At 37.9% G+C, this 72089-nt stretch overlaps 2 protein-coding genes across 2 annotated transcripts; both read left to right on the top strand.

The window, feature by feature from the left end:
• Positions 1-13237: 13237 nt before the first annotated feature.
• On the top strand, positions 13238-34799 carry LOC124162282 (methyl farnesoate epoxidase-like). Its single transcript, XM_046538760.1, has 11 exons — positions 13238-13388; positions 16301-16435; positions 17952-18188; positions 18966-19141; positions 20494-20742; positions 25319-25433; positions 25829-26009; positions 26093-26225; positions 31848-31989; positions 32246-32428; positions 34622-34799. The coding sequence occupies exons 2-10, from the start codon at positions 16351-16353 to the stop codon at positions 32425-32427; spliced, it is 1500 nt and encodes a 499-aa protein (XP_046394716.1). The 5' UTR covers positions 13238-13388; positions 16301-16350; the 3' UTR covers position 32428; positions 34622-34799.
• A 6313-nt stretch (positions 34800-41112) lies between these two features.
• LOC124162633 (methyl farnesoate epoxidase-like) lies at positions 41113-63335 on the top strand. The gene is made up of 10 exons (XM_046539224.1): positions 41113-41226; positions 48458-48598; positions 49604-49840; positions 52191-52372; positions 53931-54179; positions 58214-58328; positions 58742-58922; positions 60863-60995; positions 62350-62491; positions 63001-63335. The coding sequence occupies exons 2-10, from the start codon at positions 48514-48516 to the stop codon at positions 63180-63182; spliced, it is 1506 nt and encodes a 501-aa protein (XP_046395180.1). The 5' UTR covers positions 41113-41226; positions 48458-48513; the 3' UTR covers positions 63183-63335.
• Positions 63336-72089: the final 8754 nt, after the last annotated feature.

Raw genomic sequence — 72089 nt, 5'->3', positions numbered from 1 at the left:
GATAAATCAAGAGTGGAAGCATTCGAAATGTAATGCTACCGAAGAATGATGAAGATAAAATGGATCGACCGTGTAAGTAACGAGGAAGTGCTAAGAAGGGTGGAAGAAAAGAGAAGTCTTCTAAAAATCTCAAGTAGAAGACGGGACAACGTAATCGGCCACATTATGAGACACGATGGCTGATGAAAGTAATCGTAGAGGGACACCTGGAAGTTAAGAATGGCAAGGGACGGCCCCGAATGAGTTACGTTGGACAGGTTATAAATGATGTAAAAGAGGAGAAATACATCGCTATGAAAAGACTAGCGGATACGAGAGAGGAATGGAGAGCTTCGTCAAACCAATCTTCGGACTGTTGACTAATTGTGATGATGGGTGGCAAGATCAATTTTAGGTTAGGTTAACTCATCTCAAATATGGACACATCATATTTAATATTGAAACGTATCATAATAATATACCGTTAAATACAATTGCCGGCTTCAGTGGCAGTGGGTTAAATATTTATCATATTCATATTTTCTGTGTAAGAAGTAGTTATATTTGATAATAGATATGTTTTTAAAAATTTCAATTAATCATATCCACGGGAAAAATGTTCATACCTGTAGCATCTACCTAGAATAGGTCAGAACTCCCTTAGCCAGCCATACCACAACCGGTCTGAGATTATGTGCCATTTTGCACAACAAATTCAACGTCTGTAGCGATTTTTTCAAAAACAATTTGCCTTATTCTATCTTGTGGAGATGTTATATAATCTTCATCGCTATAATTATATAGTAAGTCTTTATTTCCCCCATAATCGCAATCAATTACGCCAGTGCCCACCACATTGCACTTAACACTCAATCTAGATCGACCAGCAATTCTTTCGCAGTAACCCTTTGATATCTTGATAGAGAATTCAGTTTTTATCAAAGCTCTCCCTTGTTTAGGAATAATGTCTGAATTAATTTCGCTAACGGCATATGCCGCTGGACAGTCATAATTAGCTTTTGGAACTACTGTGAGCGGGTGCAATTTTTTTACACCGATTATCGATTAACATTCTTCAGAGAGAAGAAAGAATAATATATATTTATATTTTTTGTAGAGGGTTATATGATATGATCAAATTTTGACTTTTAATTTTAAAAATCTGAAAATTCTCTACTTGTCCATAATTATTGTGGTAGTTACATATTTCAACATTAAACTTTACAGCACAAAAGAACACGTAGTTTAAATCTTTCCTCAATAGAGCTGAAATAATATATTTTTGATGTTACTCAGAAGCAACATGGGGTTATAATGGGTAAGCAACATTTTTACTTAATTGGAGAAGAAGATTGATTCTGTCCAGTTACTTACCTCTTATTCTGTGTTTGTGAAGCAGACGGAAGCAGGCCCACCCAATGCGTCACACGTTCTTCATTGGCTGCAAATGATTACGTCATTGTTTCATTCGTCAGTTATTGCGTCTCTTCGAAAAGCTTTTCGAATTCGAAGCCGACGAGTCGAAGGTTGTTACGTGGTCGCGCCGAAGCACCTTCGGTTTCGTCTTCGGCAAGCCTTCGGAAGCGGACTCGAAGTCGAATTCCCTGCCGAAGGCGAATCCGAAGACGGTCTCGAATTTACATGGTAACCCCCCAGAGAGCATATTGCTGGAACTTTGACTATAATGGAGAAAAAGGATCCTTTTTCCTAGAATTAAACATATAACGATGTTAACCCCATGCATATAGCTGTGAGGATGAATTTTATCATATTAGAACTCTCTCTTTTCATTCCTCATGAGCCTGCGAGATATATTTCTATTTTAGCTATAAGAACTTAATTTTTCGGTTTAAAGCCATAAAAAATATCGAACACCGATTAGAGGAATACAGGTGCCTCAATATCAAAATAAATTAAGAAAAAGCTAAAATCTAAATGAGAAACGCATAAAACAAGCCACAACACACGAGCTCAAGAGAATTCTCACCTGTTGGCGATATATTTCCGAAGAAATAACGTCATTCACTTTGCTATTTACTCAATTAGTATTCTAAACACTTAATCAAATGACAAAAGTCTTCTCACTTAATTAATAACTAGAACGACCACTTGGTAAGACAGGCAAAGTTTCCATTAGCCCAGTCCCTTCTTTTTTTAATATAAATTATCTTGAAAGATGGATCTTCCCAATCCCCCCGGATATCAATGTTGCAAAGAGAACTCCTTTTCTCCAAAGTTTAAGCTCCTCCACAGGATATTTCACACCGTCTTCCAACATCCCTACCCTTAAAATCTTCTCCTGTATCTCCATCGCACACGAGAGGGAGTATCAATGTGTAACGCCGGTTCGCGGGAGAAGGATAGTAGAAATCACGTTCACTCACTTCGAGGTCTCAAACTCAACTCTTTATTCTTTTCCGTTTTACATGGGCCAAAGCCCTTCTCCCCATCCCCTTCGTTGAGGGCCTTCACGCCCCCACCTCCCGGGTTTTCCCTCAGGGGCTCCGTGTGCTGAGAGGCCGAACGCGGCCTGTTGCAATTGCATCGGCTGCTCGAATTGACTCCATTTCATGGCGTCCAATATATCGGAGGAGCTTTAACTATTGATAACATAGGGTAAACTACCCAGTTATTGGCACTTTAAGGACCTTGACGAAGAAAATTAACTCTTGTGACCGTTGTATCACAACTTCAGTTTATTTATAACTTGCCTTAGATCTGAGAGACATGTAGCTTTAGTTTTCCCATGTGAGCGATTTATATTATACATACAACTATTTACTAAAAATAATTTTTTTTAAAGTCCAATAATCCCAGTTATTGGCACACTTTATCTAGTTATTGGCACACTGTATTCCAGTTATTGGCACACCATATTTTCATGCACTGCTTAGCACATTTTCTTTTAAGTTATAATATATTAAATAAATATAGCCTTTTTCAGCTACTGAATCGTTCATTATCTTATCTGTAAGTATATTAAAACAGTGAGAGGTGGTAAAATATCTTTAAATGAAAATCCAATGATGTAACTTTAAAATTTTACGTTTAAATGATTTTACGCTCAAAACAAACTATTTTTGGGCCGAAAAAGTAATACTTTACATGTTTATTATGTATTTAGATTAATATTTGTTTTGTCTCTTCAAAATATCTATAGATCACTTTGGGAAGTACTGTCCTCTGGAAACTCATACCATTCATGACAAACAAATAGATTAACGACAGTATCATCTGGAAGATGCATTTGGTGTGTTTTTGGGACTCAATTTAGGTGATACAACTTCTTGCAACTGCTGCATTCAATTCCTACCTTCTTTTGCCCCACAGTGGAGTTACACATACCATTGGTAAATTCCTTCCACTGACAGGTGTGAGTACGACTTTTCTTCCAATGCCAGTGAACGATGAGATTCAACGGCGAAAGACTTTAGACATTGTTTTTGTGATAGATGATAGTTGGTGAACGGGGGAAATGAGTTCTACGGCCTCTATAATAGAGAATTCAAAAGGGGGTTCTCAAATGGCCGTAAAATTTGACACCACTCGTCAGAGAAATAAGCAAAAAACACTTCACCAGAATGCCCTCCTGTTGCAGTTTACGGGAATTACTTCCACGCGACTACCACAGGCACAAGTACACACCCCCGAATTGACACCTTCGCAAGGCTGTCGGACCTCGCTAAGGTAACCTGGGACCCTTCGCAGAGCTGGATGGACTCTTTTACTCCTTTTGAATCGCCTATTGTTTTTGTGGTAAAGCTGTACTAAAAATACTTTGGGATGGTAGCTATTCCTGCTCATTTCCTAATATCAATCTTTTAGCTGCCTTTAACATTCTCTTTGGCTCTCTTTTGAATGGTCATTTAATTGTCTTTTCTTTAAAAGTCTACTTTGTTGCTTGCTTCTGCAGTTTTTTATCCTCCCTTTCCTCCTTTTTTAGTTCCTTTTCTGTTTGAGTTTCTTTTTTTATTCTTTTTTTCTTGTCATGGCATTATTTCCATTTTTCTGGGGTCAATTTACGTTTTGTACAAATGGCACCCTTTTGGTACTTCTTTTTTCCTTTCTTTTTCGTGTTTCAGGCCAAAAAAGAATGATATTCATTGGCGTTACACTATATGGTCCTTCATCGTGGCATGGACCCTCTGTTAGGTCTGACCTGTGTATGTGTGGCGCAGCAGGAATTTCAGATAATGCTGCCTCAGTCTCTACAGAAATCTATCGGTAGTCGTATCTTCTGTGTTATGCTGGTTATGTACAAGTACAATTACTTTCTCACCCGTTCCTTCTTCCTCATTCTCCATCAATTTGCATTGTAATTTGATAGCGCTCCCACAATCTACATAGAACTCTGAGTTCCTCTCCTTTTCCCAAATTTTGTTGAATACTTTTAAAATTTTCACTTTGCTCTTCCCCAACCATCAAAGAAAAATCATCATATGGAAGTGGATTCATCTTACAAACTGAGATATTCACACTGAATTTGGATGAACGCTTTCCTAGGCACTTAGAATAATCTATTGCGTTGGCATTCCATGGATATAGACCTAATGCCCTGAAACCATTCTTAACTATTCTAGATAAGTCAATGTTGTTTAATATGGCTGAAAGAATGGGAACAAAATCCTCTTTTTTATCGGCGTTAGGGTTTTTGGTCTATTCGAGTACGGCCTCCTTCCCCTTAGTCTTTAATGGCCTAAAGGCAGCCACATCAGCGGGTTGCAATATTTTTGTGGAATTTTGGTACAGCGCCGTTGGAATAGTTTAAAATTATTTGCATAGCGAACTTCGGTGGCATAGCAGATGGGTTTTGTGGCCATCTACAAACAACACTACTGGTAATGGGATTTTATTTTCCAAAAGATAAAGATGAAAAACATTCCCAATATATTTAAAAAACACTTCTGACCTCATCCACCCATTGTCACTGCGCCCTATCCCCCATTTTTTAGGAACCTTTTGGACTATTTTATTAGGGATCCTCTGTAGAAGGTAGATGATCATCGGAGGAAACGTATTTCCTGAGGATGATAAGGTACTTATGACGGTCAGCGTTGCCTTCACGTGACGGTGGGGGTAACTTCATATAAATGTTTTGATCCAGAGGGGCAAGAACTAAGTTCTTTTCAGGGCATGCCATGAAATTAGTTTAGTCGCCAAGTAACACGTTATTCAGATCAGAGAGGATATCAAACTTGTTTTGTTCTTTAAGAATGTCCTCCACAGGTTTAAACCAGCCTCTGATATATAGAGGATATCGCTCACGCATGCACTTGCATCAGTTACTCCTTCAAATGAACGGTAAGAAATTTCAGGATATCTGCGTAAAAAGTCATGATACCACTTATTTTCGGGAGTATTGCCCTTAAAAGGATTTCCGCGATTATTTTGCTCGAATTTTTTGACTATCACTTATCAATTGTTTTGCTTGGAATTCTTTGATATTATTAATTTGACTATATCCAATTATTGGCACCCATTTTTCTAGTTATTGGCACCCATGCCAAGTACTGGTTGCACTCATTTCTATGAGCCAAAATATAAAATACGCATTTATACTAGCAGTACAATGCATTTGGTGTACAAAATAAATATATAACTGTAGTTGATGAAATTTCCAATACTTGGCACCCAGTGCCAATCACTGGAAATTAACAATATTTACATACCAGTGATTGGCACCCCATGAAAATCGATTTTAATTACGATAAAAGGCTCTAAGTAAAAAACAACCTCATTGAGGTATTACTAGCATGACAAATATCTAAGTTTCATACTATTTAATGGGTTGATATTGATAAAAAATGCATCCAAATGAAGTAACATTCTTAATTTTTCGCTAAGAAAACCTCCAAATTCTCCAAAGAAAATGCAGCACTTGGTTACATGGTCTGCAGTCACTTCTCAAATGATGTAAGGTGGACGGAACCGCTGACACATATTAATTAAACTTCTTTGCTTCTAAATAGTGAAGCATCAAAAATGCAATGCATCTCTGTCTCTTAATATCACACAGTTAATTACAGAGTGCCAACAACTGGGGGGGTGCCAACAATAGGGCATTCTACCCTACATAAAATGAACCAGAGAATTAGCGACACTGCCAAAGTAAATATTTACATTTCCAACAAAAACGCGATTGAAATTATCACCATATTTAGCGATACACAGCAAGTTTTTTTCCTTATCCAGTGTGGGACACTGAAAATTCCTTCAATCTTAATGCTTATGGGCACGATAAATTCATAAAGGCAATTAAAATCAACCCGCAATATATGCAAACATCCATTTGAGCGTAATATATTATCACAATGTATCGCATGTCAATGGGAACAGATACAGTCAGTAGCCCATGTTTAGGACAGATTTTGTTATAAAATTAATAAAAATACTGTAGGAAATAACTACAAACTTTAAATGTTATTCAAAACTCTGAAGAGCCCTTGCACTTTGAAAATAAGTAATTGTTAACCCACAATTTCCTTCAATTTTTCCATTATATTTTTTGTGTTGTCTCAAGTTAGGGATACTTTCCCCTTACTTGGAACACCTTTATTTTCTCCATGCCTGAACCATGTTAAAAATAAAATACTCGGACGTGGACACCGCGGTAGGTTTTTATTTATTTTTAACAGTAACAAATTTTCCTGCAAAAAAAACACATGAACCTAAGAAAAAAGTAATAAATCAACACTACTCTTTGAAGACATCATAATTATGCAGCAATAGCTACATTCTGAGCAGTCGTATTGTTTACGTCATGGTAGCCAAACACGAATAAGTAAAAAGGTTTCTATTTTCCCAAGTTAAATCCCTGTCCCTAGTATGGGCTACTGACCGTAAAAAAATAATGAATAATATGTGCGTCCGATATATCAGATGCTATGCACCAAAGTTGGGCTACACTATGCAGCGTGGAGTCATATGGGATAGAGCGCTGGAGAGTAGAGGAAGGAGCATGAGGCCTCCATTGCGTAACAATGACTAGGGCAATATTCATTCGCAACGCAAGCCGCAGTTGCCAACTCCTTGCGGCGAGCTGCTCCAAGTGAGCTCGCGTGCACTATCTGCATCATAACAGAGCGGAGTGTAAGAGACATCGGGGATGCAAATTATATTTAGATGATCCATAAAATGAAATGGAGTAAGACTAATGGCCATAATATTAATCCTGCCTTGTCGTTTCTGAGCCTCCTGGTAAAGGATAATTATCCTTCAGGTCCTGCTTAAAATCAATAAAATGGAGACTGGATCATATAGGACGTCTTCCTTTAGATAGCCGGATGGGGAATTTTTGTACGTCCTTTCGTGATAGTATATCGTTTTTCCACTGCATGCAGCTCATTCTGAGATATCCATATTTGATTTTCTATTGGTTAATATCGTCAAGTGTCTCGAATGTGATACTAAGAAAAGCGTATTTCATAACTTTTATTGCGCGTCCACGATATAAAACATATATTAATTCAACTTTGAATTACTAGATTTTGGATCCAAATATAGATATAGTATAAAATGGATAAATCAGAATGAAATTGGGATGAAAGAACTTGTACATGCGGCACAAAGGGACAATTTTTTTTGACACTAACTATTTGAATGAAGTAAAAATTAACCCTATCATTTCGGAGCATAAGACAGGCATTTCGGAACAGTAAAAATATCCCACAGCACAAATGCGCTAGCATGGAAAGCCAAAATTTCCTAACGGCTAGTAACTAATAGAAGCATTATTATATGAATTATTAAAAGTGACTGTGATTGGATGAATTGGATGAATTTGTCGGAGCGCTGTATCAAAAATACTTCCGCATGAATTTTTTCGTACTTTGTAATTTTGTTTGAGTATTTGCTTTTAATATGTAAACGGCTGGTGTCCTAATACCCCCTGCCACACGCCTTTTTAGGTAGCTTGCGGGCAGGGGCGCCGACTTACAAAAAATATTGGGGGGGCCCATATCGGGGGTCATACCCTGGGAAGAGGTTTAATTCAAAGTGTGTCTCAGCACCGTAACACTATCATAATTCACACCACTTGTTTTCAGTTAACCTGCTTAGTACCTTAAAATTATTTGTTTTAATACATTATTGAATGTATTTTTAAAGGTATCTATGGTCAAACATGGGAAAATACCAATATATTTTTTGTGATTTCCCAAAGCATAATATAAATTAATTATTTTCTTGAATTATTGAGGGGGCTCCGCCCCCCTTAACGAATCTTTAAGGGGGCTCGGGCCCCCTCAGGCCCCATGGAGTCGGCGCCACTGCTTGCGGGGTAGTATTTACATGAAGATAAATCAGAATTCGGCAACTGTCCAAGACCGTGCCCTCGTAAAAAAGTAAACGTACACAAGAGTGATTTTAGACTTCAGTGCATGTGAGCAAGACTGAATTTTTAAAATCTGAGGGCACGCGAATGGCCAACTTTTACGATATTGTAATAATTCATGCCGTTCTTATCCATTAGAAATTTTATTTCTCTTTGATTCCGTATCAAGGAAGAGATTCAAAGAAAATTCTTTTTCGTGAAAGTTGTCATGCAATTTTTTCCTCTCCCCACAATAAAGCTTAAGTAGGAGTTTCAAAGTTGCCCTCTACCATTGGTACTGCGCAGATACCTTGAGGTTTTTTTTTCATACATATATTCTGACGTTTTCAATTTCAAAAACACAGAAAGGGAAGATGCAAAAAGTTTTGAGGAAATATAATCAATAACTAACCAATACCTCCAGGCCATACCGAAAATATGCAAGAGCAATACAGAAAGAGAAATTTACGTCTACGAGGTACCGTGCAAGCCACTATCAGGGTATGAGGCACGGGCTGATTTGCACACAAGGCATGCAGCACTCCTCCTAGCCTTATCCGCTCGTTCTCCGTACACAGGCCAAGCACTCGAAATATCGTGGGTCGGGTGACACACGAGCCCAGGACAACGGAGAGACAATACTATGGCGCAAGGCGCGATAGTGAAGTCTACTAGAACATTTGAGTGACTTGGCAAATGGGGGTACAAGGACACAGTGGATGTGTCAGCGCGGTACCCTTTCCGCCCATCAGCAAAGGGCACACAGAGACAAAGCCGAGCTACCCGGCGCCGTAACTCTAGACCCAAGGCTATTCAATCATCCCGGCAACTAAGGAATAGCATAGGGGAAATGCATGAGGCACAGAGCTCAGGGAAACATTTCACTTAATAACCACCTACTAAAATTGTCCATGGTCGGAAAGTTTCCCTCGCGTTAGCCTTGATAGGATATTAATAATGCTCATTTAAGCCAGGCGCTACCTGCTAGTAGCCTGATCGTAGCGGCGCTCATAGCCTCGCACTAAGGTGGCCTAAGGTGGCGGCAGCTGGAACCAGAATGACGTCACACGGGCTTTTCCCAGCATTCATACTTAGCTGTCGCGTTTTCGCGCGCTTGAAAATTTTCAATTTTCATTTAATCGCGAAAAATAGATATCGTATTTTGAAAATCTAAAAGCGTGAAATATGTATTCCAGGAGTAATAATCTTTCAATTTAGGCAATTAAAAAAAAGGAACCATCCTATTCCAGATAGCTCTCTAAACAACTTCATCGCGTCCTGGGCGAACTGAGCCTCTTCCACGGTCGTGACCTACTTGGTAACTCACCGATAAGACAAGCATCAAAACCCCACTGACAAGTATATTGAAGGAATGGAGTAAACATTAAAAGAAAACCTATATTATTAAAAACAATCAGCACGTAAATCTAAATGGCTGATAGCAAAACAGTCGGGAAGCGTGACTATTACGACGAAGTAACGAAAATTTCGGTCTAAAGAAGAAAGCATGCTACAGACGTGACCGTTCGAGGTTAAAAGAAATTCTTCCCGAGAAAGATAAGATACGACAAAATAATTCACCGTGATATAAAAAATAGTCTCTAAGTATGCATTTAAATGACTAAGTTTTTTAAAGAGTCTTTCAGCATAAATAAACAATTTCTTCCTTAACCATTTCGCATATAGACATGTATTTTGGTAGTCACTTAGACTTAGCTTCATCTGTCTTTATTTCTTTTTAGTCGTTGTGTTTCCTTGTATCTTTCCGTGCCGTAACTATTTTTTCTATACTCTTCTTTTTTATAAGAACCTTAGTCAATGGAGTGTGCTGTATTTTTTTTATCAGTTTCAAAAGATAATATTGCTAACAATAAGCGTAAATATGCATAGCGTTCATGAACAGGAAGGAGCTTAAGAGAGGATCGTTATGTAAGATTTCAAAGAAAAGGTTAGTGAAGAGTTTGATATGGAGTGTGGCTCTTTACGGTGCGGAAACCTGGACACTGAGGAAGGAGGACGAGAGACGACTGGAGGGTGGAGGCACTCGATATGTGGGTGGCGAAGAATGGAGAAGGTGAAGTGGACGGAGAGGAGGAGGAACGAAGTAGTGCTGGACATGGTGGGTGAGGAGAGGCAGCTTCGAGATGAGTTAGGGAGAAGACAGAAGGCATGGATGAAGCGAGTACTTAGTGCGGAGGGGATGTTTAAAACAGTGTTAAAGGTTAGGATGTTATGTAAACAAGGTAGGGGAAGGAAGAATATAGGATTTTTAGATCGGATGAAAGGGAGTAGGCCATATTGTGAGTTGAAGAGGGAAGTGCTTGAAGGAAGGGGTGGGTCCCAGAAAACTTCTTAAGTACTCCATGGAAAACTACCTTCATCGGTAGTTTACTATAATAATAATAATAACATATGCATAAAAATTTTATCGTGACGGTAATGAATGTATTTTTTGTATAATATCCATATTTTCGTCCTAAAAAGGTCAAGCACTGCGAGTTTAAATTAAAAGGATACTGCTTCGAAATGAGTCTCTCGTTCTCATTTCGCTATAAGAGCATGGGCAGCTAGCCAAGTAATGCCTATCGCGCCACAGTGTCCACCTACGCTTGATGTGCAAGTACATGCGCGCATCGCATAGTATGTGGGTGAAATATTTACCCTATGACAAATACAAGGCGTGTCCTTCGCAGCAGATGTCTTCGCCTCCTTGGCCTTGCATAATCACTATCAAGCGACGCGACGTACAGAGAGCTGTAGCCGAGGTCAATCAGAGTTGATTATGAAACACATAATGCATCATTGGTGCAAAAACTGATAGTTATCACTAGTCATATTACCCTTAAAACCGCATTGACACGACGCCTCGGCTAGGAAACGGGGAAAGAGCAATTTAAATATTTTAGGAGGAATAATAAAAAAAGAAATTTTCGACTTCTGAATATGCGACCAAGAATGGACAGAAAAAAATCGCAGATCTCGAAAACATATTCCTTCGACCTTTATTTGTTAGAGAAGGTAGCTGATTGCTTAATTCCGACGATATCATTTTTGTTTATTTCGATTGAAAACTTTGTTGCTATTGAATTCAACACGCAGCAAGAGGACAGATTTATAATCAAGTATATTTATGAGAGTTGAATTAACTAATCCAATTTTCCAAAGAAAAAGAGAAGTTGGGGATTCCACTTTTGTCTCCAGATTTAGGATATTATGCAGTCACCTACAGTATGTACTCTGTTTAAAGGGTCTAGCAGGTTGAGATGGAGAAAAGTTACCCTAGATATTTTGAAAAAATAAAAAATATACACCAAAATTTTGTGCATCCAAAATTTTGTGTTTCACCAAATTTTCCGGCCTTAAGAGTGGATAATAACCCGAAAAATATTGAAACACGATTTTTAGTTTTTTAACCATATCTCCAGTTTTTATTTTTTCAAAATCATCTTTTTTTAATATAAATACTACTACGTTCTACCATCCTGATTTTTTTCAAAAAGTTTTGACCGAAAACTAAACTTTTACATAAGTTTTAAATTTTCAAAATTAAATTAAAAATGTTAGGAAACAATGGACACGCCGAAAAAAATATAAGTTATTACCTCTACCTTAAAATATTATCCCAATTTTTTTTTCAGATTTCTAAAATTGGTGGAACATTGTCAAAAATACGAATAACTACTTTGCGCCATTTTCATCTATGTATTCCAAGAGAATATTTGATATGATTGTTGAGAGCAACTATTGTTGATCAGTTTCTAATATTATTGATTAAGAATAAGCATTAAAATAAACAATGCCTATCACACTTAGATTAATCGTAATTATTATTTATAACCATACTGTTAACCTTTAAGTTAGCCTTCCAGCTTCGAGAAATACAACGTCTGCCGAAAATGATTTTCATGGGGAACGAACCAGTCTTCTTGCGTCACTAAAACTGAATTTTAACACGCAATAGCACTATTTTCAATGATAAAGTGGCGGATATTTTCATGTATGCTATGCTCGCTATCTCTCATCGAAAAAAATTCAGCCTTAATTGTATGAAAATTTACTTCGAGGAATCGGCCAATTTACGAGAGAAGTTAAATTGAAATTCTCGAGGTGGATTTTTTATCTAGCATCGGCTGAAAAATTTATTTGGTATTAAACATTGCATATACCCCGCGTACATTCCCTTTAATGATTTTTTGATAAAAATATTGCGGGAGGTGGGAATGTTGTTCAAACTTCCCTCCTACTGCTACATTAGAAAATACCGAAACTCAAACACTGGTAATTTTTGTTCGGACCCGCAATAATTCTGGGAGTTTACCCCATACTTAGCCATACATATCCCCCCCTTGTCCCTATCCTGGATCCGCTACTGCCTTGAGACCGAATTTCTCGAGCTTCATTTTAATGCTTTTTTCCCTGATTTACCTATGTTTTTAACCAAGAAAAATACAGAGACAACGTGTTTTGAAATGATATTTGTTTGGTGTAGTTAATATTTTTTGCAAAGTTCATTTTTTTCTAGCACTACATCTAACCACAAAAAATAATTAGAACTTTTCTACACTCCTTAGGTAAAAATATGGAGGGAAAACGAATGAAAGAGCGCAAGGAAAGGGCGAACGGTCAATTGACCGCTGGCGGTCATTATAGGTTTGCGGCTTACCCCGGTCATTAGAGATAACGAAGCATATGCAGTATGACAGAAAAAGACCTTTCCGTAAAAATATATGTGCTTGCTTTTTTATTACTCATACTTACTTATTGTTACTTACAGGAAGCGAATTATTTCGATGAATTGCGATTTCGGGTCATTGAGAGAACAGCCTCTTTCCCGAGACAGATGATACACAAGGCGGGCATTGGAGAGATCCGCCGGACGGAGGTGGTTTGGAGGGGAAGGGCATAACAAGATACGAGAGCGATGACCGAAAAGCACGGCCGGTACGGCCTGATGGTGGCGCAGCGTGCGTCCTTGGAAAGACGAAAGCAGAAGCTACAGCGACGCTTGAAGGGAAAGCACGGAACTGGATCAGAAGCCAACGGGCTGCATGGGCTGCAGTTGTGGACAGAAGTCGCGACGATAGGACATAAACAATAGGTGAGTACGTAATGCATCAACATATTGAAGGCCATTTGACACGGGGCACGGCACAGAAATTAATGCGGTTAAAATTGCATTAATTTATCTTTATAGCGTGGAATTGCGCGAACGAGATTAGAACATGGGCTATTTTGCCATCTTACGTCCAAGCAAGCAAGACGTATATGTTACAGCAATTCACGGCTTTACACGGCAGAACTTTGACTGCGCCTTCGTACTCTGGTGAGATTATGCAAGTACGTGCCCCGCGTATAAATGTCTGGAAGGTGTTTAACGAAAGGCTACACCAAAAGTAAACCTATGCACCGAAATGTTTGTGGAAGTCGCATCGTGAGATAATAGTAAACCCTATTCATGCGAACATTATGCGACTTCATTGGCAAGGGCAAACCTTGTCTCACTCCTTTCATAATTTCTCCTTTACTATAGGGTCCAAATTTTATACGGGGGCACGCCCCCCCGCCCTCGGCGCTTGAAAAATAGACAAAATTGTAAACAGAGTTATCACTACTTTCGTTTTCTTTTGCGTATTACGGAGCCTGGATCATTTAATTTCATATGAATAACTTTCAAATTAAAATAAAGAGACTATTTCGTACAGTAATAATGGTGTCTTGTTTTTATTCTTAAGTATGCGGAGATAATTTTTCTGCCAGACCCTTGTGCCCAATCCCCCATTCCCCCCCAAAAAAAATCCTGGATCCACCCCTGAGCACAGCCTTGTTACACTCCTTTCATAATTTTTCCTTCTTAACAACAGGGTCCTAATTTTTATACTTTCTGCTTGGTTTTTGTGTAAACAGTGGATTATTCCTCTGTCGTTGAACAGAACTCAAATAACTTTCAGGATTCATGGCTTTGAGTCCCAATCCACATTGTTGAACCTCGTCTCCAAGTTAAAATGCAACAAACATGCGCTTGTTCTTTTCCATTCTCTTCTGTATGAGCAGTGTATGGGCCAACATTGCTTAACATACTCAATGCTGAGAAAATTTATCATATCACACCGCCACGCAGAAAAAATATTTTGCAATAATATCAGATATTATGTCTTCCTTAATCGTATACAATCATACGTAGTTCAAAATTATTAAAATTTGCACTATTAATAAAGAAAATATTAAATATTATAATAAATATATCATAATAAAAAGAAGGCAAAAAATTTGCTGCAAGCATACGACTTGTATCCAGTCACAGGGGAAGACACTCGGAAACGCTGGGCACAATGCAGGGTCTAGTAGTAGACGCGGAGGCAGATGGCGGGCCGAGAAACCTAACGGGACCGATGCCATGTATTCAAGGCATCCGCATTGAGTGTGTTAATGATTATGGATTGTTACTCTTCTAATCTTTGTTCTATCCTTCTGAAGATAATATTTGTCAATCTCTTTGATGCATGCGTCGTCAGACTTCATCATCATCATCATCGGTCAATAACCCTTAATTGAATCAAAGATTGGTTTGATGCAGATCTTCACTCAATTCTCCTATCAGCTAATGTTTTCATACCTATGTATTGCTTCTATTTCACATCCTTCTTTACCTGTTCCTTATACATAGGCGGATCAAGGGGGGGGGGGGAGCGGTGGCATGTGGCCCCCCAGACCCTTAAAAAATATGCAAGATTTTTGATATGGCCTCGTTATCATTGCATTCGTTTTGTATTACAGAGTATCCTTGTGCCCCCACAGAACGAAATCCTGGATACAGCCTTGCTTGTACCCCCCCAGAAAGAAATCCTGGATCTGCCCCTGTCCTTATATTTATATATTGTTCGAGGTCTTCCTTTTCCATTCTTGCCATCCACTTGTCTGTCAACCATTGTCTTCATCAGGCCATCATATCCCAGGATGTGGCCTATTAGATTGTTCCGTCTTTTTATTAAGGTTTTTATGAGGCTTCTTTTCTCTCTTACTCTTCTTAGGACTTCCACATTACTAATTCGGTCAATGCATTTGATCTACATCATTCTTCTGTAGCACACATTTCAAACGCCTCTAACCTTGATTTCTCTACAGCTGCCATTGTTCATGCCTCAATTCCATAAAAAAGCGTAATCCAAATGTAAGCTCTGATAAATTGATTCCTTACTTCTACATTTAAATTTTTTCTGCGAGTAAATCTTTCTTTTGGTGGAATACTCTCTTTGACTTGGCTATTTTGGTGATAATTTCTTTCTTTCTTCTCTCATCGTTAGTTATCCTACTTCCCAACTAAAAAAATTCGTCCACATCTTTCCGTTTTCTAATCCATATTTTCCTGTTGTTATTCCATTTTGACCTATTCTGACAATAGCATTCCAGTCACCCAAAGTGATAAAATTTTCTTCTCCTCTTCTGTTTGATTACTTCCATTATGTCTTGGGTGATGTGTTATAGATTTTCATCCTCATAACCTATTGTAGGTATCTAAATCTGCACCATAGTAATAGCTGTGGATTTTGTTTCTATCTCAATCATTACTATCTGTTTATTAAACTACAGGAGTTTTTCACTTGGAATGTACAACTCAGGAATAAAAACTGCTCTACTCGCCTCAATATTCGTAATAATACTCAAAGCACTCAAGTTGAGTACCAACTACTTGACTCAAATGCTTGAATTGTGGAGTACTTGCACATCCCTAAACATAACCAAGAGAATTATATATTTTATTTTAAATGATTCATAACATATTTTACGGTTTTATGAGTTATTTTCACATATTTTAAACTTAAAGAGATTTCCATACCAGTTTAATACAGGAGCAAATTATTTAAGAGAATGAGTTGACATTAAGATAAGAAATGCTTAAGAATGGGAATTTTTACCAGAATTTAAAACAAGTGTCCCCATTTCTCTTAATGAACCTTTATTGTGCTTTATCACAATAAACTCTCTTCATATTTATCATTCTTCTTCCGGCAGATATTCAACTTGGATGCCTCGTTTGATGGGACTACAGCCAGCACTGCAAAATGATAGTTGACCTCATATTAGCAGGGATAGCTTTATATTTCTTATGGCTCTTGCTTCTTGCTAAGCCTAAAAGTTTTCCTCCAGGTAAGATTCCAAAGCATGTCTTCCTTAAAAAAATAATGACCATTCATATGCATTATTTCTCATAAATTCTACATATTAAGAGTATGCGATACAATGAGAATCATTTTTGTTATAAACACAAGGATTTACATAACGAGAAACAAATAATTTGATGAAAAAAGGACCACCCACATGTAAGTAAAAGGGTAGTTTCCTTCATCAAAGAAAACGAAAGGCATTGATTGCGATTCGTTACCCACCATTGGTGTATTCATAATATACAAATTATATTGTTTTAGAAATACCAGTTTAGACGAATGGCAAGGGTCAATTTTATCCTCATTTGAAAAAGGCCAGATTGGCGCCCATGCGATTCCACTCCACGTGACGTCACAGGGACCTAGTTTCTATACAAGTAGATAGGAGTTTTACATCGTCTGAGGTTACCAATTCATGCATGAGGCACAGAGCTCAGGGAAACATGTCTTAATAATCACCTATTAAAACTGGCAGAGGTCGGAAAGTTTTCTTCGTTTGATAAGGTATTAATAATCCTTATTAAAGCCAAGCGCTACTTGATAGCAGGATACTCTGCTACAGTGGTGCCGACTCCATGGGGCGTGAGGGGGCCCGAGCCCCCTCAAAGATTCGTTAAGGGGGGCGGAGTCCCCTCAATAATTCAAGAAAATAATTAAGTTATATTATGCTTTGGGAAATCACAAAAAATATATTGGTATTTTCCCATATTTGACGATAGATACCTTTTAAAATACATTCAATAATGTGTTAAAACAAATAATTTTAAGGTACTATTCAGGTTAACTGAAAAAAAGTGGTCTGAATTATGATAGTGTTACGGTGCTGAGACACACTTTGAATTTAACCTCTTCCCGGGGTAAGACCCCCGATATGGGCCCCCCCAATATTTTTTATAAGTCGGCGCCCCTGCTCTGCTACCTGCTAGCAGCTTGCACCGTATCAGCGCCCAAAGCCTCGCCCCAAGGTCACCTCACACGGCGACAGCGGGAACCAGAATGATGTCACACGGAGTTTTCCCAGCATTCATACTTAGCTGTCGCGTTTTCGCGCGCTTGAAAATTTTCACTTTTCATTTAATCGTGAAAAATAGATATCAGCATTTAAAAATCTAAAAGGGAAAAATATGTATGTACTCCAAGAGTAATAATCTTTCGATTTAGGCAATAAAAAAATAATAGGAAACCACCCTATTTATAGGTGTTGGAATTGCTATTATCACTAGGTTCTATAATATTTCAAGAAACTTCTGGTGGCTAAACTAGAAGTAAAGAAATTGATTTGTCAGGTGAGGCTAGGTGGAATTTGTTCACAATGGTTTTGAAAATGAGGGCTATGGTTTTTCCTCCAAAACAGACACTTAAGGCAAAGTTTACACCTTTAGTGGTAGATGAGTTAATTCACACAGAAATAACTTTAAAAATGCATCAATACTCACTTTGTCACTTCGAAATTAAGCATTACAGCTCCATGATTATGAATAAATTACTCATATTTTAAGGCCCGGTGAGATTTCCAGTGATTGGAAACATTTATCACCTACGAAAATGGGGACCATACCTTTATCAGTCCATGGCAGAGATGAAAAGGCGATATGGTGAAGTGGCTGGGTTCTTCGTGGGTCCAAATCCCATCATTCTAGTCTCAGGATTAGAAGCAATAAAAGAGCTTTCCTTTCGGGAAGATCTTTCTGGAAGGCCATCGTTTTTTCATCACAAACTGGAAAAAGTGAAAAATGGTAGGTGCTTCAGATTTTTCATATCTTTAAAACTTGTCTCAGAAAATTTAAGGAAGTTTAAAGATGAGAATGACAACCTTATTTTAGCAGCAAACAGTCAGTGACTGTCTTAATTGTATTTGAGGAAAGTGTCATTTTGTTTGATTCTTTTGTGGGCATTTGGAAACCACCATTTATCTGGCACCAAGAAAAAATCCTCATCTATGAGTAAAGATCAAGTAATAAATTTTTGACCATTGAAAAAAGATTACATTCAGTCTGTTATAAATAAAAAAGGGGCAAAGAAGTTATTTGTTGCAGAAATATATGTCCATTTGATAATGCATGGTAGGAGCTTCCTGCTAATATTCTACACAATTTTTGAACCAAAATAAATTTATTTCAGTTACTTATTTCTCTTGCATTTAAAAAATAATCATATTTCAAGAGAAACCTGGGTTCAAAAATAGCTGACTGTTGGAGCAGGTCATGATGGGGACTCATTACATAGTTGGTAATCCTTACCCAGAGGCTGTGGAAAGGGTTCTGCACCCACTGAGTCGGGTGATTAAGTGGAGGAAAGGTTTATCTGTGAAAAATATTACTTGAAAAGAGCTCCATACAGGAAAAACAATCAGATGTTAAGGATCCTACGCATAGAAAACATTTATCCACAGTATGATACTGGCGTGAATGGGTTAAAACTTCAAAAATCTATCATTCATGTGGTTAATATACAGCTGATTCTTTCCAATATTAGTGGCTAATGTCATCCTTATGTATTTACTTCAATCACAGGTTTATTATTCACAATGGGCGAAAGATGGAAGGAGCAGAGGAGGTTCACATTACGGCATTTACGAGACTTTGGATTTGGAAAATCAAGCATGGAAAGCATAACAATTGAAGAAATAGAGGCTGTTTTTTCTGGGATAGACAAGAGCCTTGAAGGAGAAAATAGTTGGTCAAAGCCAGTGAGTGATATGAAGTTGAGGTGATAAGATAATTATTCTCCCTCCCAAAAAATTGACATTTTGATGCATTGATTAAGCATTTCTTTTACTCATGGTATTTGGCTTAAGCTTCAGTCCAATCAATGATTATTTAAGGAAAGTGAAAAAAAAAACTTTAAAAATAGATATCCTTCAAACCATAGAAAATGTTGTAACCATAAAATGATTTCTGGCTACTAAGTGTTAAAAAATTAGAGTCAAAGTCATTTTTCATATTTTTTCATTTATATAGGTAACATTTGGATGGATTTGATTAAGGGTTTTAATGTGTGAAAGCTACTCTGCATAGAACTCATTTTGATCTTTAATAAAAAATTCTGAATTATTCAGTATGGAATAAAAATAAATCATCAAGTATGTCACATGAATAGCTAACTGTAGCTCTGTGCCACTATTGAAGGCTACGTCAATGGAAAAGTCCTCTCCCAAAAATCCAAAATCTATGGCTATCAAGCATATGCACAACTGTTGAAGTGAAAGAAAAATGGGTGACTTTGCTGTGAAAATGCCATTATTAAGGAGTAATTACCATTGGAAAAAATAAATTACCAGAACAAAATGAGATCTTTTATCCACCTTACTATAGTGACATATGTATATGTATGTAAATCCCAGTTAAGTACATGTGTATCTGTAGAAAAAGTAATTTGCTAAAGCCAATGCGGACATCATCTTCTTCAATTCCTTAGCCCTCAAAATGGATATTCCATTGGAAAATCATAGGAAGAGGTGCTGAGGTTTCTAAATATGTATCCTCTTGAATTAGTTTCACACAAAGTAATTCGTAGAAAATTTCACTTTTTGATAGATAAAAGTATGCAATTTCTTATGCTAGCTATGGACTTCAAAGTATAAAATTTACTTCTTGAGTACGTACTTGCATTTTGTAAAGACAAAATAAAACATTTTCATTCGATAAAAGCAAATTTGCATGGTAACCATGGAATTTAGATTTTTGGCTGGGCATGTTTTGGAGCTTCAAAGGGTCAGATGTTTTAGGGCTGGCAGCTATAAAATAATAAACAATTTATTCTTGACTTGAACCAATGTAATGAGTAACATAAGAATGCAAGGAATGCAGATACATCTAGGAAGATGCCGATTTTTCCATTTTTTACCAGGCAGTAAACATAACAAATGCAGACAAACCTGCAAAAATACAACTACAATACAATAAACTGCCTGAAAAATCTGCAGTATCATAATGTCTAATGCCTTATTCCCAATTCTGAAAAATGTGCTACAGACCTGAATATGATTTACAGTGATTCCTCTTCTTTTCAATGTGTATCATCTAATTTTCATGTTTACAGATAGTTGTCCATGACATACTTGGAACAGCAAACATAAATGTAATATGGCATATTTTAGCTGGAAAAAGGTATAGCCTGACTGATCCATTACTTAATCAGTTGCTGAATTACGTTAAGGATGTTATTGCTCAAGTAGAAATAGGAGGAAAATTGGAGATGGCATTTCCAAAGCTGGTGGAATTGTTACCATTCCTGTCGAATGCATGGGATTCTATTGAAAAGAGGGAGAAAGTGAGAAACTTTATAAAGGTAGGTTGAAAATATCTTATCATTTTGTCAGTATATTTTTTCATGACACTCATGTGACAATCTTGGTAAATATGATTATTCACTTTTTATGGTCAGTTACATGTAGTGTGTCAAATGGGAATAATAAAATATCTGAACAGTGTATTTTGCCGACTACAAAAACAAGATTGTGATTTCATGAAGTTGTAGTCCATGAAGAAGTTACTAAGGTTGATTTATTACCATGGAAATTTGTGAACCAGTTTCATCTTGACTAGTTGCATTTTGTCTTTAGTGCTGCATTACTCATTTAAAACATGTGCCATTATTTTGAAATTTAAGGGGCATATAGTTGGCTAATATTGAACTTTATCTCAAATATAAAAATTTTATCTTGGAGAAAATTATGAGCTAAATGTTTTATAGATACAGACAAATGTTAGCATAGGTGTAATCTTACATATTATGAAAATTTCCCCCTATAATATGGCTGAAGACCATTTAGTACTCCTCATCATATTCTATCTAGGAATCAAATTCTCGTCACCCTTCCGTGCCTACCTAAAATCCTTTTCTATGTCACTGTTTCCAAAATCCCTTCTTCACTTAGAATATACTCCATCCATTCTCTCTCCTTATTTGTTTCAGAGTTTTTCTTTCCTCAACCACCTTGGATTTCCTCATTCTTTTTCATCTTCATTGATCTCACCATCTCTACAATCCTCTATAACCCAAATCTCAAAGGTCTATAACTATGTATAGTATTATTCTGTTACCCAGGCTAGATGACTAATATTTCAAAGATAGCGGTTTCAATTTCAAAATGATGTATATCAAATTAAAAATTGTTGGTCTCTGTCAGTGTTCTAGAACTTTTTCCGGTGGTGTACATGTGTAAAAGAGATATTCTTGGGTTTATCCGTGTCAATTGTAAGAGTTGCCAACCCTTCTTTTCTTCTCCCAAAGACCTCATCAGGGCTAATGTATTGCTCATGTTGGGAGAGCATTGCTGAGTTATATTATATCTGATGAGAAAACTATAAAATAACTTATTTATATGTGTATGTTTCCATGTTTACTAATATATAGCATGCAAACGTAAGCATGTAGCGGGGGAAAGGGGGGGGTGGGCATGAGCTCTCAAAAATATTTTCCCTTGTGGCATCTGTGATACATTTCAGAGGAAGCTATTAGCTCAGTTACCTCTGAAACTCCATATTTTGATACAGTTATATTTTATGATGTATATAATGACTTTGAATGAATAAATTGGTAATTAATATAATCTTCTTTGAAATTGGGCAAGTTTTAGTGATATTACTCAGAAAGATTCAGTGCAAAAAACTGAGGAATAAAAATCACCAAAAGTAATATCATCATTATGACTAATAAAAAGAAAAGAGTCAGGTCCATGATTAGACTGACTTCCTTGGTGGTAGACTTGCATTAGGGCCACAGAAACAAATTACTGTAAAGCTGATTGGCATCTAAATACATTGATGATGGACTACTGAAAAAAATCCATCTTTAGAAAATATTCACCCTATTCGGAATGTTCAAACTTTCTACTGGTAGTGTCAGTAAAACTCAATAAAATAGGTCACTGTGTATTGATGACGTGATATGACCCTACTACGAGTTCTTCCTAGTTTTTCAAATTATGTCTTTCCTTACATATCACCTAGAATGGGGTTCACTTTGTCTGGGTATCTATGAACCTAGCTGACACATTTATCATTAAACTGGTTGAAGGCACATTGGAACCGATGATGCAGTGAGAAGAACATCCCCCCTCGCACCTTAATGCCTATGGATCAAACTTTTGTGATGACTGATAAGATGCTGCACCCATAATGTACACCATATTTTTGATCATTTAATCTTAATGGAACCAATGCGCAGATCTCAAAGGATGGCATTCAATGACTGAGATCAAGATATTATGCTTCATAATATTCAACTTCTCTGTGCATACAGAGAAAGTAGTAAGACTGAATTACATATGTAATTTTAATTTTTTTTAAATAATGAATTGGTATAAATCCTTTATAGTCCTCGAAATAGCACCCTTGTGCTTTGACCCAATAAGTTACATATGATGAGATTCCTAAAGCTCAAATCCCCTCTGGAATTTGCTTTTAGGGATCCCCTTCAGACATGCCACCGTATCCCCTTGGATGTCTTTTATGGAGCTGTATCCATTTCCCTTGAAGTCTCTCTTGAGCCAAAGAAACTGAAATAAGTCTGAGAGTTGAGGCAATGCGGAAACCCTATGCTTGGCCAGACACTCCCTCACCAGTAGAGTGGTTTGGCACAGAGCACTGTTGTGGTTAAGCTTCCAACAAACACCAATTGTTGGCCACACATGGAGGATGTAATGTCGCAACCTGTCAAGCACATCCATATAAAATCTGGCAGTCACAATCTGTCTAGGGGCTATGAACTCCCTGTGAACTACCCCATGATGGTCAAAAAAGACAATGAGCATGGATTTGATGGTTGACTTATTCATTCTGGCTTTCTTCTCATACGGGGACTTGTTGGAGTACCTGCCCCTCCGAGGACAGCTTATGCCACTTGAGCACAGTTGAGCCGCTCATGGCAGCATCCCTGTTAGCATCTATAATCATTGTAGGGTCTTTGTCTCATTTTTCTTGCGTTTGATACCGAATTTGATGTCGCAGTGCTACTTGAGATATATCTCAATCTTGAATCCCGACGACACTTCTTAACAGAAGTTCAAAATCAACATGTTTGATCTCTGCTGGTTTGCAGGTGACTGGAAAAAATATCCAACTCTTCGAAAGGCTTCCCACTATCATACCCAAGCAGTTTGATCCCTCTCCAAAGTTCTGCTCTTGCTACAGCAATTCAGTCCTGCTACTTTAAGATTCACGCAGTTGCTAGAAGATTCAAATTTCATGACCATGATTGAATCACACAGTGGAACATCAGTACCCCAAGCCATTGGCTTCATGTACCTCATATTGCCAATAATTTTTCCTTTCTCGAAAGGAAATTTTTCTGAATATGGATTAAATTCTGGAAGCATTCCGCTTGAATGCAGTGTTGCCAAGGGGCACAGTTTTGTTGTTTCCAATTTGTTTGGAGGTGTCCATTAATTATATGAGGTGATTTTGGCAATTTTTGAACCCCCATCCCCCTCATTGAGATATCCTGAAATTTGGCTCAACCCCCTCCCCTCTCCCTCTAATCCTCTCCCTCTAATCTCACATGAGGTTGTTCAAAATGTGTATTTTCAGTTTAAATACATTAGCATATATTATAATATATGCTTCATTGCTTCACAATAAAATGTCACAAATGTGGACCTTTAGCTGGCGGGTAGCTAAACAATTGAAGAGTTACTGTGTTACTTTGTGTTGTTCGTGTAACCGCAATTAATATAATTGTGTAGAATATAGTCACTTTTTCATAGAGTCATTGAGTCACTTTCATGCTTTGCTCAATTCAACCCAGTTTTCTTGCAATTTCATACTGTTTCTTTTGGGAAAAAAATTGCGTGATACTTCCCAGGACCCCACCTGTCCCCTACGTGAGATTGTATGAGAATCTGCTCTACCCCATGACCCCCCTAAATGCCTCTATTAATAAATTAATGTTCCCTTTCATACCAATTTAGCTAGAAAACGTCTACGCAAACCAGTGTATGACTTTTCAATTTGAAACATTTGTTTCCTCATGAAATTTTAAAGCACTTTTTAACATTTGACCAAAATGTGCCTTAAATTTTATAGGGCCTTAAATAGGCATCAGTAAATAAACCTATATTTAACCTAGAGTATGATTATTTCTTAGCTATGTAACTGTATTCACCCAGACATTCATTCTAAAAGTTGGTTTGTATAGTTGAGGGCACAGTTCACCAAAAGTAAGCCACAGACATGTGATTTTCACACATTCAAGGTAAAGTGGCCAGTTCCTTTCCCTGAGTCATCCTGCACTTTGAGGTTTTTTGGCTTGATGTGTTCAATGCTTCCACTGGAGTTAGAATCTGGGATCCCTCGATCAGCAGCCAACCAACAAGGCTGACACAATACTCCTAAATTTATTGCAGTCTAAATTATCTTATTCTTGAGTAATATTGGTTTTCACTCTTTCTGTTAATTTTAATTCTTATGGTACAGATTAAAGAAAGCTACAAACTGAGAACTATGAACTTGCTGCAATTCATGTCAGCAGTCACTTGCTACTTGAATACCAGTTCAATGATATTCATTAAATTAATGAGGAATGTTTAAATCCAATGGAGGAAAAAATATTTCATGCTGACATTGATTGGACATGTTTTAGGTAGGTTTACAGTAAAAATGGATATTACATGTTATTTGAGGAGTTTACAATCACATTTGGTGCAAAGATTGGTGACTGTATCAACATTTTCACCAAAATGCAAGCAAGTTGGGCTTCAGGAGCTGATGGATGCACATACATCTTAAACTTAATGAAAAGACTTATTCTGGGAAATGGTACAAAATCGTGCTTGTGCAATATGAAATGAGCAATAGTGTTTTAATAGGTACTGACCTTTTCGTAAAACCGTCATTAACTGTTATACCATTCCTTTTACTTGCAGAAGGCTATCGATGAGCACAAAATTAGCATTGACTATAACAGTCCAAGAGACTTCATAGACATTTATTTGGCTGAAATGGCAAGGAGGAAAGAAGACCCTGACTCCACATTTACAGGTGAGAGGATGGCTCAATGGTTCCATGTTTCATATTTTCATTCACTCATAAAGTATTTGTTGGTCATAATCCCTCATTAAGTTGTGTTGTGAGTAGTAGCAATACACCTGAGCTTATTCCTTAGGATTGCAATTCTCATCCTCTCCATTGGATGAAGCCAAAGTTCTTTCTTCTGTGCTGGAAAAATATCATCAGTTATATCATACATTTCATTGTTTATTTTTGGAAAATCTGCATCTACATCTGTTTTGTGTACAAAACACAATCATATTTAAACAAACTTTGTAGAAATTATTAGAGTGGTTCATTAACAACTTTCTAATTCTTATAATAACTAAATAAATACATTGAAGAGAAAAGTGAGTAACCCAAGAAGCTTGCATTTATTTCTACAGATCCTCAATTAACTGGAATAGGATTTGATTTATTTGGTGCCGGATATGACACCACATTCAACACAATTGTATTCTCCTTGCTGTACATGATTCTCAACCCAGAAGTGCAAAAAAAAGTTCAGGAGGAATTGGATAGTGTCGTAGGCAGAGACCGACTCCCATCTTTCCAAGACAGGGACAGGTAAGTAGATGAGGCTTTTGGCACAGTTGATATATCGAACAAATAGAGCCTTTGTGATACCTAATTTCATATTTCTTTACCAGCCACAGAATTCCATACACTGAGGCAACTGTGATGGAAATCCTTCGATGCAGCACTGTAGTACCTATGTCAGTCCCACATGCTCCATTATATTGCTCAAAGGACATAGAGTTCAGAGGTCACATAATTCCTAAGGTAAATGCACATCCCATATTTAAAACTCAATTTCAAGTAATTGTATGAGTATGTCATTAACTCTTTCAATGCTTACCATGTAAAACTCAAAATCATCCCTTGGTGCAGCTTCTGTTTTTTAATACAAAATGCATGCATGGATGCCAAAAGAGCTGGGAAAAATAATGAAAAAATTTCATTGGCTCTAATTTGTTAGCTATGAATTTTTTTATTTATGAAGTGATATCACGTCACCCGTACAGCGGGATAGATACGTGATGCGGGCTGCATAAGGTCGGATTATTATTTTTTTTTTTTTTTTTTTAAGGTAAGAACTTCATCTTGTTTTCTTTTCTTCATGGATTGGTTTTCCTTGCTTTACTTTAAATTTTAGAACTCGGATCATTACATTTAGTTTAGATGGGGGGATCGCACTTTCCCCATCATAACCATTCATTCCTACCTTCCGGGACAACATAGGTGGATCCAGGGGGGGGGCACGGGGCCACGTGCCCTACCAGACCCTCAAAATTATGCAAGATTTTTAATACGGTCCCATTATCATTGTATTCGTTTTGTATTACAAGGTATCCATGTTCCCCCCCCCAGAACAAAATCCTGGATATGGCCTTGCTTGTGCCCCCCAGAAAGAAATCCTGGATCTGCCCCTACGGGACAAATGCGACCCTGTTGCCTGGGGTAAGTGCCATCCCCTGTCGCACTTACCCCAGGCTGCGAGGTTGTAGTATGGATTAAATTTTTAGTTTCTGTCTAAAAGTTCTTGCACTAAGCTTTTAGTTTTTGTTTGGCAGTTCTTGCATTAAACTTTTTGAATAAATGTTGCAAAACACCGATGTTTATAAAACTCAGTGTTTTAATTGGAGTTCTCACATCATCTTTTATTTTGAGGGTTTATTTGGTAAAGATAGCTTTCTTAAGTTTGTTGATTGATTATGATAAGGCACTGGATATCATACCTTCTGATGAGGAGGATGTCGATGATATGGTATTAATGCCTTAAACAAGATGGCATGAGTCAAAAAAGCTTAACACATTTGGTGACTAACATTCAAAGTGGAGATTGGATTCTGGCTAGATTCAGTTGCAAAAAGTCCATTGCTCACTATGTAGGGAAAATTCTGTAGATTAATGAATCAGGTGATCTCGTAGTTTGCTTTCTGAGGACATGTTTTGGCACTAAAATAAGTTTCACCTATCCACAGAATGAGGATTTCAGCGGAATACCTAGGGAAAATGTTGTAAAAATATTACTCAAGCCCTCTGTCGGCTGTCAAGGAAAGTTAACGTTTTGCCTATCTTTCTCGGGGTGCAACTCAAAATAACCAAATAAATATTCAATGTTCAATTTGTTGAAGACCATGAATTTTTCTTCATTTTGCTTTTTTATATTAATACCAAGTTACATTAGAGAAGCAATTCTTTGTTCATTACTACCTAGTTTTTATTCAGAATTGTTGTCATATGCAAGATTTATAACACAAGATTTATACTATATAATTTATCATTATTTATTCAGCTTTTATGCACACTAGCTATTTTAAATACAATTTTGAATTAATGTGTAGCAGTCGAATCCTGTACTATCATTATAAAAACACATTAAACACAGTGGCGGCGCGTGCGTATACGCATGTTAGCAAGTGCACACCCAAAGATGAATAAATTATAAAAGAAAACTATTCCTTTCCAACGCGAAGGATAAAAGTACTGTCTGCATATGCAAGAAACATGAGCCTCCGAACGCTACAGCTATCTCCTTTTCGAATTCACCGCTCTACAAGTGTGCGATCCCGTGGCATCATGCCGGGCGCATTTTCGGTCTGTGCGATCGCTTGAGGGAGCTCTGGCGGGACGAGGTAAGCGGGGGGGTATGTGCTGTTCAAAGGGGCGATGGGAGCAGACTCAAAACCATGCGAATGCGCACGCGCATGTTTTTGGTGACTGACAAGCAGGTAGTGTAGTGGTGTAGCCGCCACCCAAGGTGCGTATAATAGGCACCACCACCTACACTACCTGCGCCCAGGATCCTAGTCCGTCTACAGAGCCATCTGTATAGCCGTTTTCTACACTACTTCCTCATAGGGTGTAAGGAAAAGAGAATGAATTTCAACTACCGTCACTTGTAAAGGTGTGTTGAGAATAATTATTTTCATACATGCTAATATTATTTCTGTTCCTGCAATTTTAAGGGTAGAGTGTACCAGTAATATGTTTTGCTTGCTATGTATTCTATTACAACGAAATATGACGCTCATGGATTAGGATTAACATAATATAATTAAATCATCCTATATCTGCTCTAATGCACACCCTAGATAAATTACCACCAGCCGCCACTGATTAAACAACAATTCCATATTGCGTCATAATTAACCAAAAATTGCAAAAAAATGTACTTACATTACCTAAGATATAAGTTGATTTCTCGAGAACATGGTTTAACATGATTTTGTACTTTAAAAGCAATGTACAGCTGAGTTTCTGGGCACTACCCCATGCATGGGGTAAGTGCAATCCCTTGAAAAGATTGTAAGAAAAATATTATAAAAATTACCACTTTACTTAGAGAGGATTTTTAGTCTAATTATCTTTTTCAGTGATTCACACATGTACATCATACATTGAATCTCATGTTTTTAGCAAGCCTAGAAAATTTCCCTAACATGGTTAAAATTGATATATGCTATTTAGGGGTCGCACTTACCCTACCTTACCTTACAGTCATGTATGTTTTACCAATGTAGGAAACACCTCTCTCACAAATCTTATAGCAACATATTTAATCTATAATACTATTTACAATATATGATACTAAAATAATACTATTTATGCCTTCTTATGAAAGGGAGAAAAGCACTTGGGACAGAGTGGAGGAGAATCCTTACAGCCAGTGTAGATATATGTGGTCTCTTTTCTACACCCAAGAGTGCTTGCACCGCATTTGTGCAATACTTGCACCGTCTATACTTATTTCTGCCACCTTCCTCTTGGATGAGTTCAGGGAAGTGAGATTGAGATTTTGATGGTAAATGTGTCTTGGGATAAGGAATGTAGGATGGAAGGATAAAGAATCTAATAACAGAAAGATGGAATTTATATTGGGAAATCTTTTCGGCGGGTTCACGATAAATGAAAAAGCTTTTATAGCTTTCGGGAAGGTATTATTAGGGAATCAATCGGGGAGGGAAATAAATCTAAAAGGGGACAGATTTTTTATAGGAAATCATACTTTGGATTGCTTGGGCAGGTGCTTGGTGAAAAATGAAGGGCTTGAAGAATAAAAAATCAATCACGACCCATGTATTTCCGAAAGCAAGGCAGGTCAAACGAGATATCGATGCTCCATTAGTCGAATATATTGTTTATAGGAATACTTCCCTTGTGAAATAAAAGGCCTAAGAAGGTAAAAAAAAACTCTTCATAGATCAATTGTTTCCAATTCCTAACCTTTCCTTTTGGAGATTGTAAGAAAGTATGTCTGCATACGAAAGAGGGTGTCTGGGAAGAAGAGACGCAAAAAACAATTGGGTCATTGGAAGAGTGTGGAGAGGTGAGAGCTAGGTTTTCTATGAAAGTGATATTTTGAGGCGTCACTGAACTTTGGGTCCATTGCAAAGGACGTTCAGATGGAGAAGAACTGATGGTATAGTTGGAGGGTTCGGGGAAAGAATAGGACAAAATCGATGGGCCAGGGATTGACATAAAGGGATCGGGCATAGAAGGAGGCAATGGAGTACCTAACTGTGAGGGTTCATCCTCCTCCCCACCCTCCTCCTCGCTAATTTCTAACTTGGAGTCTTCAGAGAATGTTGGATCCCTGCTCTCTTCCAGGAGCTCACGCAATTCCTCCTCCGTGTACACTTGCCTAGAGAAGGCAGAGAGCTCGGAAGAAAATGTTTGTATCCTTGCAGAGGTTTCCTCCCTCGATGTTGATGGCTGTGGGTCCTGATGTGAGGTCAAAGACTGCTGATGAATAGGGAATTTCACCTTTCAGGCGGCATCGACTTCCGGCCAGCATGCAAAATTTTCCATTTTACTCCTTGCTTACGTACCATTTGCAATAAATACATTTTATATTTTTTTTAAATTCTGATAAATAACAGGATCAAAATAAACACTCTTGGTGAAATAGACCAAAGCTAAAATGCTACAAACAGCTTTACTGATGTCAAACTTTCTAAATGAACTAAATACATATTGACAATGGTGAGACTAAGAATTGAGAGCACCCATAAGCTATTAATTTCACAGTTATCAAGAGAATAAGAGCAGTTTTATAAAGCAACTCCTTAGAATCACTTCTTTGCCAAGCAATGGGATAATGTGCATTCAGTTATTTGCAATTATATTAAGAATGTTTCTGGTGCATAATATGCATTTATCAACAATAAATGTTGTAAATAACGTACACTTTTTCCGTAAATAACTTTCTTCACTCTCATAATATTGCTGCTTATAGATCCCCTCACTGCTTAGGAGTTGCACTGGCAAACAAAGGAAGGGTGCAAAAGTTAGAGATATGTTATGTTGCATAAATAAAATGTAATGGCAGTTTCTAATTTACATTAAAGTTTAACTAAATACAGTACTTCATGTATTAATTGAATAAAACGTATTAACATCAGGCAATAATGGTTCGAAAAATACTTGGCTCGCATGAAGAAAAAAAGGAAGGCTGGCAAAAAAATATTTATATTCTTGCTAAACATTATAAAAACGTAATATAAAATTAATAAGCACACCTAATTATGTTACAGATAATAAATACATTAGATTTGTAGCATTAAACTCGAATAAAATTTGTCATACTCACGCATTAATGGAAAGAAATAAAAATTATAGCATACAATACAGGGGTAAATATGAATGGAAATTGGCTTACCTTAAGATAAGAGAAAAAAATTTCTCCCGATACTCTCAGAAAAGGTTGTTTGAAACGGTCTTCACAAATGAGCTGCTAGATCCCTGCTGAGCATCTTAGGGGCACAAAAGGTCATAATAGAAATGAAACGAGCTCTTACAGAGGGCCGGAACCCTCGGGGTACGCATAACGTGATATCACGTTATCAGCACCAGGGGATAGTGCACCATGATGTGATATTATGTCATGCTGCACTCAAGGTGTTAATTCATCAGCTACCACAGATGTAGTTACCGAACTAAACCATTCATGACCAGATAATTTTTAAGTATGTGTTCATGAGTTTTTACTTTTACTTTATACTATATGTATTGCGTTTTTATTTTTTTGTGTTTAGATTTTATTCAACTAAAACCCTTGTCCTTTCAAGTGTGGGGGTAGTAGGATACATGAATAGTTAAGAGTTAACATTTGCCCCAGCGCTATAATGAGAGAGATCTTCGAGATCCTTTTGCAGAAAGAGATAAAGTTTCATCTTCAACAGCGATTTTGTTTGCTGATTTTCTGACTAGAATACAATTCTGACCTCTGATCTGAAGAGGCAAAGAAGAAATCCTTTGAAAATTGCAATTATCAATAATAAAGCATGAAAGGAACCAAAAAAGATTATTACCATCCATACATTATATCAATTATTAGGTACATACTTTTTAAAATTCCTTCAATCATGGCGGTAATCACATCAGTAAAATCTACTTCAGAATTCACAGATATTCCTGAATCTCTATGATCTACATCATGATCCTGCTGTGTGGGGTGACCCCGAGAACTTCAGACCAGAGAGATTTCTGAATCAAGATGGAAAAGTGATCCGAAATGAAGCTTTTATACCTTTTGGAATAGGTAATAGAGTCATTTTATTTTCATGTCCACTACAAAAAAGTGAAACTTAAAACAGCTTACAGTTTATCAATTCAAAAATATACTCTACCAAATTTTCTCTGAAGCTACTTACCTAAGAGGAGTCTTATAAGGACATAGAAAAATTAATTTGATTGATCTTTTTCATAAGACATCATTCTATTCTTTTAATTGCTATTTGATTCTGCATTGTATTTATGTGCATTTTCAAACACTTATTGGAGTATTCTTATTTTAGGAAAGCGGTCGTGCCTTGGAGAATCACTAGCACGCAACAATGTATTCCTATTCTTTGCTTGTTTGATGCAAAGGTACTCCATGCAAAAACCTGATGGAGAAGCACCCCCTTCTGATGAACCAGTGGGAAATATTACAATCATGCCAAAACCATTCAAAGTGCAAGTGATGAAGAGACATTGAAGTAATTTTAACAATAAGTTTCCTCAGAGGCAGTTTCCCTTTAACTCCTCCACTAAATAATGTTATCCAATTTAATTTTAATGAAAATACAGTATAATAACTCAGATGAGGCCTGTGATCATAATTTTTGGACTGTGCGATACAGGGGAGGAATTATCAAAGTAGATATTTGAAGAGTAATTTAAAAACAATGGAGGAAAATTCATGACCAGAAGAAGACTTTATGAAATATGTAGTTCCCATTCTACACCCTCACAAAAAATGAGATCTCCTTACAAAGAAACCAATGGTATACCACTGACAACTTATGAGCTTCCTTCATTAGCCTACACAGATGATGATATTCCTGTTGATTTTTGGAACTTAATACACCATGTCAAGAAGAAATAGCTAAGGGTAGATGGTCAACCAAAAAAGAAACCCTGGAAGAACATATATCACTGAGAGGAGCATCCCTCACAACCTCATTACAAGAGGTAAAGCTGTTGCGAGAAATTTTGAGGGGAGGGGATCATTCAAAGGGAGGAACATCTTGGTGTGGGGTAGGGATGTGTGGTTGGGTTCACTTCAGAGCATGTCCACAAATATTATGGGAGTTTGAATCCCACAAAAAGTTTTTGGGAAGGCTTTGGACCCCTTTATCTACCTTCCCTCCAGTGGATACTACATACCATGATAGGAAACTATCCCATTGCATATGACCGAACAAATTCTTCAGGCAAGATAGGTACATATGTAATATGTAGTTGATACAAGGGAGCCTGGTATTACTGCCATTGCCTGAGTCTATTCCCCTTTATCAATATGGGATCAATGACCAGCATGTCAAGTTAACACTCATTTTACTCAGCGAAACAGTTGACAAATATGTAGCATTGATGAAAGTACAAATAAAGGGAGACTAGATAATCAGTTTAATCCCAGTGAGAAATGGGTGGTGGAATCCACGTGGAACCCACGTGGAGAATTAACGTGGATACCACGTGTTTTTGGTCGTGGAATCAACGTGGAACCCACGTGGAAATTTGGTGGAAAAATTAAAACAGCAGTTGGCGCTGTCCTAAAACCATTAAAACCTCAACCACTCTATATCTAAACCTTCTATATATGTGTCTACGATTTTTCATGTGCTCTCATGGCTGCCTTTCCACGAATTATATAAAAATAGAATGTGCGATACATTTTCACATAACTAGCGTGGTTTCAGGATGATAAATGACGCAATGTCACCAGAGAGTTAAGTTCCACAAATTAGAAATTCTGTTTAACATTTTATGATAATCACCACAAATCCACTTGAAATCAACGTGGATTCCACGTGGGTCCAACCACTCAATATCCACCACCACCAAATATCCACCACTCAACGTGGATTCCACGTGGGTTCCACGTGGATTCCACCACCCATTTATCACTGGGATGTATGAATGGCAATGGGAGGAGATTTGTCTTCTGAGTGGGATATTGCAGACCCATTCACAATGGAAAAAAGCTTCATAGATATTTTCTAGCTGTAAATAATAGTTAATTAAGAAAATGGTATGCTATATTTTTGTATTTTAATAAATACATACATAGTGGTGAATTTTTATGATGCGAGTGACAGTGGCACAGCAAGGGGGGTTTTGGAAGATAAAACGCCCCTCAGAGCTCAGAGAAATTTTTAAGTTTAATCCATTTTACCTAATTGGATTAATTGTACTTTTAGAATAATGTAAGGATTATAAAAATATCCCTCAGAAGGCGGTAAAATTCACTTATTTGAACCATTTATCTTAAAATTTTTCTGGGCAGGGTCCCCGCACCTCCCGCTTCCCCTGGTGGGTATACCATACCCCCCAACTCCCCAGTATTAGTTGTGCCTGAAACCGCCCCTAGCCTTAATTCCTAGCTGCACCCCTGGTGTGTGATATGAATACTAAATTACTACATGAATTTATTATTTTTATAATGTTTATAATACTTATATTTTTATAATTCTAATTATGCAGCTTTTATTGATTAGCCATGGAGGGGAAGGGGTACCAAACACTGTTCATCCGTGCAGCACTTCACCCCCTGAAAGCTTCTATTTTCTGCTATCAACTCATGAGAAATAGACTTTCCCTTCCATAAACAGAAATGATTGCTCTCACTAGCTAGAGGAAGTCACTCAACACTGATACATAGTTCTTTTACATTTTTTGTTATACAGTGACAGTCCTGATGTTGAGTGCAGAATATTTCACCTTGAGACACTTACTGCTGGGATATGATCAGTTGAAATCTGAAAACCACTTCATTTTATCCCGAGCAATTTTGCTTGGTGTGGATGATTCTGGGGGATTTCTGTAAAAAATTATATCACCAATAATATCATATTTTATGGTTTTTATTATTTATTCATTTCCACTCTTACATTTTGTAAATATATTTACATGCAAAATTCATCTAATTAAATAAAATGCGTACAAATACAGTTCAAAACAATAAAAAATTGAATAAAATCTAGTGTACCAGATAGATTGATCAATAATAGCATCATAGTTCCTATTTACCTCATGTTATTAATGATATATATATATAAGAAAAGAAGTCAGTAAAATAGGTAAATATTAAAAAAAGAAGAAAAGAACTTATGAACAGGTATCACTGCCAGAACTATCATCACTGGAGTCACCATCAGATTCACTATCAATTTCCGAACTGGAATTGTTGCTTCCATAACATGCAGATGATGATGGATGTTGTCCTTGAACTGATGTTTCTGATTCACTTCCAGACTGATCCTCTTCTAACTCCTGTAAAACAGTAAGAACACTCTCTGGTGAACGATATTCCCTTGCAGCCATTTGAATGGCGACGCTTCCATTGATTTCTTTGTCGGATTCTCACTTTCTTTCTCAACTCGCTACTGTCATGCATGCAAACAAATAAGCAAATGAAAGCAAAATACGGTAGGCTCTTTTCCAGTTGCTGTGGAGGGATAGAGAGCCGGAGAGCATTTGAAATGCATGCAAAAGGATGAAAATATCATAAGTGCCGCTCATTGCCGTTCAAAAGGCTGAGGCTTAACTGCCACCCAGGTGCTGATTCGTGTCTTCCAAAAACTTTTAATATCTCTTCTCTGTCCAGGGTGTGGATTTCAAGGGTAGAATATACAAAAGAATTTTACAGCTCACCCTATTCCTCCCCTCCCCCAAAAGGAGAAAAGATTTTGCCTTGGGGTGCAGTGTACAGTCCGCCTGCCCCCACCCCAATAGGGTCAGGTGGTACTGCAGCGGGACACTCGGCAAAGGCGAACGGCTTAGTGGTAATGCCATCATGCCTGAAAAATGAAACGGTTATATATTTTAAAAAGAGGATGTGGTGTCAATGAAAAATAATTTGTACCTCGCTAGAGCTCCAAATCATAGCTGATGGGCAACGTTCATGGGAATCGTGTGATTTTCCAGTGTAGGTAAAACAACTATAATTGAAATATAAAAAAATTAAAAATAATCATAATTGCATGAATTTCATGCAAATCAACTATTGTGACCGTTCTCATTCCCTTTGCTGCCCGTAAGCTATTAAAAGATTGTGTACAAAAAATCACGATGCCAAGGTTTTAAAACAGGACCCTAGGGGGAAAAACCGTCATTGAACTAGGGACTTGTTGGTTCTATATCAAGCATATCATCTACCAAATTAGCGTCTTGCTTATTATATGACATATATGAAATAAAAGAGCCCATGGGCAAGAAAAAAATAAAACATAGCACAAAAACAAGTTGTGGGTCAAATGACTCTCAGACGCTCTGTCAGGTATAACCTCTTATTAAAATAAAAAGTACGATGGTTAAATTTACGTTAATTTGTCAAATTTTTGACAAAAAATGTTTATAAATTTAAATAAATTTGCATAAATACGAAGGATCTCGATCCTAGCAAGGTTGGTTGCATAATATTAGAGGATAATAATGACTTTTTCTTGAATAAACCAATACCCATACCTGTAGGTGTGCTGGTTAATATCCGTCCGCAGGTCTTTAACTTATTACCTGTCTACTTTGGAACTACAGAGTACGTTCCGAAAGTAATGAAGTTGAATTTTCAGCGCCCTTCTATTGGATGGAGTGGGATTAAACCACTTGGAGCCTGGGTAGGGTGGACGCTAATGTCGCAAAACCAGTTCGGTACTCTCCAAGCTGTAGAAGAAGCAGGACGTCATTTATTGTAAACCTCTGTACGCTGACAGTGTCACGAAAAAAATGGAATCAACGATCGAGCAAAGCTGAAGCTGAAGTTTTGAGCTAGACTGAAACAATATCTTGAGGAGAAGAAATGATTTGTGAGGCTTACAGGGTTTCTGCTCTGTCCTACTCACAAATTTTTTTGTTGGTTAAAGGCCGTCAAAGAGGGCCGGCGAGAGCCTCTCGCTTAAAAAGGCAAGAATGACCAAATTTAAAATGAAATCAGTGCTCATCGTCTTTTTCGACTGCGAAGGAGTGTTCTGCTGGAAAGACTTCGACAATGGGTCCTCAAGACAGTAACGGGTACAAAAAAAACTCAAGGGGGGCGCAAAATATATCTTGAGTTACCTTTACTTTTATTGCAATAAAAAGTAATCAAGTCATGTACAAAGCCTAAGAAATTTTTTATTAAAGCGATTAAACGTATATACAAGACAATCCCATCTAAAGATATAAAAAATTTACTATAAAAGTTACAGTTCTGCATTGTTCGGTAAGGTGGGCGGCCCCGCAAAGGGCTGGCGCGCTCCCCCTTCGCCCCCATATACATCCGCCACTGCTTCAAGACGAGATAAGATGTTTTCGCTACCTGGCAACTCCGTATCGACAACGCGCCTGACCATTACTCGCGTGTCCGCGAGCTCCTAGCCAAATACGAGGCTCAAACGCTGCCCCACCCCCTTTAGTCCTGAAGTCGTCTCAGCGGACATTTTTCTGTTTTCTCACGTTTAGGCAGCCCTTAAATGAATCCGTGTTTAATCCATGAAAGAGATCCGATTAGCCGAGACGAAGACCTTGCTAGAGGTCCCCGAAAAGGCCTTCCTAGGCACGTACCAGGCATGGCAGATAGGATGGCTGGATAAAATGTGTAGAGACCCAAGGACAGTGCCTTGAAGAATTTAAAGCATTTTTGCAAATATATTGAATAAATGACTTTTTTTAAATAATTCTATTACTATCGGAACGCACTCTGTATTACTCCGATGGCTAGACACAGCATTTCTATTCAACCAGCCAATAGTTATATATTTTTTATTTATCTTCCTATCATTCCTATCGCTAGCATCACAATTTTCCGGATTACTTTTCCATAATTGAAACCATCCAACTCATTTCTATACGCAAATTCTACAGACGTTGCTGAACATTCGATTTCACATCCAGAGTATGATCCTGGGTTACCATCATCGCAGTAAAAAGATCTAACTTCGATCGAATTTATATATAAGAAGATGGTATTTCTGGCCAAATATAAAAGCAGCAAAAACAGTAGCGGATACAGAAAAAACTCAAGGGGGTGCAAAATATATCTTAAGCTACCTTTACTTTTATCGTAATGAAAAAATAGGCGCCTGCAAATTTTAATAAAGGGTTATTTGAACTGATCATACACATGTACAAAACAATGCCATATTATGATATAGAAAAGTTACAATTGTGGTTTTGCAATGTTACGCAATGCGGGCGGCCCCGCAAGGGGGGGACCCTGCGCCCCCCATATGTATCCGCCACTGAGCAAAAAAATGGCGCAGCATCTTTTTAAAAATTAAATCATTTTCTCGCGAGTTTTCGATCCGATATCTCACACCCATGAAATTCGCTTCAAATGGGTGCGAGAGAATTGATGCCACAATTAAATAGCGAGTGAGGAACTGATCCTATCTTATTAATCATAAAATTACAGATGCAGCCGCTTAATTGGGACCAATATCCAAGAATAGGACCATAAAGGAAATGCCTTGAGTTTTCGTCAGTGAATTGGGACAAAACCATTTGAACGGGCCTCACATCAGTGGTAATTGTCCAATGCTTATGTGAAAATAAGCAATTTTTAAAAAGTTAGAAAACTCTCCACGGAGAAGGATGATACAGAATCGCGATCAATGAGTGAAAAATGGGTTGCTATAAGAAATAATTACCCTTAAATAATTCGGAGTCCGTATCCTTATTTCGCTGCCCTTTTACCGTTGCTAAATTAGTACTCTCACGCAGTGGCGCAGCGAGGGGGGGTTTTGGGGGTTAAACCTACCTACCGCTTATCCTGGTGGGTATTCTACACCCCCACACACCTCGGTATTAGTTATACCCAAAACTCCCCAGCCTTCATTCCTGGCTGCGCCCCTGCTCTCACGTTCCCATACCAAAAGGCCTGGAGCATGAATATAAGTTTCCTTCTACCCACAGACTTTCTGAAAAATATTTTTATGAGTATAGCTAAGTTTTCGTGACTCTAAATAATGCGTAAGATAACATAAACGTATCTAAATTATCAAATAGTCTTCTTCGTTTCATTTCAACGTCAATGCATACATTATGATATACATACTACACATTTTCGGATAATTGGGGTAGCCGCAATAAAGGAAAGCTTTTTTACAAGTTTTTTACTTGTCAGTTGAGGACAAATTCGCTAAACTGTAGTGTCCGACCGAATAGGCGGAGTTAAAGAGTTTTATGTCGGGGAAGAGGGGAGAGCAACAATCCTGCCGGGTATTTAGGGACTTTGGAATACCCCCCACTGAAACTCCGACTCCGGGGGTCTCTGTGCCACTCCCCTGGAAAATTTGTTTAAATTTACCTCCGAAAACAGCATAAAAAGTACTATCTAAGGCGAAAATGTTTTAAACTCATTTAAACTTCTGCGATTTTTCTGTGTGTAGATAAGTTTTATAGTGTACTTGAATGCACCGGCTTCGTACTTTTTTCGGACAAATTACCATATAAGTTGGGGGGTCAGGCTCCCGCAAAACTCCGCCTATGTCCGACCGTCGCTTTGCTGCTGCGCACATATCGACACGTGAGACATGAAAGCCGTTAATTCACCCTCAATTAAATGATATCACTTAGAAGTCGAGTTAATTCGGAGTTCCGAGTCGCTGCCGATGCGCTGTTAGGGCCACGCCTCCAGAACAGGGCAAGGAACCCAACTCAATGTAATCAACCCCACTCCCAAAGAAGACCAATAAAGGTGACGGAAAAACTAATTAAAGTATCACCAATGCTTTACTAAAAGTCTATGGCTATGCCAGAGACGCAAACAAATCTCTGAGCAATGGTCTTAGATGAAGCCAGTCCAATCGAAATATTCGTTGCTATTTTGGTGGAACTACATAGATAAATCCGAAATCTTTCACCGCCATTGCATCGTCTTCCGGAACTAAATGTAAGACCCAAACCCACGTATTTTTAAGATAGTATTTTATCAGAATGACCTGATCAAAGAAATCATAGAGAACGAAAAGGTTTGTATCAGTTTATAGATACAGTTTTTTCATACAATGCGTCACTCAACTTATCTCATTTTTCAATCGTGATTGTTCCCTGAAAAAAATGCGTTTTCGTGAAAAATGTTTGATATTTGGTGAAAATACTGTTTATGATCATAACGCATCTACGTGCCTAGTCCAGAAACTCTCAGGAATTTATATATTTGACGTACGTACACTCCACCAGCGCAGACTTGAGGCGAGAGGGAATGGATTAACTTGAATAGCACACCGCACCAGGTAGTAATAACCGCGAAAAGTGAGACGTGTTATTATTTTAAGTTAATTATAGACGTTAATGGTAGAAATAGTTAGAATTGGTAAATAATTCAAGTAAACTACTAATTTGAATAGAACAGAGAGTGAAAATTAAAAAAAAAATTGTTACTATATTTCAAACTAGCAGGATTGCTGTGATGCGAATATTTTTGGATTTCTGGGAGGGAGGTTATATCCCCCTCGTCCCCGCAGAGTTATGCCACCATTACACTCCACTGTTTTAATATTATAAAATGGATAAATGTTAGCCAACGGAAGGTTCTTCACACCAATGAAATTAAACGCAAACTGGCGCGGGTGATTTTGATGCCACCATAAAGAGCGAAAGAAAATTGCTCCTGTCTTACAATTTATTCATTTATATTACTTTAACTGCATCATAACAGAACTGATATTACAATCGATCAAGGATGTAATGTTGGGCATCTTTCAAATGCAGTTAGCATGCATTTTAATTGAGTAGATTAATTAACTCATATGCACATGAAATTAGCTAGAAATTTATTAAAAATGTAGTAAAATAGTTTGTCATAAACCTATTCATTGCATGAGTTATTAATGTTTCTCAGATAAATTTCCTTGCATTTTTCTCGTGGGAAATCTTACTTCGGCCATAAAAGCAGACTCCCTGGGGTTCAAAAGTCTACTCGATGTCGAATTTGCATACAGTGACAGAAGCCAATTCCACTATGTGACGCCATAGGGAGTGACTGCACGGACTTTGAATGCTTTTACTTAACTTTGATAACTGTTCGGGAGACGTGAGCATTGTCATTCCCTCAATCATTCACCACTGTGAGAACATTTAAGAAGCCATTCATGAAACTCACGCACGTTACGCAAAAAATTACAGCTATGAAGATACGCCGTCATCATTATCGGTGAGAAATTTAGGGCCCAGAGATAAGGGAATGTTTTTCGGAAGCTTCGCCGCTGCACCGCAGTCCAGCGGCAAAGGGCAAGAGATAACTTCGAGCAGCACCATGATGGTGGTTTGACTGTGTTTCCGTAGAGAATTTCAGAATTCAACTGCTGATTGGGTAAGTAGGAGAAGTAATCGAACGAATCTAGATAAATAAGGCTTCGTTGAGGGTAGATCGGGAAAAGCTCAAGGATATTGTCAAACGTGCAGATCCAGACATCAAGCTTGCAGTGGGCATTCTTCTCAATCACCTCCATTTGCAAGAACGATCTAATCACGTATTTGGAGAGAAGTCACTTTGAGCAAATTATATTAGATAATTGGTGTAGGGCCATCATTCATCTAGGGGAAATTTCTTTCTTCGAAGCTATAAGAGGACGCATCACTTCCACAGATATTTTTTTGCGACGCATTGCTCATTTAAAACTTAAGCAACCATTTCAAATTTTTCGGGGCATGAATAGTAAACCCTTTACAACATGTAACTCAAATTTGACGTTACTCAATCGACGTGACTCATGTAACTCAGTATTTTCTCGGATGTAAAACGCTCACATTCGTAAGAAAATATTTTAAAGTGATAACTCGACATGCCCTTATATTTTCATGCTGATAAGGCCTGTTTACACGATACATTATCTCGTTCGAGTTTAAGTCTGATTGTATGAGTGATTTTGGTGGACCGGAATGGGACATGTACGAATGAACTAGCCAAATTAGAACAGGTTCTAATTTCTGTTCATGTACTCGCACAGTACGTGAACAGAAATTGTACTTGTACAGTTGGGTGGTTACACGGTGCATTTTGGCGCTCATTCTCGCGTGCGACATATATATTTAGACATCAACTTGTACGAGCTAATGAACCGTGTAAACAGGCCTATAGTTTAAGTTTCGAGCAAGAAATACGTAACGAAAAAGACAAAATGCAACAGGTTGAGCGGGGATGCTGGGTCTCCTTAAGGCTATCGACCTTTCTGTCTCAGGGGTGCAACATGACCTTAGCTATTATCTCCCTCTTTTTACCAGCTATAGCCCTTTGCTGCTAGAAGGAGACTGGAGTTAAGGGAAGGTATAGAGAGGATGTCGGGTTGTAAATCAGATTAAAATGAAGTAATACGTATTTTTGCTTCTAAAATGGATGCATTGAATGGCCCATGTGTGCCTTTTGAACAACACAATTTTTTTTTCTCTGAGGAGGGGAGAGACCAGTCAATTCTTGGTAGAATGATCGCGGGCTTTCCCTGCGTATAGAATTGTGGAAGATTACTCGGGATTTCCACCGGGTCAGAAACTTCTTCTCCATCTCCATGACAATGTTTTGAGAATTTTAAAAAATTATTTTTCAACTACTGCTGCGTCATCTAACGCTATAAAGTGTCATTTCGCCCCATTTCCTGGGGAGATTGCCCCCCAGGCCCTTCCGTCCCCCCCTAAAGCATATTTCTAGTTACGCCACTGGTTCAAATGACCGATTTTTTTCAATATTATATTTATATTGATTGATTTGCATTTACCTGAGTACATGCTCTTCTGGACCGTACAAAATTATATTAGCATTGATAATGGCAGCAGCGTATTAGCGTAAATATTTTTAGTGACGTAGAAATCGAGCTGTCGCGATGTCTACGCCAATTATATTTACGGACAGAGCTTTTTTTTCTAAAATGTTAGTTACCGAAACACTTAAATACGCATTGATTCTTCGCATGATTTTCAAATATAAGTCGACGCCCCCCTAAAACTTCCGGTTTTTTAAACTGGTAAAATTTACAATGAAGAATCATGTTTGACCTAATATAAAAACCGATGGTTTTTTAAATTAACCCAATTTTCCCTGAGAGGTGCTGAAACGCTGTTCCGGCCGAAATTAAGCACTGCTTACGGATCGGATTGATCACTTACGATTAAAATTTGATTTCCAAGAATAACGAAGTGTAACCGAGGGATAAAATATCGAGCACGCAACGGAGTACTTAAAATATTCATGGAGATTGACGATCTTGTTTTCAGCAGAATCGGCGTCAGCGACGCCCACATCTAGACAGGGAAGCAGTCAATTGAATTGAATGGGGACTTGTAAGCTTTTGAGCTGACCGACCACAAAATGATGGGAGAACTTAAAAGGCCAGCACACACCTGAGCGGCGACGCGACGCACAGTGGGCGGAAATCGGAAAAAGCCGGACAAAATTACAAAATGACTTTTTTTGAGTTATAAACTTGAAACTTTGCAATTATACTAAAAAAGGATTGAAATTTATGGATATGTACTTCATTTGACATAGATTCCACCCGTTACTGAGATACAGAGGCTCAAACGTGAACAAATTTCCATAAAAACGCCCGTCTTCAATTTTCTCTGAAAATCTTCCAAAGTAGATGGTGAAGTTATGGATGGATTCTTGCGGAATAAAAAACCACATAATCTGTTAGCATAGGGTTTTCTCTTTGATTTTCCGTAATCTTAAAGAATATCATCGATTAATCAAAGAGAAAGAGAAAACCCTAAAAAGAATCAAAGAGAAAACCCTATGCTAACAGATTATGTGGTTTTTTATTCCGCAAGAATCCATCCATAACTTCACCATCTACTTTGGAAGATTTTCAGAGAAAATTGAAGACGGGCGTTTTTATGGAAATTTGTTCACGTTTGAGCCTCTGTATCTCAGTAACGGGTGGGATCTATGTCAAATGAAGTACATATCCATAAATTTCAATCCTTTTTGAGTATAATTGCAAAGTTTCAAGTTTATAACTCAAAAAAAGTCATTTTGTAATTTTGTCCGGCTTTTTCCGATTTCCGCCCACTGTGCGACGGTGCCATACAGGCATACTTAATCCTTATAACCACCTAGCATATATTTTTGTCACACAACCACCTACCATGGGTCTGTCAGACCTCAGGATCAAATTATCCAATTTTATAAAATGTGCACACTAAGGTTCGGTTATTAATTAATAGTCGGTTTTTGAGCATATTAAACTATGTATTAAAAGTAAATAAAAATGAAAATGGACTATATTTTTTGTTTAATCTCTGATAAGCGTAAATAACTCTTGTTTTAAGCTTACATACGCACATTTTTCAATTGTGATATTCAAAAAAATTATCGCGTAGTATAGAAATTTCGTTGTAACTTGTTCCATGAACGATGAACTCAGAAAAAATTTAAATTTTAAATAAAATTAAAAAATCAACAAAATTGCAAACTCCCAATTTGGAGTTTTTACGGCAACGAAAGCACGAGTTATTTGAGCATTCGAGGTATATTGGTGCTTTGAATTCGAAACACATGTATTATATTTTGCGACTCTCACTGTATGTGCAACTTGAACAATTTTTGTGGACCGCCAATGTTTCGCCTGGGCCTCACAATTACTAGTTCATGGGCCTCTTGATAGAGTGGTCTCGTCTCTACGGTGGATGCGTGGTATACCGATCCGTATATTAAGTTGCAATTTCACATTGCTTTCACAACGTTCCAATGGCGGTCTCGTCAACTGTACAGCCCTGTTTCTTCAAAAACTTGAACTCCTTTCAACCTTTTGCCCTTATATATCATGTTGCCAAGTCCTTCACCATGAATACTGTTAGACTGATAATCCTAACAAAGCGAATCTTACTGAAATGACTCTTTCTCCTCAGTCTCTTTTGAATGCAAGATAAAGGTTATTTTATCTTCCAATAAAAACTTATTTCTTGGCTTAAATTTGAGGAAACAATATTTTGGGATGATGAATTCTGTTTATTTCTCACCGCAGTTCCCTCTTCGCATTCAGAATTGGCTGCACAACTCTCTTCAAAAACATGATCTAGCTAAATTTGTCGCTAGGTAGGTTTTCGTCGTCTGACAGATCGTTCTCCAACCATTCTTCACTAAAAAAAATAAAAAATAAATAATTTAATAATAATCACATAACCACCTAGCATATGTCTCTCAGACCCGTGGTATTAGTTTTTTACAAACCTGTGACCGTGACAAACGCGCGCACGAGCGGTTGCGCAACACAGAGGGGCGAGAGGAAAATGTACAGTCACGAAAAAGTCAACACAACACTGGGGCGCCGAAATATTTACGATTATTTAATTGTCAAGGTCTGTGAGATCCATACCAGGTGGTTAAGGGTTAAAACACGAGCGATAGTGGCAGCGTTGAAAACTGCGTAAATGAAACAGGTTTCCACCATAATTATACACGTTTTTTTGTTTGAAGTAGATAAAGTTAGGGAGTGAAATGCGTTCTGCAGTAGAGGAGAATAATCTGAAGAAAATAAATGCAATTAAAATTATAGATATACTAAAACCTGAAAAACAGGAAATAGCTTCACGTGCTCCGATTTTTTCTTGAGACGTAGAGCTTGCACAGCGGCTTATAGTTAAAGCGGCACAGAGGTTAAAACACAGCGGCTGAAGTGGCTGCGGGTAGAATACCTATTCAGCACGACGCCGGTCGACGGAGACGCAACTAGGATTTTCTTGAGTGGAGGGTCTTCTTACCACGCCGTAATTGAGGTAAAGAAATATCACTGAGTATATTCTGTGGCAATAGTATGAGGATGACGAGGAGCGGAGAGTCCTTAAGGGAAGGGGGGCTCTGGCTGGACCCGCCTCTGTCGGGTGGTCCGTGGTAAAATGACAGCGGATGAGGACCCAAGGTGGGCCTTTTGAAGGATACAACGCACCAGAGCCAGGAACCAAGTACTTTAACATGTAAGCCTAGTCATCGTGGGGAGGGGTGTGTGTGAAAGAGAAAATATCTTCTTTCGCAATCCCAACATGGAATATCGAACAAAAATTTGACACATGCACGGAGGCTACTCAGCCTCATATGAGCATTCTATAAATTTACAATTGATACCAGCATTTAGCGGGCCATTTTTTTTTACAAATACAATCTAAACAAGGAAACATAAAATGGTACAACCAAATCACCAACACAATTAATAAACTATTACAGAAACAAAAATGTTATAGCAATGTGCCATTTGTGCAGTGCATTAAATTATATTCACTTCATGTGAATACATGAACTAATACAGATACATAATATTGTGAAAATATACCGAACATAGCATTAAATTACATTTCTTATGGTAAGGTCAGATCAGAGCGTGAATTTTGTTTGAGAAACAGGTAGTTAACGAGCCTTTGCCCAAATATTCGGCTACTTTTGAAACTACACATTTCATTAGATAAGACATTCCTCAATTTGCTACCCTTCACTATAAAGGATCTATTGAAGGTACAATTCCGGTGGATGGTGATTAGTAGGTTATCGTTTCGCCCTCTGGAGAAGAAGGAACAAAAAGAAAGAGGCGCCTCCGCGATGAGGAGCCCGCCATCGCCTCCGTGGTGAGGATAGGGTTTGAAGGGAAATCCCACGCCGTCATTAAAGACCGTTTTACACGGGGCACGGAATTGCGCAGGTAAGAGCTGCATTAATTTCTAAAATGGCGTGGAATTGCGTGAATTCATGAACGAAATTAGAACAGGGGCTATTCTGCTGTCTCGCATCCACGCATTCTCGTATGTGTTCTAGCAATTCACTGCTTTACACGACGCAATTTTGATTGCGCCTTCACACGTACGTCAGATTGCGCAATTCCGTGTACCGTGTAAAACGGCCTTAAGGCAAAGTGGGCCACTGCTAGCGAAACCATAATTTGATGTATCCACGGAAGGAGCAGATTTTTCGACGGAGAAGGAATTTCACAATTCGTCTGTAGAATAATCGATTAACTGCTTACTTTAGTCTCGGTCAAAATGTCGGTCCATGCGGCGACCTTGGCCGATAAATGTACGGCTGTTTCATAGGGGGCATGTCATTGTGCTGTTTATCTCTGAAAATATTTTTGCAATTGCGAGAATGCCAATTCGGAATTAGAGCAGGGGCCATTTTGCCATCTCGCATCTATGCATTCTCGCATGCGTTCCAGCAATTCACCGCTTTGCGCGACGAAATTTTGAATACGCCTTCGTAAATATGTGAGATTGCGCAATGACGTGCCCCGTGTAAAGCGGCCTTTATGGCAGTTGTGTCGTGCATTCGACTCAGCAACAAGTCAGGCAGTCAACGCGGCCGACAAGGGTCGACTCCAACATTAGAGGCGCCAGTTGACGCGGCCGGCAATTCACCATTAATTCACTCCATAAAAAGAATTTTCCTCATTGCGCGCAAATGGGAAAATTCTTTTTATGAGTCGGATGAATTCCATAATAAGGGCACACAAATAATCACTATAAAAAACACTTCATTTTATTACCTTCACAGTGTACAGGCGATTAATTCAAGTCAGAGTGTAAAACACTATAAAGGGAGAAGGGCTGGACCAAACAATCTGAATGTACTAAGCTCAAACTTTGCGAATGCCTATGAGGTCTATTTATGCTATTTTCTTCTAAGAACAAATTGAAGACAGTGATCGATTCGATTTGATATTAAAGATTTGAATTTTTCACAATTGGTTTGTACCATCTGTCAGTGTTTTTGTTATAATGTTAAGAAATTTTGACTTAAAAGGAGAAAATAGTCATTTATTTTTTTCCATCCACAAGAGCATATATTTAGGTAAAGATAAATCGATCATTATGAATAAAACATTTTTAAAATGTCATTCATTTAAACGCTCTCTATATTGATTATAATATCCTCCATGATGTCCCCAAGGCTGGGCAGTGTATGTACCAGGCAACCCGCAACGCACGTTAGCCTCTCTCCCCCTATTTCTGCAGTAAATGACCCAATATAGACACTTCATTGTATTAGATGATGCAGCAGTGGTTGCAATAAATTTAAAATCTCAAAAAATTGTCATAGAGATGGAGAAATTTCCAAGAATTGATTGGGTCTTTCCTACCAAAGAGAAAACAATTTAGAGCTATTCAAAAGTCACTAAAGGGTCATTCCATATCATCCCAATGCAAAAAAGTAACATTTTAAATTTTATACTCAGTGATTTCTGTCAAATTTAGCATATAATTGGCCCTCAGTAATTTATTGAACTATAGCTAAGCTTAGAAAATAAAAAGATAGAACAATAAAGCTACATGACACCAAAGTTAGGAAATTTTGTTGAATGTGTCTATTAACTGAAAGGCTACAATTACCCAATTTTTTTCATTGATGCGGAATTTATTCATGCAGCTTTGAATAAGGGATGAATAAAGATACAAACTGACATGCAATATGGTTGGTTTGTTTTTTTATGTCAACAGTCATTGACTTTAAAATTTAATAAAAACCTTAGATATCTCAGAAAATTTACCCTTCATTTTAATCAAATATGTTTCATTGTCTCAGTTATGGATCAATACCACTCACTTTTTTTATTTTCTCACAATCACAGGTCTATGAAAGCTTCCAAGACTTATGAGTGGACCTTAGAAACAGCAAGCAAAAAGGATGATCGTGGACATAATACTTTTTATTATTGCGCTCTACCTATTATGGTGGTTTCTCATAGCAAAGCCTTCTAAATTTCCTCCTGGTAAGTTCTTAGCACATATACTGTAAATCGTTTTTCAAGGAATTAGATATAGTTTACAGGGGTTACCATTTATACTGTATCAAAAAATCACATTATTATAAATTACACCACTTCACAAGCAACTTTTTATGGTGTAATGATCGATGGCATGAATGAGGTAATCCAAAAACCTTCTTTTGCAACAAAGAGGCCTTTTTGGCATGTCAAAGAGATGTCTTCATGACAATGCAGAGTTGAAGAGTAATATGCACCCAAGAGGTCTAACAAAAGAAAAAAACTGAAAGCCTGAAAATGAGGGGGAAATGCATGAAAAACATCTTAAAAATATTTTCAATTTAATTTGATGGTATAAAATGTTAATGCAACACTTTATAAGTTCATAAATTTGCATATTCAGATTGTAGTACACGTTGCCTCCCTCATAAGGGCTCATATGGTTTCTAAATATGAAAGAAAATTGTCTTTCACTCTTAGATAGTTGTATAACTCATGGCAAAACACTGGAAATTGCAGCATAGGAGAAAACCTATGGTTTTTGCCACCCCTGTCAGATGGATGCTTTCATTCAAAATCATGCAGTGACTTGTACAATTTTGAATAGAAAAGTCCGTTGCAAAAGGATCCAACGTATCAATAAAAAGTACTTTTTATACATATGCAAAAAAAATATATGCATAGTTGTAGACGTTTATAAGTGCTTTAAAAATTTGAAACGTTTTTCTATGTCAATATTTCATGAAGTTTCAGAAATATGCCTACACTATAAGGATTTATATGCTTTATATGTGAGTTTTGGAAAAGAATTTTGTAGAATGGACAGGGCAAAAATAGGTAATGGCTAATCTTACAAATAAAGGTGTTAATTAGAACAGAAGAATACAGACAATTGGCATTGTGAACAATGAAGGAGTCTCCACAAGACACATACAATGAGTGGTATTAATTTTCCTATCTTAATTTTCTCCGACTGGTAACATAATTTCTAATTGTGACACTGTTCTTTAGGTCCACCAAGATGGCCAATTGTGGGTAGTTTTTATTACACTCGTAAATGGGGACCATACTTGTATCAGTCAACTGCTACGATGAAAAAACTCTATGGTGATGTGGTTGGATTTTACCTTGGCCCAACTCCAGTAGTTCTTGTCTCTGGATTGGATGCCATCAAGGAACTTTCATTTCGTGATGACTTGGCTGGAAGACCAACATTAATGTTGCATAGAGTATTGAAGGAGGTACATGGTGAGTTTAAAATTCAAATATTACTCTATATGAATAATGAAAACCTGTATAATTAAGAGAATTCCCAGAAAATTTCAATCAAATATTGATTCATCAGTTTCACCATACTTAATCAGTTACTCAATAGTTAGCCAGATAGGTGTTGGGCAGTGGCGGCTGGTGGTAATTTATCTAGGGTGTGCATTAGAGCAGATATAGGATGATTTAATTATATTATGTTAATACTAATCCATGAGCATCATATTTCGTCGTAATAGAATACATAGCAAGCAAAACATATCACTGGTATATTCTACCCTTAAAATTGTATGAATAGAAATAATATTAGCATTCATGAAAATAATTATTCTAAACACACCTTTACAAGTGACGGTAGGTGAAATTCATTCTCCTTTCCTTACACCCTATGAGGAAGTAGTGTACAAAACGGCCATACAGATGACTCTGTAGACGGATTAGGATCCTGGGCACAGGTAGTGTAGGTGGTGGCTACACCACTACACTACCTGCGAGTCACTCACCAAAAATATGCGCGTGCGCACTCGCATCGTTTTGAGTCTGCTCCCATCTCCCATTTGAACTTTACATACCCGCCAGAGCACCCTCAAGCAATCAAAGAGACCGAAAATGCGCCCGGCGGGATGCCACGGGATCGCACGTTTGTAGAGCGGTTAATTCGAAAAGGAGGTAGCTGTAGCGTTCGGAGCTTCATGTTTCTTGCAGATGCAGACAGGATATTTATCCTTCTTGTTGCATAGGAATAGTTTTCTTTTATAATTCATTCATCTTTGGGTGTGCACTTGCTAGCATGCGTATACGCACGCGCCGCCACTGGTGTTGGGTATAATAAAATTAAAAATTGAGAAACTTAACGACTTGCAGGCCTTAACACCACACGATAGCTTTAAACAACATACATGATGGCATAAAAGACATCATTTTCAAGCAAGTCAATTGGCAAAAGTTAATTAATATTTTTATTGACTGTGAGGCACATGTTAGCACTACCATTTGCCTACTTTCCGTGGTAGGGATAGCAAAAACATACCAAAAGTACCAAAAGTAAGGCTCCCATATTTTTTACAAATAGAAAACTTTGTTAATTGTTATTTATGTTATCATTGAAAAGCTTACACTTTTGCCTATTTTTCAACGAAGTCTTCATTTTTCCGACACACTTTTGAAGAAGTTGCTCCAGCTTTTATATCCCTAAGTTTAAGAAGTCTTCTGCCAATCCGTCAAGGAAGCGTGTGACCTCTGGTCAGACTTCATCATCGCTCTTGAAGTGTTTTGTTTCGGCAGTGTAATGGAACACCGACATTTCATCTCTCATGACCATAGAGTCCAACAACTTCTCCTTGTTGCCTCCCCCCTCACATTGTTGAAGAAATTTGCAAGCACAGTAAAGGCGTTGCCACTTGTGTCCATCAGTCAGCATCCGGGGGACCCAGCGAGCACACATCTTGCGATAACCTAACGTTTCCGTTGTTTTTCTTTCAATTGTGCTGAGGAAAGCTTCAGAAATGCATTAAACAAGTTGGTGGACAGTGACCCTCCGATCTTTGAGCTGCTCACTGTTGATCTTCTGGACAATCACATCCGAAACCGGCGTTTCACTCTGTTATTCATCGTTAACTTCTGTGCAACCCTCAGCAAAAGCCCTGCACCATTTGGGGATGTGCTGTACAGACATGCACTCTTCACCATAAACTTCAGTCAGTTACTGATGAATCTCCAGGGGCGGTGACTTCCTTGCATGGAGAAATTGGATTATTGCTTGATCCCCACATTTCTGCAGGAACAGGGATCAACACTTCCCTTGTTGACAGTTGCAAAGCCAAAAATGATGACATAGTGAATCGCAGACGGGCAGACTCGAGCGTAGGGCATGGCACAGTTGTGGGATTTTCAGAGTAAGGATGGGGGAGAGTGCGCTTTGGCTACTGCGCATGTAGTCAAGATCCCGCACTTACATCCCACACTTCCCGCACTTCTTCCCAGAAGAAGAGTAAGGATTCCCGCACTTCTTCCCACGATCACATGGTAACCATGTTGACCACAGAATCTGCTACTGCACAGCCTGAAAGAGCCCTCTACCCCTATCCTCACTCTGAGGAAGGATTTAGCCTAGCACCTTCCCTCAACATTGTTGCTCATTGGGAACCTTACTTTTGGTACAACCCTCGTATTAAATTAAATGGATATCAAATATGTAATTCAAAATTGAAATCAATCTTCAACATTGAGCCCATTTTTTTCTGATTTAACATACTACGTACTAGTTTATCATCTCAAAATTAACTATGTAACACCTGTAGTATTGAAGAATACATGCACATTTTAACTACAGGCCTCTTGTTCACATCCGGGGAGAGGTGGAAAGAGCAAAGGAGATTCAGTCTCCGCCACCTACGTGACTTTGGATTTGGAAAATCAAGTATGGAAAATATAACGATTGAAGAGATAGAATCTGTGTTTGCTGAGATTGATAAGAGCCTTGAAGGGAAGAAACCTGAGGAATGGTCAAATCCAGTAAGTACCAAGAAATAAAAGAAAATTCCTCATAACATTTGGTCCCATATTTCACAGCATTTATCACCACTTCACCTACTATGTTTTTGAAACACCGTAATTCAGAGGAGTGAGAGATACCCAGGAGACCCTTTCCACCTGAAATGAAGGAAATTTTTCCTGTCTACTGCCAGCTACTGAAAGCTTCAGTAGCACTTTCTATTAACTGGCTACTATCATCCTGCTTTCATATTTTTTTGCAGTTTTTATTTATGTACAGTGAATAATACCAAAGGATGTCCCAATTTAAAATTTACTTAACCTTGAATTGATGTTGCCCACCTAGTATTACCTATAAACTCTACAGCAATCAGTACAGGGGCACCGACATATAAAAAATATTGGGGGGCCCATATCGAGGGTCTTTCCACGGGAAGAGGTTAAATTCAAAGTGTGTCGCAGCACCGAAACACTATCATGATTCACACCACTTGTTTTCAGTTAACCTGCTTACTACCGTATAATTATTTGCTTTAACTCATTGCTGAATATATTTAAAAGGTAACTATCGTCAAACAAGGGAAATAAAAAATACAAACATATTTTTGTGATTTTACAAAGCATAGTACATATAATTTAATTATTTTCCTGAATTAATGGGGGGCTATGCCCCCCCAAATGAATTTTTGAGGGGGCTTGAGCGCCCTCAGGCCCCATGGAGTCGGCACCACTGAATCAGTACTAAAATGTCATGAAAATGGAAATTTTACATTTAATTACCAAACACACAAAGGAGCAGTATTGCTCAAGGACCACAAACACAAACTTCCCCAGTACCTGTAAACAATCAAACTCACCCATATCACATTGACGAGGGTTGCTGCAACTTGCATTAGCGGCGTCCCAGCAGCATGCTGTAGGCATGCTTTGTGCATGTGTTGTTGATGTGCAGCAATTGCATGTTTAGCCAGTGTGCTGCAAAAAGGTGCTGCACAAGTTCTATTACTGCGTTTCATTTAAAGGGAAATGAACTTTCAGCTGTTAAAGCCCTCTGCAGTGCTTCTGCAGCTGTTTGTTCACAGGGGTTCATCTATATCTACCAAGATATTTAAATGAAGACACCCATTAATGTTTTTATTTTCCCACATTTTCATTAGCTAATACTTGTATTACTTACCATTATCTGCCTGTTTTTTTGGGAGGTACATAAATAAAAATTTCATTTTGAATTGCTAAAATAATCAGTAATAACTAATTATAAAATTTTATTTTTATTAATAAAAACAGAAAAATTGAACAGTTTTAGACATTAAAGGATACAAAAATTATTAAACCAATAAAAATTAAAATCTGTATGAAAATAGGTGGGGTTCATGACCCCTCAAACCTCCCTTTAATCTCTCCTGCCTGCAGCTGAGGCTAAGCCTTCCACTGCAAGATTCTGCACTTGATAGCAAAAATTTGGCAATTCATTTATATCTGATTTTTCATTTGCAATCCTTTGCTAACATTAGTGCATTCATGTGGAACCTCTTAACTTCTCCATGAAGTAACACAATGAAATTGATTTATTTTTCAGATTGTGGTCCATGAAATCCTTGGGCCAGCAAATATAAATATACTTTGGCATATATTGGCAGGGGTTCGCTTCAGTTTTTCTGATCCTTATCTCAACAAACTTCTTGGCTTTATTAAAGAAAATATTGCTACAAATGAGCTAGGAGGGAAGTTGGAATTTGCTTTTCCAACACTGGCTCTGTTATTTCCATTTTTAACTGATGTGCCCGCAAGACATAAGAGAGGAAGAGAAATATCTGATTTTATGACGGTGAGTATCATGAAATCTGAGGAATACTCATAAGAAGCCCACATTTTAAAGATAACAACACCTAAAATTCCCTTTTAGCATGGCCTATATGCATAGGTTAGTTTCGCAGGACATATGTGTATAGAAAATAATAAGTCATTTATGATGAAATCATTAAGAAAAGTAAATGAATATTTGAAAGCATTACAATCCCTTGTTATGAGGATTGTTTTTACTTACAAGCAAAAGTCTTAGATATAGCTTTAAATGGATTATTTGCTGGATGTGCTAAGGAATTTACAATTTAGATGTTCAAGCCCTAATTTGTACATCTACTTTGCCTCCTTATCAATAAGGGTTGTTCATGCATAAACATAAATCAAGCAAGGTTGTAGCCAATGACTTAAAACGAACATGAAAGTTAACATGGAGTCTACGCAGTTAATACTGATGGCGCAACTAATTTTTGATCCGAAAATCCTTTTTTTTTCTCGATCTTGAAATAGGGTCTGGTCGCATATAATTTTTTTTCAAACACAAATTGTTTGCAAAATCAAAATTGCAGAAAATCCCCCTTCATATCTCTTCCTTTGATCCCATTTTGCCGAGTAAAAAAACTAGACCGAGATGTGGCAGCAATTGATTTTTTGAGCCAATTTGAAAGATATTAGTAAAAGATTATAGCAGTCATCATGTCCACAACAAAGTGGTATTGAAACATTCTTACTTCTTCAAAATGTACCTAAAATTATGAGCATAATGCTAAAGTAATGGTCATGATAGAATGATGGAATCAGAGTTAAAAACAGGATAGCTTTTGTTTCAATTTTAATCAGTATTCTCTGGGTAATTTCCATGGCATTCCTAATCCTTTTACTAGGCTTGTCCTTATCCACGAAAATATAACAGATGTACATAACTGCCAGATATGCAGCTGCATTAAGGAGGTATTATAATTCTTATATTGAATCTAATGTGATGAAAATGCAGATTTTTTCATCAAGAAAGGCTCAAGCCTTGAATTATTTTTCTGTAGGCCAATTGCTGAAATATATCTTGATTTGTCTTTATTTTTATTGTAATAAAAAATGATCAAGTCGCAGGCAGAGTATAAGAAAATTTTATTTATAGTGATTATACACAAGGAAAAGACAATGCCATCTTATGATATAAAAAAGTTACAATCGTGGTGGCAATGTTCGGCAATGTGAGAGGACCCGCAAGGGAAGGGTGCAAGCCCCCTGTGTCCCCCTTCTGTATCCACCACCAAGCTCCTGGAGCCAAACTATGAAAATATTTGAGTCGTCTGAACTCTATTTGCATCTGCCCATTATTAATGATAGTGAAATAGTATGAGTACTAGCTCATGACAACCCAAATGGAGTCATCTTTCAGAGTCTGTAGTTTTAGCTCTGTAATATTACATATGTATCACTTTCTTCAGACAGCAGCTTAATACTCATTAGGGTGGTGCGAAAAAACTCAAGTTCCAAATTTCGTGTCGTAATAGTGCGGAAAAGTTGCGATACGTTAGTACAAGAAAAACAAAAAAAGAATTATTAAAATCGGACGTCATCTTCCGATCCCGCAAAGCACCTGAAAAAATGACAAAAATGAAAAAAATTGTTTTTTTTTCGTAGTAAAAAAATTAAATTAAATTAATATCTTTTAACGCTGTAGCAAAAAATGATTACAAATAGCATAGGTTATTATTTATATATGCATATTTATGGCTTTTAACTGTTATTACCGATCACACAAGATCATTAAAAATGTATAAAGTTTGCAATTTCGCCTATTTTTCAGAGTTTTGTTATAATTACTTGAGGATAATTTTTGAGAAGTTTTAATTAGCTCTTTAGATCAAAAATGACAATAAAACTGACCACTAGAATTGAAAGGCAAAATTAAGCTTTAAAAAGGCTGCATGTTAACCCTATTGAAACCGAAAGTGAAGATGTTGAGGTTTTAAATGACACAACGCAAAGTTCAACAATCAAGGAGAAATTTGTTGACTAGGAAGATTACATGCCTAGTACATCCAAAAATATGTAAATCATAATGGCAAATGAGGGTAAAATTCCAAAACACAACTTTTCATTGTGATCAATACCGTCTCACCGTACAGCTGCTGCTATAGCATCAAGTGCACTTGTAGACATTGGAGTTATAACTGAAGAATATACTTCTAAGGTCATTGACCGATGTAGAATTAAAAGGGAAAAGAAAAATATTATTAGCGATTTACAGCAAATCCATCTTGATTTAGGTGAGCTACACGGTTATACTTTGACGGAAGGGTAGACAATACCATAGTCATAGAAATGATTGAATCGAAGGAGTACTGTCGGACAGTTATAGCGGAACACCATTCTCTAATAAAAGAACCGGATTTTGTGTATTTGAGTTATGTTTCTCCAAGCTCCGGGTCTGCTAAAGATATAGTGGTCTCCATACTATCTTATCTCTCTGATCAAGGAGTATCATTAGAGTTCTTAGAGTTAGTTTGCTGTGATGGCACGAACATCAACATTAGGTGGAAAGGTTGCACTATTAGAAAGCTCATAAAACACCAATGACACCCGCTGCAGTGGGCAGTTGGGTTACTTCATTTCATTGAATTACTTTTGTCATATTTTTCAGTATTTAGATGGTGAAACAAGTGGCCAAAAATCATTTATTGGGCCAATTGGACTAATATGAATGGTTATGGAAAGCTTCCAAACTGCATTTCCAAACAATTGAATGTGAAATTCTACAAGCTGATAGATAAATTTTGAGCATGGACCAAAGATACCTTATTGACATTAGTCAAGCAATCACAAGTGGCGACTTTCCAAATGATTTAGCAAACCGGATACTGGACCATTTTCACATGCTAGATGGCTCGTGTGAACAGAGCAAAGGAAACCTCTCGATACATACCTGGATATTAAAAGAAAGTATAGTTTTCCATGTTATTGAACGGAACTCTAACTTTGATCACGAAGAGAATGTATTAATGGCGATGGTTTTTTATTACAGAAGGCACATTAGAGAGCTAGGGCTAAAAAGAGTATTTAAAGCCAGACAGACTTAACCAAGAGGCAAACCTATCGTAAACTTCATTACTCCTACCACGAACTTCGAAATAACTGACCATATAGAATTGATTGACTGGAATGTAGTCAAACTATCTACTCCACCTCTTCTTATGAGAATAATTACTAATGAAGAAATAGCTTCCTTCATTGAATCTGGCGATAAACAAGATTGGGATATTATAACTTCCCATCTCACACGCAAGCAATGGAGCCGTGTGTGAAATTGGTAACGGAGGCATCCCTTAAGCTTTGTGGCTATCGATCCAGAGATGGATTTATTAGGGCTAATTCAAATCAAGGTCCATTATGCCAAACCTTATCACTAAATCGCAGTACAAAGTAGTTTTCAAAAGTTAAAATTTAAAAGAAGGACAAAAAATTTAAATATTGTAGAAGCAGTAACCCTCATTGGTTGGATGGATGGAGGGTGTGGGTAGTACTTTAAGTGCAGCCACCTCTCCGCGGTGAGTTCTGGGTTGTTTAAATATTATTAAATCATATATAAACAAAGGAAGAGCTGCATAATCAAACATGTATTTTAGACTAAAATATTACCTTAAGTTATTATGACACAACTCTGAAAAACCGGCTAAATTGCAAAATTTATACATTTTTAATGATCTTGTGCGATCGGTAATAACAGTTAAAAGCCATAAATATGCATATATAAATAATAACCTATGCTATTTGTAATCATTTTTTGCTACAGCGTTAAAAGATATTAATTTAATTTAATTTTTTTACTACGAAAAAAAAAACAATTTTTTTCATTTTTGTCATTTTTTCAGGTGCTTTGCGGGATCGGAAGATGACGTCCGATTTTAATAATTCTTTTTTTGTTTTTCTTGTACTAACGTATCGCAACTTTTCCGCACTATTACGACACGAAATTTGGAACTTGAGTTTTTTCGCACCACCCTAATACTCATGGCACTATCATTTCACCTGTCCAGAATTTTTTTTTTGCTTTAGACCTACATTGAAGAGCATAAAAAAAATCTTGACCCAGAAAATCCCAGAGATTTTATGGATATTTATATAACTGAGATGAATAAGAGGAGGGATGATCCAGCCTCATCATTTACAGGTATGGCAATTAGAGAAGTGGAAATACTAATAGAACAATTCAGAAGAAATCTTAAGTGTCTGTTTCAAACATTGGAGAATCATGTACCTTAGTGCAAACCATTTAAATTTGCTGTCACTCCTTTAGTTATCAATTATGTATTTTATCTTTTTCATGTTAATGCGTTAAATAATGCAAATGATGACTCCAAGCGTTATAATAACCAGCCATGTAAATTATGTGCAGTAATAGGAAAAGCAATGACTATGCAATAGGGTTCAATTACAATGCATTGAGCTATTTGACCTACCAAATAAATCTTTGAGAAAGTTATCATTAAAATTACATGTAAAATTACTTTGTAATGCCTTAAATTTTTACCCTGAAATTATCTAGAATCTTAAAATCTTTTTAATTTATTTTTTACACTGCAGACAAGCAGCTTCTTGGAATTGGCAGAGATTTGTTCTTTGCTGGATATGACACAACCTTTAACACCATTGTATTCTCCTTGCTGTATATGATTCTCAACCCTGATATACAGAAAAAAGTTCAAGATGAACTTGATGAAGTAATAGGTAAAGACCGACTTCCGTCTTTCCAGGACAGAGATAGGTTAGTATAGATTTAAATAATATTTTTTGTATCCATCTATTTCAGTTAATCTGGTTTTACCATGTCATGTGTTTGTGAATTTTTCAAGCATGTGAGTATCAGAATTTCAAGTTGTTATGATCAATGTGATTCACGGGCAGACTGTGAGAGATCATCACTTGGTACTTTCAATAGAAAGAAAGAAATGCATGTGAGAGACTATAAAGTAAATGATGAATTAAACAGATGATACCAAAACATCCGGTCACAAGTGAAGGTAACAAACAGAGTAAGGGGGGTCAAGCATTGACTGAGGTGTCTCCATTTCCCCATTTGATCTTTAGCGTGCATGCAGAGGAAATGGTGTTGTAAGCATGGGATGAGTCAGAGGCAGGAGTTAAATTTGGAGGACAGATACTTAAACCTGAGAGGTTTGCAGATTGCCAGGCATTTATTAGCCAGTTGGGAAAAGGGAAAAGGAAATGAAGGCTAGGGGGGGTTTTAGGTGCAACTAAACCTGGGTTGTGTGGTATACCCAACAGGATAAGCGGGAGGTGCAGGCGCCCTCTGCCAGACATTTTTTAAGACAAATGGTTCAAAAAGGTGCATTTTATAGCTTTCTGAGTGATATTTTATTTATCCTTACAATCTTCTATAAGTAAATTAGTCAAATGAAGTAAAATGGATTAAACTTGAAAGTTTCTCTGAGCTCTGGGGAGGTTTTATCCCCCTAAATCCCCCCCTTGCTGCGCCACTGGGCTCTGATTGATGCATTAGGTTAAATGCATGGAATTTAGAATGAAGATTGACCACAAGATGACGAAAATTAATCAGTTTTGCAAAGCACCTCAATCAAGGCATATGAGAGACTAAATAAAAGTAGGGGGAGCAGTTCAAGTATTTGGGTAGTACACTAGAAGAAAATTGGCAGAGTAGTACGGACATCAGCTAAAGAATTACTTAAGCAAAGAAGGCATTCATGAATGAGAAAGAGCTGATTAGAGTATTGTAACCCAAGAGGTGAAAGAAAAGGCTAGTGAAGAGTCTGGTCTGCAGTGATGCGTTTTAAGCATGGGTGCTGAGGAAGGGGGAAGAGAAGAAACTAGAGACATAAGAATGGTGGGTTTGTTGGAGAATGGAGAAGGTGTAAGATAGTGCATGTAGGAGAATAAGAATGGGGAAGTTCTTGACATAGGTAGTAGGTGGGGAGAGTAAACTTCTAGATAAGAAATAGAGAAAATGCAGGGTTTGGATGGAGCTAGTACCTACTGAGCAGGGACAGGATGTTAAAAATTGATCTAGAGGAAATAATACCAGGTAAGCCAGGGAGGGAGAGGAAGATAGTCAAATTTATAGAGAAAACATAAGGGGGTATTTAAATTAAAAAGGGAAGTCTCCAAACTGGGAGAGGAGGTTGGCTGGTATAATTTACAAATGCTCCACGCAAACCCACCTTAACCGTGAATTCCCATGAGAAAAAATTCCCCTGGACTGGCAATCGAACCATGGATCTTTGGCTTCCCAGAATCCTAAATTCTAGTTTCATTAGCCTTGGTAAAATTGCCATGGGAATTGAGGAATTTGGATAGCATAGTGGTCTGTGAAGTGTCTCGGAAAGATGATGGTCAGTAGTTCGATTCCCAATCCGGGGAAATTTATTCTAATGGAAAATCGTGTATAATTTCACCACTGTTAACATGACAGGCTTGAAACATTACACCCTTAGTTAACAAGTAGAATATTTTGCATAATAAATAATCACACCTATTGGCCTATCCATTGCTTTTCAGAGTTTCCTATGCGAATGTTTCATACAAAAGGCCTATTCTTCATAGTTGGCTTTATTATTCTGAATGTACTTATGTATGTTTCCCTTTTCAAAATTTATCAGCCCACGTGATATTCAAGGGATGAGGGAAGGATAACCGAGTGACTCTTAATGAATTCTTCATTCTTTTCAGTCATTTAATACCATACACAGAAGCGACAGTTTTAGAAATACTAAGATCAAGCACAGTAGTGCCACTGTCTGTTCCTCATGCTCCATTGATGGCCCAGAAGGACATTGAATTTAGAGGATATGTAATTCCTAAGGTAAATTTTATATTTAAAAGCTTATCAGTTACTCATGTAACTACATTTGGTGATCAATTATTCTGACCTTGACTTTTCAAATATGTTTTTAAACTTTATGAAACATGATATTTAATGTGTTCATTCATATCTCTTCATATAAAATAAGGATAACAAGCAATTAAATAAGTTGCATTTTTCATACATGACAGTGTGGAAATTTACCAATAACTATGAAACCTAATAAATTGCAATATCTTTGCTATTCTACATATGTTTAATATACAAATATTCTGGGACATAGTTTTCGAAGAACATCTTCATCTTCAGGCACATTGGACATAGAAGAAATTGAATACTTAAACAGACTTGTTTATAGTTACACAAACTTTTAGTTTACAGTAGAAAATCCACCTGATTCAGCAACATTGGTATGCCTTTTGTCTATTCAAGCCCTAATCTGCACCTCAAATTGTTTGGTAACGATAATAGCAACAAAATTTTGATAGTGGTTCTAGGCAAAAATATAACAACACCAGAGAAGGCAATCAAAAAAATGACCTGCATGGCGTGGGATGAGCAAAGCTGCCATGTCATACTATGCCGATTATCATGACTGAACGTTATAAACGAATAAGTTGTAGGACAACAGACTTCTCTGCGTTCTATCAAGCGAAAATTGATCCAAATATAAGATACATAGAAAGAAAAAAGATGTACAATTTAGGGCAGTGGATGAATTCGTCTAAAAATTGGTAACAGAGAGCATGTTAAAAATTTCTATCCTCTGCAATGGCCCCAGTCTTTTCCCTACATTCAACATGCAAATATTCTTGCTGAGAATCACTCTGGTGCCCCTCCTCTTTAGATATACTTGGGGGAGAGAGGTGATGGTCCTTTATTTCTTGCACACCCTTCATGCTCCTTAATTCATTCTCAAAACTTCCATCCTGTCTGTTCAACAGTGGCAGATCAAGGATAGGGACAAGGGATTAAAATTCCAGCAGTAGTGGGGGTAGGAAAAAATTACCATTCCATCTAGTGTAAATTGGATACCCAATGGAAGATCGCAGAATGCCCCTCCCCCCCCTTTACCCCATAGTTCCGCCACTGCTGTCCAATATTGGCTGCCATCAAAATGTGAAAGATGAAGAATGTGATCTGCCTTATGATGAAGATCTTCTTCAAGACCTGGGCCACAGAATAGGAATATATTAAAAATAAGTGGAATGACAAAGATGTTATGCTCATGATTCTGTAGCGACTTACTGTCATCTGCCACCCTTAAAGCCATTACTTTCTATGTACATGAATGTATATATGTGCAGAGGAATTAATGTATGCATTAGCAATTATTTCTCTCAACACAAATCAGGATTCAACAATTTTGGTGAACCTACATCAACTTCATCACGATCCTAAAATTTGGGGTGATCCAGAAAACTTCCGTCCAGAGAGATTCTTAAATGCTGAAGGAAAAGTCATTCGTAATGAGGCTTACATGCCATTTGGAGTGGGTGAGTAGTTGCTACATAAGAATAGTATGCAAGTTTCATCAGGAACATGATAATAAATTTGCATTTGTTTTTTTTATAAAATAAAAGTACCAAAGTTTTTCGAAAGACTTTGTAACCCAGGATGAAAGCATTGTAACCTTTCATCTGGAATATAATGGCAATCCACTCAACTATTCAAATAGAAATATGCTTACAAAAATGAAATATAAATTTAAAGGTCTTGTTACATGATACAGTAATAGAAATGAGTGAATGTGTAAATGCATGAAGGTGTAATTGAATGGGAAAATGTACTGTGTAACCATCCAACTTCAAAAAAAAAATAAAACCTGTGGTAATTTGTCATGCTCCATTCAGGTACACCAAAATCATTCATGCACGCACACATGTGAAAAAGGCCCAACTCGTGAGCGTGATTGCTGGGTTCATTTTCCTATGCACGTACCAAGGCACGTAAGACTTACTATTCTTGGGATAAGACTTTTCAACCTTCCTTATATCTCTTTCAGGCAAGCGATCATGTCTTGGAGAAGCACTAGCAAGGAATAATGTGTATCTATTCTTTGCTTGCTTAATGCAAAGATATTCAATGCGTGTTCCTGAGGGTGAGCCATTGCCTTCCGTAAATCCAGTGGGTAACATTACAATAATGCCAAATGAATATAAAATTCAAGTTCGCCGCAGGTATTAACCAAATATGCTATACTTTTTTAAAGAAAATTCCTTCTAGGGAAATAAATTGATAGTGCAGTGAAAATATGCCCCCTTCAGTTGTATGTTTTCTGTGAAAAATTTTCTACAAATAAAACCAAAAATCTACATCCACTTATTACATATCACTCAATATGGCTTTGATTTTCTGATAAAAATATGTACTTTATGAATATGTTATTTGAATGTGATTTGAATTGAATTGATATGTACCTGCTATGCCAACAACTATGCCTTCCATATCAGCCCACATCTCCTGCACAATGTCAAATTTCTCTGACACAATCATGATCCATAAAAATTGCTAACTTCGAAGATCAATTTTCAAAAACTTCTGAGAACAACTCTTGAATCCAAATTTCAACAATAAATTGTGACAATTGTGATTCTCTGCTGTCAATGTTGACTCATACTCAAAATCGCAATACATTAAAAGATTTTGATTGATTGAAGGGAAAGATAAGTTACAGTGAAATGCTATTCAGCTATTTGAAAAGCTGTTCCCCATTCAGCTTCGTATTTGCTGCTACACATATAATGAGAAAACTATAAAGTTGCTACCCCCTTTTCAAGAGTAAACGGCATCAATTGAGATTGAGCTCATTCTCTTGTGCCGGGATAACTTTCACTGAGAGAATGAATCATACACATGAATTCAAGCCACAGCAAACCATGAGAGTCATTCACGAAGCCATAGAGTGGCAGATAACTGGCAACAAGCACACCATGAGTTAGTGGCATCATCCACTGATCTACAAAAGGTTAAGGCGGTTGATTTTTCATCACAAATAGCTCGAGGAGTAGGTGATGAAAGGAAAATGGGAAATATGGCTCATTTAAAAAAAAATAAAAACTACTGCATTTGAACATGAAATCAAATGGGTGAATGAGCCCAATACAACTGAAATGACATTAGCAATTAATTTTGCCTCCCAGATTACCTCACTTTGGTAGTTTGAAACCAAGGGCATCAACAACACTAGGGGGAGGGGCAAGCCATAGTTGTTCAAGTCTTAACATTTTTGCACGGAAAAGGTGAATTAAACCAACATTTTAATAAAACTATAACTGTGCTTAATTTATGAAATTATTCGCTTGAAAAAAAATTAGTTATATATCTTATTCTAATATCATTTTTCATGGGTTAGAAGAAAATTTGTTGAAAACTTTCATTTCAATCCAGTTCTGATTTTCCGTAATGACTTCTGCATTTTTTGCTTTTAGGGGGGCAGCTGCCTCCTCCTGCCCCCCACTGTGTATGCCCATGTTTGGGAAAATTAGGGGTCACTCACAATCGAACTTTTAAAAATTACAGAAGGAGAAACACATTAATTTGGCCGAAGAGTATTAACAATTCCCAGCCAGCAAATTATAAGTCATATAATATAAGATAAGGTGAATGGAAGAAATAAGGAAGGCACTTATCAAGTAAGATTATTATGGGTTTCTTATGGCCAGGCTGACAAACATCTAGAGTAATGACGAAATGGATGCCAAACTTTCAGCACTTCCGTAGATGTTGTTTTTATTCCATCGTTTTAGAGTATTCATAAAGGGATTCATGTATAAGAATAATTTTTCCACTCTTGGCACTTTTATAGCATGACTAGAAATAACATCATATGGCCATAATTTGAAAATCATTCACATTTATGAAATGATGGTGAACCGACGGTCATAAGAAAAGCAAATTATTTCACAAGAATAAGCAACATAGAATATAAAAATGCCAGAAGGAATCTCTAATATATAAATATTGTACTCATTGGCCAAGAAGATGAAGTAAATATAATGAATATAAATGAATTATGTGTATTTGGGACTTGGGTAAGGGGAGAGGCAAGCAGGGAGGGGGCACAAGCTGCCTCCATCCATTTAATCACAGAGTTAGTTTACGGAAGATAAGCAGTTCTCCAAAGTTTGCAGATCTTTCTAGCCACTCGAGAGGCCTCTTCATAGACCGTAGGCTCCTTCCCTGCACTCTCAGATCCAAAAATATGGTGAACAATGCAAAAATATATCATCTCTTCCCTAAAAGTTGGAAACGTTTTTTTTTAATGCCGATGATACGGCAAAAAAGGGACAAGTTTTGTCACTACCCATTCTTTTTTTCCGTCTACCATCCACTGATTTATATTATCAAAGGTGAGCACTAGGGCGGATCGCAAAAATCGATTTTTTTCAAATCCATCTGGCCCAATGAAAAAAAGTTGTGGGACCGATCAAAAATAAGGCCTGAAAAATTTGAGACCTGTACGTGAACCCCTGACCCTCGCTCAAATGCAATTTAGGGGGGGAGGGTCAAAATTCGAAAAATATAATATTTTATGGTCATTCCCTATAGATTTTGCCGAGTTACTGCCCTTCTAGGGCAAACATTTCGTGCATTTTGACGTATCTGCCACCGTTTAGCCACAAAATTCCTAATTTTAGTCCGCGTCCGCGAAGAAAATATTCCAACGCCCACGCAGCGTCGCGGATACCAGAGCCGCAGGCCGATCCCTTCCCCTCCACGCTCGCTTCTCCCCCTCCCACGCCTCTAACACAGCAAAATTCATCCCGCGCATGCTGCTAGGACGTCGTTTATCTTTCATAATATAAATCAGAAGATGGTAGACGGTAAAAAACGATGCGTAGTGAGACGACTTGTCCCTTATTTGGCGCCTCGTCGGCGTTAAACAAATCGATGTTACCAACTTTTAGAGAAGTGATGAAATAATTTTAGACCTGCGCGCGCAGGAAAGGAGACTACGGTCTATGAAGACGCCTCTCGAGTGGCTATGAAGGTTTGGAAACTTAGATTATGCACTTCTATTCCGGTATTGTCCGACAGCTGTGACTAAATGGATGAATAAGGGTGAAGGCCGCCGGCGCACCCTCCCCGCTCCCCTCTCGAACGCCACAGATGCAGCACAATTCACACCAAGTGCGTCTTTCTTCGTTAGTCTTACTAATATTTGATTTATCACCATCGTCCAGTGAGGAACAATCACGAAGGAATTATTCAATTACCTGCTTTCCAGTCTGTATTTCTTATGTTATTGTCATTCCTTGTCTTTTGCTGCTGTCAACAAAGTTTTGGTAAATTATTTCGCGAATCTCTCGTCCGTATGTATAATAAAAGGAATATTGAAATTTAAATTTGAACTTTCATCAATAGATTTTTAAATCCCGCAGCGCTAAGCTCGGATACAGCCGAAGGAACCGGAGTCTCTCTCCAATATATCATCAGCGGGTAGTACTTTACGTCGATATTAAAATCCAGCAATTAAAAAATATCTCGGATTGGTCGCCAAACGCATCCTTGCGGAAACGCATATTGGGTCCCTAGATTACCCTCCCGACGTTTATGACGCAAACCCAAGTCGACATAGTGCAATTAGCAAATAGACCACTGTAAGGGATGAAATACGATTTGATGCTATCCCGGCGAATGATGTGGGTAAACTCTTTTTGGGGTTCAACAAAATTTATCTCTTATGATGAGCCCCCAGTCGGAGCTTGAAATGTTGGCCATTATGGATAAATTAACCCGGTGGGAATCCCGAGAAGAGTCTACCCACACTGCAAGGGATGTTGGAATTATGCTTATAGCAAAGGGATGATGCTTCCTTTTTGGGCGGTATTCGCTTGGTACCATCATATTCAAATCCTTTTTAATTCTGTGTATCTAATTTTCACTTGGAAAGGAATCGATAATCGCAGATTTTATAACTTTTGCTAATCCTCCGACGGAGGAGGCAAACCTCCAAAAGTGGGACCCTGTTTCTTCAACTAGCACCACAAATTCCCCTATAAACTTGTATTGATAAGTCCTCTTCCCTTTTTTCATCAGACAAGAGTATAGTCTTTCATTCCAATAAAATGAGACCCTTTGATGACACCTCTCTTTTCTTATTCACAGTAATTAGCATCTTTTTCTGTCTACGTAAGTAATTCCGGTACACTAGCTTTGATATATCTTACGAAGTTATGACTTTTGCGTCAGCTAAAGTTGCGGGAACGATCATTGCTGTTGCTTGGTTCTTGCATATACCTCTATCACAGTTGGCAGACGTATTTTCCCCGAAGAAGTTCCAATTTGAGGTTATAGTCGTTAATGTTTATTTCATGAGGAAAGTAGAGATACAAATCGGCTAATTTCTCGCCATTTTAATTTTCTTCGGATGAATTGATGAAGAAAACTTTTGATACTATTTTCCCGTGCAAGAATTGACGATGATGACTCAACGCTCGATTCCTACGATTCCCTTTTTTCCTCAGTTGTCGAGTTTCTTTAGGGTTCAATCCAGCAGCCATCATCTTTCTTTTCGTCAGATTGTCTCTCAAAATACTTCTCATTGGGGGAACCTTATGCTCCTCCATGCACTTACACGCAAAAATATCGCATAATTTAAAATGTTCCTTTAAAATTGTTTGAGTCTTATACTTCAATAAACCCTACTTTTGGCCTATTAGTAGTATTAGATTTTCCGTAAGTTTTAGTACTTCCTGTGGTACCGCTAAATCTATTTAGTCACATTCATAATGGAAGAGAAGCGCGTCACCATAGTTCGCACACCTTCATAGCCACTCGAGAGGCGTCTTCATAGACCGTAGTCTCCTTTCCTGCGCGCGCAGGTCTAAAATTATTTCATCACTTCTCTAAAAGTTGGTAACATCGATTTGTTTAACGCCGACGAGGCGCCAAATAAGGGACAAGTCGTCTCACAACGCATCGTTTTTTACCGTCTACCATCTTCTGATTTATATTATGAAAGATAAACGACGTCCTAGCAGCATGCGCGGGATGAATTTTGCTGTGTTAGAGGCGTGGGAGGGGGAGAAGCGAGCGTGGAGGGGAAGGGATCGGCCTGCGGCTCTGGTATCCGCGACGCTGCGTGGGCGTTGGAATATTTTCTTCGCGGACGCGGACTCAAATTAGGAATTTTGTGGCTAAACGGTGGCAGATACGTCAAAATGCACGAAATGTTTGCCCTAGAAGGGCAGTAACTCGGCAAAATCTATAAGGAATGACCATAAAATATTATTTTTTTCGAATTTTGACCCTCCCCCCCTAAATTGCATTTGAGCGAGGGTCAGGGGTTCACGTACAGGTCTCAAATTTTTCAGGCCTTATTTTTGATCGGTCCCACAACTTTTTTTCATTGGGTCAGATGGATTTGAAAAAAATCGATTTTTGCGATCCGCCCTAGTGAGCACCCTCCTAGCAGCACATGTAGGATGAATTTTGCTGTAGTCGGGACATGAGAGGGGGAGAGGCAAGCAGGGAGGGGATGGGAGCAGCCTACCACTCTTCTATCCACGACACTGCGTGGGCGTTGGAATATTTTCTTTGCAGATGCACACTCAAATTTATCCGTTTGCAGCTTGATGGTGGAAGATACATCAAAATGCATGAAATTATTGGTAATATCTATTAGGAATGACCATAAAATATTACATTTTCTGATATTTTACCCTCTCCCCATAAATGGCATTTGAGTAAGGGTCAAGGGTTCACCTGGAGGTCTCAAAATTTTCAGGCCTTATTTTTGATCAGTCCCACAACTTTTTTTCATTGGATGAGATGGATTAGACAAATATTGATTTTTAAAATCTTTTTGCCCTACTGGATATGCTATCAAATTTTAATCCTACCTAATTAGCTGTATAACTAGGGGTGGAATAAGAATTTGTTTAGCAGAATGCACCGACTCTTGGCAGCAGGGTCGGATCCAGGATTTCTTTCTGGGGGGGGGGGAACAAGCAAGGCCGTATCCAGGATTTTGTTCTGGGGGGGGCACAAGGATACCTAATACAAAACGAACGCAATGATAAAGGAACCGTTTTAAAAATCTTTCATATTTTTGAGTGTCTGGGGGCGGGGGGTGGCACGTGCCCCCCCTGGATCCGCCTATGCTTGGCAGGGATGTGCACTAGGGCGGATCGCAAAAATCGATTTTTTTCAAATCCATCTGGCCCAATGAAAAAAAGTTGTGGGACCGATCAAAAATAAGGCCTGAAAAATTTGAGACCTGTACGTGAACCCCTGACCCTCGCTCAAATGCAATTTAGGGGGGGAGGGTCAAAATTCGAAAAATATAGTATTTTATGGTCATTCCCTATAGATTTTGACGAGTTACTGCCCTTCTAGGGCAAACATTTCGTGCATTTTGACGTATCTGCCACCGTTTAGCCACAAAATGCCTAATTTTAGTCCGCGTCCGCGAAGAAAATATTCCAACGCCCACGCAGCGTCGCGGATACCAGTGCCGCTGGCCGATCCCTTCCCCTCCACGCTCGCTTCTCCCCCTCCCACGCCTCTAACACAGCAAAATTCATCCCGCGCATGCTGCTAGGAGGTCGTTTATCTTTGATAATATAAATCAGAAGATGGTAGAAGGTAAAAAGCGATGCGTAGTGAGACGACTTGTCCCTTATTTGGCGCCTCGTCGGCGTGAAACAAATCGATGTTACCAACTTTCAGAGATGTGATGAAATATTTTTAGACCTGCGCACGCAGGAAAGGAGACTACGGTCTATGAAGACGCCTCTCGAGTGGCTATGAAGGTTTGGGAACTTAGATTATGCACTTCTATTCCGGTATTGTCCGACAGCTGTGACTAAATGGATGAATAAGGGTGAAGGCCGCCGGCGTACCCTCCCCGCTCCCCTCTCGAACGCCACAGATGCAACAAAATTCACACCAAGTGCGTCTTTCTTCGTTAGTCTTACTAACATTTGATGTATCAGCATCGTCCAGTGAGGAACAATCACGAAGGAATTACTCAATTACCTGCTTTCCAGTCTTTATTTCTTATGATGCACGAAGGTTAAGAAAACACTTAGCCTAAGTGTTTTCTTAACCTTTGTGCATCATGAAGGAGTTTCACCATGTTACGCCAACCACCATCGCATTTATTTCTTATGTTAGTGTCATTCCTCGTCTTTTGCTGCTGTCAACAAAGTTATGGTAAATTCTTTCGCGAATCTCTCGTCCGTATGTATAACAAAATGAATATTGAAATTTAAATTTGAACTTTCATCAATAGATTTTTAAATTCCACAGCGCTAAGCTCAGATATAGCCGAAGGAACCGGAGTCTCTCTCCAATATATCATCAGCCTTTATGTCGATATTAAAATCCAGCAATTAAAAAATATCTCGGATTGGTCGCCAAACGCATCCTTGCAGAGACGCAAATTGGCTCCCTAGGTTACCCTCACAACGTTTATGTCGCAAATCCAAGTCAACATAGTGCAATTAGCAAATAGACCACTGTAAGGGATGAAATACGATTTGATGCTTTCCCGGCGAATGATGTGGGTAAACTCTTTTCGGGGTTCAACAAAATTTATCCCTTAGGATGAGCCCCCAGTCGGAGCTTGAAATGTTGCCCATTATGGAAAAATTAATCCACCCACACTGCAAGGGATGTTGGAATTATGCTTATAGCAAAGGGATGATGCCTCCTTTTTGGGCGGTATTCGCTTGGTACCATCGTAATCAAATCCTTTTTAATTCTGTGTATCTAATTTTCACTCGGAAAGGAATCGATATTCGCAGATTTTATAACTTTTGCTAATCCTCCGACGGGGGAGGCAAACCTCCAAAAGTGGGACCCTGTTTCTTCAACTAACACCACACATTCCCCTATAAACTTGTATTGATAAGTCCTCTTCCCTTTTTTCATCAGACAAGAGTATAGTCTTTCATTCCAATAAAAAAAGGCCCTTAAATGACACCTCTCTTTTCTTATTCACAGTAATTAGCATCTTTTTCTGTCTACGTAAGTAATTCTGGTACACTAGCTTTGATATATCTTACGAAGTTATGACTTTTGCGTTTGCTAAAGTTGCGGGAACGATCATTGCTGTTGCTTGGTTCTTGCATATACCTCTATCACAGTTGGCAGACGCATTTTCCCCGAAGAAGTTCCAATTTGAGGTTATAGTCCTTAATGTTTATTTCATTAGGAAAGTAGAGATACAAATCGACTAATTTCTCGCCAGTTTAATTTTCTTCGGATGAATTGATGAAGAAAATTTTTTGATACTATTTTCCCGTACAAGAATTGACGATGATGACTCAACGCTCTCCTACGATTCCCTTTTTTCCTCAGTTGTCGAGTTTCTATAGGGTTCAATCCAGCAGCCATCATCTTTATTTTCGTCAGATTGTCTCTCAAAATACTTCTCATTGGGGGAACCTAATGCTCCTCCATGCACTTACACGCAAAAATATCGCATAATTTAAAATGTTCCTTTAAAATTGTTTGAGTCTTATACTTCATCAAAACCCTACTTTTGGCCTATTACGATTTTCCGTAAGTTTTAGTACTTCCTGTGGTACCGCTAAATCCATTTAGTCACATTCATAATGGAAGAGAAGCGCGTCACCATAGTTCGCACACCTTCATAGCCACTCGAGAGGCGTCTTCATAGACCGTAGTCTCCTTTCCTGCGTGCGCAGGTCTAAAAATATTTCATCACATCTCTGAAAGTTGGTAACATCGATTTGTTTCACGCCGACGAGGCGCCAAATAAGGGACAAGTCGTCTCACTACGCATCGCTTTTTACCTTCTACCATCTTCTGATTTATATTATCAAAGATAAACGACCTCCTAGCAGCATGCGCGGGATGAATTTTGCTGTGTTAGAGGCGTGGGAGGGGGAGAAGCGAGCGTGGAGGGCAAGGGATCGGCCTGCGGCTCTGGTATCCGCGACGCTGCGTGGGCGTTGGAATATTTTCTTCGCGGACGCGGACTAAAATTAGGCATTTTGTGGCTAAACGGTGGCAGATACGTCAAAATGCACGAAATGTTTGCCCTAGAAGGGCAGTAACTCGTCAAAATCTATAGGGAATGACCATAAAATACTATATTTTTCGAATTTTGACCCTCCC

The sequence above is a fragment of the Ischnura elegans genome, chromosome 7, assembly GCF_921293095.1.
Source record: "Ischnura elegans chromosome 7, ioIscEleg1.1, whole genome shotgun sequence".
Lineage (NCBI taxonomy): Eukaryota > Metazoa > Arthropoda > Insecta > Odonata > Coenagrionidae > Ischnura > Ischnura elegans.
The sequence above is the reverse complement of the archived record's forward strand: the minus strand, read 5'-3'. Positions and strand labels throughout refer to the sequence as shown.

Bases quoted from the DNA above. Each gene is read 5' to 3' on its own strand.
- LOC124162282 (XM_046538760.1), top strand. From the start codon at position 16,351: ATGATAGTTGACCTCATATTAGCAGGGATAGCTTTATATTTCTTATGG. The intron at 19,142-20,493 runs GTGAGTGATATG...TCATGTTTACAG, and splicing joins AAAATAGTTGGTCAAAGCCA to ATAGTTGTCCATGACATACT. The intron at 26,226-31,847 runs GTAAATGCACAT...AATCTACTTCAG, and splicing joins GAGGTCACATAATTCCTAAG to AATTCACAGATATTCCTGAA.
- LOC124162633 (XM_046539224.1), top strand. From the start codon at position 48,514: ATGATCGTGGACATAATACTTTTTATTATTGCGCTCTACCTATTATGG. The intron at 54,180-58,213 runs GTGAGTATCATG...TTTTTGCTTTAG, and splicing joins AAATATCTGATTTTATGACG to ACCTACATTGAAGAGCATAA. The intron at 58,329-58,741 runs GTATGGCAATTA...TTTACACTGCAG, and splicing joins TCCAGCCTCATCATTTACAG to ACAAGCAGCTTCTTGGAATT.